General features: G+C 53.3%; 1 protein-coding gene across 2 annotated transcripts; it reads right to left on the bottom strand.

The window, feature by feature from the left end:
- Positions 1-49,959: 49,959 nt before the first annotated feature.
- LOC135577896 (cilia- and flagella-associated protein 52-like) lies at positions 49,960-51,789 on the bottom strand. Of its 2 annotated transcripts, XM_065048008.1 has the most exons (3): positions 51,513-51,789; positions 51,239-51,350; positions 49,960-50,577 (listed from the first exon to the last, which is right to left on the bottom strand). In XM_065048008.1, exons 1-3 carry the CDS (start codon positions 51,699-51,701, stop codon positions 50,417-50,419), a joined length of 462 nt encoding a protein of 153 aa, XP_064904080.1. In that variant the 5' UTR covers positions 51,702-51,789; the 3' UTR covers positions 49,960-50,416. The 2 variants fall into 2 exon arrangements, 1 of the variants encoding a protein (XP_064904080.1); XR_010469391.1 differs by lacking the exons at positions 51,239-51,350; positions 51,513-51,789 and adding an exon at positions 50,791-51,092 and having other exon boundaries at positions 50,448-50,577.
- Between the last annotated feature and the right edge of the window lie 19,097 nt (positions 51,790-70,886).

The raw sequence follows: 70,886 nt of genomic DNA, 5'->3' as shown, positions 1-70,886 counted from the left end.
TTCTGGCGCTGCTGGGGGAGCTCATTGCCTTTAATTTCCCTGTTGCAAAGTCCCCAGCTCTTGCAGCACTGCGCACAGGATTTCCATGCCCTCTGCTCCCAAACACGCAGGTTCCTTGCGCACAGAGAGGCAAACAAACCCGACCAAACAGAAAAAAACACCCCAAACTTGCAGCCTTTGCTTTGAATTTCCTCCCTTCAGGTGGTTTTCTGCATCTGCCATGAACTGCCACCTGATTTTAGTTTTATTTAATCTGTCTAAACAAGATGTTAAAAATCAGAAGCGAGTCCGTGGCTCATGTTGTTTGAAGCCATCGGGGGTGGCCTTGCTCCCTCTGCTGCCAGGAGAGCGGGGCTGGGACAGGCGAGGTGGTGGCCAGAGGGGTCTTGGCTCTGGGGGGTCCCGGGGGTGCTGGAGCTCTGAGCCCTGCCCTGACGTGCTGGTTTGTGCTTTCTCTGTTGGCTCTGAGCAGCTGCTGCCAGCCCAGGCTTGGAGACAGGTCCTTGGGGAGCCCAAGCTCTGCCTTTTGGGGAGCTCCATGGGGAGATGGGGGCAGAATGCTCTGGGGAACCCTGTCAGCAGCTGGGGACGCCCTGAGGGGCTGGGGGGAAGGAGGAGAGGGGACAAGGAGGGGGCAGCCTCGGGGAGGGGGAGCTGGCAGGGCTTTGGGTGGAGGGGCAGAGCTTGGCCGGGCAGGCAGCACCCCAGCACTGTGTGGCAGAATGCAAACCCCCCTCCCTCCTTCAGTACGGCACATCTCCCCCTTTTCTCTGCTACTTGAGGCTAACAGCTTCTTTTGTTTGGCCCGGAGCACCCTGGCTCCTGGGCCATTGGGAGAGGGGAGTGCCGAGCCGCTGGGCGCCAGCGGCCAGGGTAAGGCTTCAGGGGCACCCGCAGCCAGTGGGGGGGGTGCAGAGAAGCTTCTAGAGTGCCTACAGTCAGATCTGATCAGATAAAAACGGGACGCTCGTCGAGACCCGGCCCCATTTTGTGTGGGGGTCTCTCGGAGTACGAGCTCAGCCACTGCCGCCAGGAGAGCCCCCTCCCTGGGATGGAGACTCCGCTTGCCTCGCCGCTGTTCTAGTTGAATTGAGTTTTGTGGGCTGGGCTGTGTTTCTGATTCTGTAGACCATATCCAGGATTCCTACCTTATCGTAAAAGCTCTGCAAGTTGTATACGAGCTCATATTGTAGAGAACTGAAAATTAGTCCTGTTAGTTCTCAGTAAGTTCTTACCTTATCTTGAAAGTGCTGAGAAGGTACATTTGCTATCACCCAAGAATTTGTATAATTTTATACGAAGTGCGCATGTGCTGTGACGAAAGGTGAAAAGTACACTAGTGATGAAGACTACTTACTTCATCCTGAAGACCCCCTGAACGACCACCAGAGGACACTGCGCATGCTGAGAGTAGTTCCAAGGTGTTGCAACTGATACTGTGAAATAATTGTGTAACCTAATGAATATGCAATATACACGTTGTAACTTCAATGAATATGTATGTAACCAAATTGTATAGAATGGTGAAGTTTGAATCAGTGGTCGGAACCAGCTTTGGGTGCGAGCCCCTGGTTTCCCAGCGCTGAAATAAAGCACCGCATAGAACTACGCCCGTGGTTCTGTGTCCTGAATGCTGACACCGCCACGGGTGTAAGTAAAACTTCTCGCAGGATTGCGAGTATATTTATACTTTCCGTGCACATATGCACGTAGAACTTTCCGCGCTCCATTTGAGCGCGTATAAATTGACCCTCGCCGAATCGCGGGTGTATTTTCCTCCCGTGCACATATGCACGAGTAACTTTCCGTGCGCATTTGCACGGGTACTTTATCTCTTTAAAACAATCCCGCACCGTGTTAGGCAAGTGTGTACTTCTCCGGGACTCAGGGCCAGCTCCGGCATTTGTTTTGAGTGAAGCCCCGTGTGTGCACGCTGTGCACCGCCTGATTGGTTGTATCAGTTGCTGCCCCTCAAATAATTTTCCTCAGCTGATATCCGAACCTTTATTTCAGTCACTTTGGAGTGCTAAAACCCTGTTCCTCGCCGGTTTAATGAAAGTTGTTTTGGACTCTGTTGTCCCTTAAATGAAGCTGCGAGGACTCTCCGTGACACACCGCCCTTGGGGGGCTGGTGGGAACCCCCTGGCACGTGGCTCCATCAGGGACATGTCTGGTCCACTCCCCGGTCTCAGCTGCTCCGCTTCAGTTGGAGAGTGCAGAGTGCCAGCTCTGCTGGGCTGAGCATCCCCGGTTTTGGGATGCAGGAGGTTTGCTCAGGGGCTTTCCTCCTGCCTGTGCAGGCAGGGCAGGCAGGGCTGGCAGCTCCCCTGCCCACGGGCCACACTTTTGCTTGGCTGTATGAACAGCCCTTGTCTCTTGTCGGGCCTTGGGTGGCTGGGCTGGCACCGCCGGCATCGCCTGGCTGGGGAAACTGAGCGCCCATCAACTCGAGCTGCCCGGTGCTTTCCTGCGACTGCAAAGCGCTGCGACACGGCGGCTGTGGGCACCCCGGGGCGGGGCACGAAGCTGCTGCGTCCCCCCAGTTCTGGATCCCCCGACCCAGAGCAAAGCGCTCCCCTCCTCCGGCTGCCGACAGCCAGCCCGGCTTCTTGCACAGCCCCCTGGCTCCCCCCTCACCCCGTCCCCCCAGTTAGTGCCAGGGGGTGCTTCTGAAGCCCATGGACACCTCAGCCCCAGCCGGGGTGCAGGATGGGCCTCTGCTGGCTCTGCCCTGGTGCCCACTGGTTTGCTCCCCGTGCTCCCTCTGGGGACCCTGGATACCACTGGATCCACCTGGGCACCCCAAAGCGCCTTTTTAGCACTTATTTTTCTCCTGGAAAAGCAAACACAGGGGGCTTTCTGCCATCCTGCCCCAGGGACCCCCGCTCAGACCACACCGGCGCTTGGTTGCCCATCGCCATTTATTGCAGCCGCTGCCTGCTCAGCGCCCGGGGCGGTGGGACCGGGGCCGGGACCCCCGTCCTGCCCGGCTGTCAGGGGGTTGTTTCGCTGCGGGGGGGCTGGATGGGCGGCAGCAGCTTCGGTGCCTGGGTGAGGCGTCCGGGAGATGAGGCTGGTCGGCGCTTCAGCACGGCTAACAGCAGCGGGGAGGCGGTGCCTGGGGGCGAGGGGCAGGGTCAGCCACAGACACCCACCAACAGGGTCCTGCCCCCACCCTGAAGCACACAGGCTGTTGTCCCACACTGCCCAGCACCACCCCACATGTCCCCCCAGCTCCCTCCAGCTCCACCACAGGGACCGGCTGCCCCAGCAGCCAGTGCTGCCCCCACAGCCCAGCCCAGAGCCCAGACCCCCGTCCAACCCTGCCCAGCTGTGGGCACAGACCCGTCCCCCCAGACAGCGGGGTGTCCTCTGCCCCCCGGTGCCCTGACAGGGCCATACTTTTCTGGCTCCTCGAGGTCGAGGTCTCTGGGGTGGCCGTTGGTGTTGTGGGCAGCTGAGAGCCCCCCATCATGGAGAGCTGCTCGTCCTGCCGCTTCCCATCAGTGCCGTCCTGGCCCGACAGCTGCATCGCGTCCTTCTGGGAAGGGGAGAGCGTGTGACCCAAACACGGGGCCCCGTTCCGCATCCCCCAGCAACCCTCCCCCAGCCAGCTCTCCCTGGGGAAACTGAGGCACAGATCCCCCCGCAGGCTCAGCATCCCCCTCCCCACCTCTGTCATCCCTACCTTGTTGGGGCGGCGGGCGCTGGATGCGGACGGCCGTGGGGTGCTGGGCGGTTGGGGCTGGAAGCGCGGGGGCGTGACGGTGTGTGGGCCCCCGCAGCTCCGCGGAACAGTGGGGTATCTGCACTCGCCCGTCCGCTCCCTGTGGGACAGGACATGGGGGTGCTCAGGGCCCGGCAGGTGGCACCCCATGTGTCACTCGATGCCAGGGAGGGGTCGGGGGGTGCTCCCTGTTCTGGGGGCAGTTACTCACGGTCCAGGCGCCAGCATGTTGAGGGGCCGGTCACAGGACAGGCAATGGAAACCAGGCAGCAGCTGCCTGGAGGGGGGAGAAAAGGGCTGGGGAGCTCCTGGGGGGCTCAGCCCCACCTGCACACCAGCCACAAAAAGCCTCTGCACCCACCCCCCAAGACTGGTTGAGGAGGGCTCCTCCCACACGTGCCCCTCATTGTGCCGCCTCTATCGCTGCGAAGCTGCAGCTGGCAGGAGCACAAGGCACAGCCACTTGCTCAGCATCCCCAGGGGCGCTGCCCACATGGCTCCCACGCCAGGTACCACACCGGCACGAGCCGGGACAGCCAGCAGGAACAGGGCCAGCACTGCCAAAGCCACCACTGTCCCCATCGCACTCACTTCCTAATCCCAGCGGCATTGTCACGCTCTGCCTGCAGCGCCTGCTCCTGGAGCTGCCCGCTGAGGCTCTTCCACCGCTCCTCCTGCTGCTTCCGGAACGCCCCCAGCTCCCGGCGGTCCAGCTGTGGACGGGTGACACCCTCAGCCAGCTACCCCAGGATGGGACATGGCGGTCCCCGGGGGCACAGCCGGGAGGGGGGACCCTCGCAAGGATGCTGCCTTAGGCTGCCAGGCCCCAAGGTGCCAGTGCTGCGTGGAGGGGACGAGCCCTCACCTTGCAGTCCATCTGTCTCTGCAGCTCTTTCTGGAACTGGAGCCAGCCGTTCTCCTGGCCCGTCACCCGGCTCGTCACCTCCTCCATCATCTTGGTCAGCCGCTCCACGCACGCCTCAAGCTGGCTGCGACTGACTTTGTCAGCCAGCGCGGCTTTGTCTGCTTTCTAGCAACAGGGAAAGGCAGGAGAGCGGTGGGGACAGGATGCAGAGACAACAGGAGAGGGGAAGTGGCTACGTGGTCCTGTTCACCCCATCACCCCCGTGGCGTTGGTCCCACCAGCCGAAGGGACTCGGGGTCACAGAGGGACCTGGCAAGGGACCTGCAGCCGGGCTAGAAATCCTCCCTCCCCCTGGCTGGTTCTGCCAGCCGGCACCCAAGGGACAAGGGGTGTTTGTCACCCTGCGCGGGACACCCTTGACTGGCACCGGGGCCCCTTGAGCCCGTACCTCATCGATTCCCAGCACCAGCAGCTCCTCCTTGTCTGCTTGCTTCTTCTCCAGCCTCCCCAGGGCCTGGGACAGAGCCTTCCAAGGCAGACAGCAGCCCGTGATGCCACGGCAGGGTCGGAGCTGCCCCCGGCCAGCCGAGCACCCCCTGCCTCCCCACCCCATCAGAAACCTCCAGGAAAGGCATGGGGAAGCTGTGCAGGGCTGCGAGCAGGGTGGCAGGGGGACAGACCCCTTGGGGTCCCAGCCTGGGCTCTGCCTGCGCGTTACAGCCACCCACCTTGACGTCATTCTGCTCCTGCTGGCGATCCTGCTGCAGGTTTGCAAGGGCCGAGCTCAACTTCTCGTAGCCTTTTTGGAGCTGCACGATGCTGGTCTGGAGGCACTTGAGCTGCTCGTCCTGCTGCAGGGACTAAGAGGACAAGGCGGTGCTGAGCAAGGGGGTGGCTGCCCCACGGGGGCAGACCCAGGGTATTTTGGCTGATGGCCACGGGCCCTCAGTGCAAGCAGGACATTTGCTCCAAGGCTTTAATTCCCTTCCGCGCTGGTGACTCCGACAAGCCAATTAGGGGGGTAGCGAGGGGCTCCCCCACGTTAGAGCAAAGCAGAAATGCCTGGGGGGTCCTGGCAGCTCAAGCCCCCTACACCGCATCTCCTTACCTGTCTCCTCCACTTTGGATAACTGTCCACCTTGCCGCCCGCCTTCTGGGCCAGGGACTCCACCTGCTCCTCGAGCTTCTCGCAGCGCTGGAGGAGCTTCCCCAGCAGCACCCTGGTGTCCGGGCTGCAGAAGTGGCACCCTGCGTGCTCGTGTCCCCCGCTCTGCACCGTCGCCCTCGGCTCGTCCACCTGCTGGCAGGGGAGGAGGAATCAGCTCTGAGCCGGGCTGGGTGCCGCCCACAAGCCCAGGTGCCGTGGAGGCTCCATGGCCCCATCCAGCCAGGGGACGTGGCCGGGACCCCGCCAGGACTCCCCCCGAGCCAGCGGGGGCTGGGAGCGCTGCCCCCGGGCCTCACCTCTGCCTGCAGCTGCTGCGCTGTCTCCATCACCAACTTATTCACGTACTTGGCCGCAAACTGCTCCAGCTCGGCCTGGGTCGGCTCCGGCTGCTTCCCCAGCTCCTTCCGCTCTGCCTTGACCTTCTGTCCCTTGGGCCTGGCCAGCGAGATGGGGGCAGGGGCAGGCTTAGCCTTCGTGGGGGTGTCCCTCGGCCCCCAAACTGGGATGCTCCCAGACCCCAGGATCCCTCGCAGCCCTGCGGGGTAGGAAACCCTCTCCCATCCTTTTACCGTGGCTGTCGGGTCATCTGGCCGCTGCCGGCTGCTTTTCTGCCGGCTCCAGCCCCCCTCGTCTTTCTGGGAGCATCCTCCACCTTGCTGATCTGGGAACGGCAGTGGGGGCGGTGAGGGCACAGCCCCCTGTGTCATTCCGGCACGGGGACCCTTCGGCTGCCCCCTCCCTGCCCAAACTGGCATCCCCGCAGCCCCTCGGGGACTGCTGCCGGCTCACCTTCTCCTCCTCCCCGTGCAGGGCCCTGGCCATGTCTTGTAGGAAGGACACCTGGCACCTGAGGTCGGCCAGGATGCTGGTGATGCTCTCCCGGCCTAGAGGGACATGGTGCAAGGGGATGTGCTGTCGGTGAGGGGGTCTCTGAGCATGACGAGCCCCTGACCCAGGGTGACCCCACGCCAAACAACCCCCGCCAGTCCTCCCGTGCTCTCACCTCCCTTCGGGAAGAGCCGGCGCAAGTTCTCAAGATCCGCATGTTCTGCTTTGGTAGATTTAAGCTGCTCCACCTGCTCTTTCAGACCAGTGCAGAGGTGGCCGAGCTGCCCAACCTGGGAGAGAACCTCCCGCATCTCGGACTCGTAGCTGGAGGTGCTGGTGGAGCCCCAGGGCTTGGCCGGCTCTTGGGCATCCCCTGGGATGGTGGCTTGGGAGCTGGAGGACCCAGGCTGCACCCCAGGGGTGGTGGTGTGGGTCCCAGGGGATCCTGGCTGCATCCCCGAGGTGCTGGCCTGGGCATCAGGGGCCCCTGGCTGTGTCCCCAGGCAGGTCCTGGCCTGGGTGCCCCGTGATCCTGGTTCCAGCCCCGAGGTGCTGGCCTGGGTGCCCCGGGATCCTGCCTGCATCCCCGGGGTGGTGGCGCCGGCACCAATAGACCTCGTGTGATCAGAGGGAGCGCCTGACAACTTCACAGGGGTCGCTGGTTCCCCCTGTGTCCCTGCTCGCATCCCCAGGGAGCCAGACCCTGCAGTCCCCTTGCCGGTCTCCATCCCAGGCCGTGTCCCACGTCCCTTCGGCCCCAGTGCTGAGCTCTTCCTGGCCTGGCTGTCCATGGCCACCTGGGTGGGCTCAGCAGGGGCAGACTGGCCCCCACTGCCCTCCTGGGAAGAAGAGGCAAAGGGCAGCACGTTTACTGGCAGCTGGGCAGCCGTGAGGACAGACCCCAGAACCCCCCGCCATGTCCCCAGTCCCTGTCCCCAAACCACCATCTCACAGGGCCAAACTCGTGTTGAACATGAGAGCCCAAATGCAAAGGGATCACGGGGTCAGCCCAGCCATGGAGCTGGGGGGATGGGACACCCAGGGATGGGACCCGCAGCATCACTGCCCAGCACCCCAACCCACAGGCTGTGCCCCGAGGCAGGAGGGCTGGTGTCCCCGAGGGAGCGGGGGACGCAGCCGCCTCCTGTCCCTGCGCAGCCCGGCAGCGTCCTGGGGCTTCCCCTGGAGCTGGGTGAGGAGAGGGACACCCGTTCAGATGTGGGAGCGGGATTTAAAGAGTATCCCCAAATGAACTGGGGCAGGAGACAGAGGGACGCTGGGCAGGGCTGTGCCTGGGGGCCGTGGCTGAATTGCACGGGCAGAGCTTTATCTCCCCTCCTCCCCTCCCCTGGATCTGTTTTGAGGGCTCTCTAGTTCAAAAGTGCCTTAGCAACTCCTGGGACACCCTTCCCACTCTTCCCTCCTGCTGCCCTTCACGCTGCTGACACCGATGGCCGTGGGGCACGGGCACAGTGTGACAGGGCAGCAGGAGCGGGGAGGGACGAGGGCCCAGCTCCCTCCCGGGGCACCAGGGGATGCTCACCAGGCCAAGCGTCTCCTGGATCTCCTGGATGTCCTCGGCCAGGCCGGAATGCGCCTCCTGCAGGGCATGCATGTCCTCTGCCAGGCCGACATGCGCCTCCTTCATCTCCTGGATGTCCTGGGCCATTCCAGAATTCGCCTTCTCCATGGCCTCTTGCATCTCCCGCATGTCCTGTGCCATTCCAGAATGCGCCTTCTGCATGGCCTCCTGCATCTCCCGCATGTCCTCTGCCATGCCAGAGTGCGCCTTCTGCATGGCCCGCACGTCCTCTGCCAGGCCGCACTGCGCTTCCTTAAACTTGTTGATCTCCTCCCACAGGTGCTGGAGCGAAGCCCTTTTCTGGGAGAGCGGGTGGGGGGTGAGCCCAGGGGAGGGTCCCTGGGGACCTGGGCCCCGCTGTGCTCTGCTGCGGGAGCTCGGGCTTAACCCAGCCCTTGGGCTGAGGGCGGCACGACGGCAGCGCGGAGCCCGGAGGAGGGGGCGTCTCGTGGGGGAGCACCCAGGGACCAGCAAGAGCATCTACCTTGGAGACGGCTCTCTCCTCCTCTTCGGTTGTTGTTGGCATCAGCTCCTTGGCCATGGAGGAGACCTCGGAGTTGCTCCCGGTCCCCTCCAGCTGCTCCTCTGGTTTCCAGAGCTGCTGCCCTGTGCCCAGGGCTCCGTCCTCCTCCTTCTCCTGGCCAGGCTGGTCCTTGCTGTCCTGGTCCTTTGCCAGGCCGGGGGCCGGGCTCTGCCCTGGCTCCAGGACAGACAGCTGCTGCTGGCCCAGCTGCCCGATGATGGCCTCGAGCAACTTGTGAAGCGCCACGAAGTCAACAACCCCCAAACTGGGTGTCCCGATGGCGGCGTTCAGCATCTCCAGCAGACCGGGTGTGGCCATCGCTGCTGCTCTGCCGGAAAACACGGAGCCTGATGTGGGAAGACGGGAGCTTTTCTGTCTGGAGGTGATCTTGGAGGGATGGGCAGCCAGCAGCCTTTCTCCTGCTCCTTCTTGCCACAGAAAGCGATCAGTCACCAAAACAGATCCAAGTGCCGAAAGCAATCCGAGTGATGAAAGCGATCCAGTCACCAAAGCGATCCGAGTGCCGAAAGTGATCAAACCACCAAAAGCGGTTCAACCACCAAAAGCGATTCCACCACCAGAAGTGATCCCACCACCAGAAGTGATGCAACCACCACAAGCGATCAAACCACCAAAAGTGATGCAACCACCAGTAGTGATCCCACCACCAAAAGCGATCCAACTGCCAAAATGAGTCCACCACCACAGTGATCCCACCACGGCAAGTGATCCCACCACGGCCAGTGACCAAATGGGCGAGGGGCACAGGTGACAGGGGACAATATAGTGTCTCTGTTGCCCGGCAACAGCCGCCCCAGGAGCCAGCGGGCGCCGCCCTGGTCCTTTGTGATGAAGTCACCCACGGGATGGGAGATGCTGAGGCTCCCTCCTGCCTTTCCCACTTTACCACCCACAATGCAGCTGGTGACACCTCAAATGTTGTGGCAGGTCACTGCAGCCCGTGCCCAGATTCAAAAGACAATCGCACAGGTCACGGGGAATGAAATCTCATTTCACTGAATTAAACACCCTCAGTTTTAATTGCAGAGAGAATGGCTTTATCCGTGTTGTGCACTAAATCAAACTCTCCCGACGTTTCACCCTTTCCTTTCCCCACGGCACAGTTGGCCTCGGAGGCGATTCCCCTTGGTGGCAGATGTGCAGCGACTGGCTCACGAGTGCACCAGCACTGGGAACCTGGGCTGAAAACAAGGTCAAGTGCCTGGTTTAGGACGCCTTTCCCTGCGGTTCATCAAGCAGAAGGATGTCTTTTGAGAGGGAGCTGTTCTGAAGGGATTTCTTCTGCCTCTCTTGACCGTTGGCACGAGCCAGCGGCTGCTGACCAGGAAATGTGCTCATCGCTTGCTCCCTCATGAACACTGGCCTGGCCTTTGCAGCTAGAACGACATAAACCAGAGTATGTTTCCTGTCACCTCTGCAAGGAGGTGGTTCAAATGCAAAGGCTGATCTTGCCTGTAAGCAGCACGAACTGCTCTAGAGACAGCTCTTTGCTGGGGATGGAGCTGCGAGAGAGGTTCTCCAGCTGGCACGGCTGCCTCCCTTTTGAAACACGGGCCATCTTTTGCTGGCATTCCCGTCCCTCAGCCTGATGGCTCTGACATCTCCTCTGATGCTTCAGAAACGCTGCTGCTATCTACACAGCCATTGCAAGATCCTTTTGCACGGAGAACTGAAGCTGCTCCATAGCTGAAAGGGAGACCCCAGCACAGAAAGCAGGGCTGCCATGATTCCTCTGAGAGTGAACCCCACATCCCAAAGAAAGCCGGTCCTTGGAGATGGCCAAGTTTGGAGCAGCGCTGTCACACGTGAGCTGCGAGTCACACAAGGAAGAGTTCCAGAGGACGGAGCGTGTCCCCAGATGGCTTTTGCCAGCGCTGACTGAGGAAGAGGCGTCCTGTCCAGGGACCTCTGCACAGACATCTCCAGGCAGAGCAAGACACTGGGGGGCAACAGCCCCTCTCAAACCCCAGTTTTGCACCCCAAGTGGCCGCACGGCAATGGGCAAGCCTTCATCCCGGGCCAGAGATGCTGGATCCAGAAGTCATGGCTTGCTCCCGGGAGGGTCTTTTTGTGTCAGAACCTCCTGTGTTTCGCCACGCATTTTTCACGGTCAATGACTTTCATTTCTTTTCCCTCTACGCTCTCCTCCGGTTTTGCCGTGGAGAGCAGATGCCAACAGTCTATTCCAGCCTTACGGGATCTTGCAGACTTCTCCTTTGCTGTCTGTGGTGCTGGTGATTGCCTTCTGCTGCCCCTGGTTCATGTTGAAGACTAATTCCTGGCAGACGTGGTTGGTGCTGCTGAGCAACACTCTTGGCTTTGTGCTAGTGCTCAGTAGGACACCGACAAGAAAGCAGGTGTCAAAAACCTCTCGGTTCTTGTGTTGAATGGTGTAGTGTATCCAGGAGTCTATTCCAGCAACCTTAATTGCGGTTAATGTGGTTAAGAGTACTTGATAGGGTCCGTCCCAACGTTCTTTTAAAGTTCCTTTATTCCAAGTTCTTGTATACACCGTGTCTCCATGCTCTGTATCATGTACCGGATTCTCAAGTGCTAGTGGGCGATTCCACACTAGTGCGGATCTGAGTTGATTCAGTGTCCTGCCGAGAGGCAACACATAATTGTAGAAATCCTGATTACCTTTTACATGTACACTTGGATCTGGATCCGGTGCTTCATATGGCTTGCCATACAGAATTCCGTACGGACTTACTGACATTCCGCTCCTAGGTTTAATTCTAATACACAACACCACTATTGGCAAGGCCTGAGCCCATTGAATTTTTGCTTCCTGACAAATCTTGCTAAGTTGCCTTTTTAGGATCTATAGGGCATGCCTGAGATTTGCATGCCTTGGACTACTGGATGTATTAACCGAATAAAGCACAGGATCATACACGGCACAAACAGTAAACCCAGAAATGCACATGCTATCACGAACCCTGTTTTCTTCCACCAGGCTACCATTTCGAGACCAATATCCATTAGGTGGACCTGGGTACCAAGGGGGAGCAATAGAGGTATTTGATGAATTTACCCGCGACACTAGCTTACAAGAGGTTCATCCGATGTATCAGTCATTTGAGACCCCCCACATATCCAGCATGAGGTGACATTTGATTCCTGGGCTATTTTCCATAAGATCTATAAGCAGGTTTTCCCTCCTGTGGGTAATTGTAATCCCTTGTGGTTTTGCCTTATTTCTTCTCACCAATCTTTGCTTTTCTGTAGTGGCAGAGCCCCCCCGCCCTGGGGGGATGGGGCTGTCGCCAGCCTGGCTGAGAGGTGAAGCCAGAGACAGAAGAAACTAAAGGAGCGTTGTTGTAAGGCGCGTGGACAGGGCAGCTTTGCTATAGAGCCAGCCCGCTCCGGCAATAAAGCGAACTCTGTGAACATCACATTGCTGTGTCAGGTTCCGTGTCTCGCGTGGAAAGAGCAACATTTTGGTGACCCCGACGTGATACTTCGTATCGAAGCAAGATCGTTGGGACGTGAAGACGCCAGGAAAGGCACCTGGAGGGCGAAGTTAGCCCTGCGCTTGAAGAATAGCGGAAAGCAGGCCTGCGGAGAAGCAGGTGGCGTGGGAAACACGGCATCCGCGGAGGAAAAAATCATAATGCAAAGTATTCTGCAGCTGGCTGCACGAACAGGAAGGTATTTTGAAACAGACGCGTTAAAGCGCCTGCTGCGATTCGCCCAGCGGAAGGCGTGTGTCCCCTTCGACGACGGATTTTTTTCTCCCGGTACACGGGAGGACACAGGGACCGAACTGTGGGACGCGGTCACAAGGGGCAGCCGCGAGGCTTGCGACCTCGCCGGGCCGTGGCGGGAGGTCAGGCGGCTGATGCAGGAGGTCTCAGCGGAGCCGGAGCTGTGTGCCGTCCCCCCGGAGCCGCCCGCCGCGAGCTGCCCCCCCTCCGAGGACTCTGAACAATCGATACCGCTGGTATGTCCCGTGTCAGATTTGGATTTCTGGGGCGGAGAGCAAATTATACCCTCTGCGCCCTTTGAGCCATCGCCTGCCTGCGACGAGCAACGGCAGCAACCAGCAAGGTTCAACGAGCCCGGACAGGTTAATCCAGCTGAAGTGCCGTTGCCGGAGGACCCGGTGGAGCACGAGAATGCAGCACCGCAGAATCGCCCTGGCTTCCAGGAGGAGAGTGTGGGAAACTACAGCGGGTCTGTGGAATCCTTGTCAGAAAATATGGGAGCAGAGATCAGCCTTGAAGATATTAAGATTTACCCTTGAGAAGGATGGGAGTAAAGGAGTATCCGGAGATATGGAGTTGTACCCGTGAGAAAGGAGAGATGTACCCGTGAGAGAGAAGGGGATAGAAGAATAACATGGATGATAGCAAAATTAACCAGTGAGATGTTAGTGCTGTAACTTGTAACCAATAGTGAAAAGACACATGAACTGGTAGAATTGTATAAAAATGCACTTATAGCAATCAATAGCATCCATTCCTTTCATCTTGAAAGAACTTGGCCCGTGTCGCTTGTCCGTCTCAACCGCGACAGGAGAGCCACGTGCAGAGCCCGAAGGACTTACTGAGACGGCAGGAGAGCCAGATGCAAGAAGTTCTAGACGCCGTGAGGCGACTAGATGGCGGTAACAGTAAAACTTGGTGGTTAAGAGCATATCAAAAGGCGTCAGATGCGATGAAGGACGGGCTGGAGGCAACTGGCAGGGGATGTGAAAAACGGGGAAAACAGGAAAGGGAGGGGGCGGAATTAGACCTCACTCCTGAGGAGCTCCGTATTAAAAGGGAGCGAACACAAAAATGGGCTAGACAATGTGTTGAAGGTGGGATGTGGTCCGTAAGAGGAGCAGATGAATATTTGAGATCGTGGTATGGAAAAGGGCTGGAGACTGGGTTAGATGGGTTTGCAAATATGCGTCGACTTACTGATCCACAGGGAAGCACAAGGGAATTGTATAGCAGTGATAGTAATGATAATCCAAGGGTTTTGCAGCAAACGCAAGGGCTTGCTCTGGCAGCAGTGAGTTACCCAATATAGGTAACCCTGTGCCACCCTATTCTACAATAAAGCAGGATCCTGGGGAACCATATATGAAGTTTGTGGACCGTTTAAAAGAAGCTATAGATGCTTCTCCTAACCTGATTCCAGAGGCAAAAGCTGCTGTGGGGAAAGATTTGGCCATGATGAATGCAAACACCCAATGCCAACAGATATGAGCCGCTTTGGGAAAAACTGCTTCTCTAGCAGAGATGGTGGAAGCTTGCACACGGGTACCGATCATGCAACAGGAGGTAGAAAAGGCAAAAATACATGCTCAAGCCCACGCTGCGGCCTTGGCTGCAGCACTTAAGCCTGCGATGAAAGGCCGAAGCCCTTCTGTCCTGGTTTTGTTAAAAACCAGTTTCTCTTTTAGTGATTTTGCCTGTCAGCTAAAGCTTCATATTAACTGCGTTTTCCTGGAGAACCAGACACATGTTTTGGTAAAACTAGCAATGGAATGCTAACTTGTTGATAAGCACGGATGGACATCTCGCAATGCATTGCTAATGCATTTTTCTCTGTTCCTGTAGCAGCAGAGTGCAGGCCGCAGTTCGCTTTCACCTGGGGGGGCATCCAGTACACGTGGAATCGCTTGCCCCAGGGGTGGAAACGCAGTCCTACCATCTGCCATGGGCTGATCCAGACCACGCTGGAGCAAGGTAAAGCTCCAGAACACCTGCAATATATTGACGACGTCATCGTATGGGGCGACACGGCGAAAGAAGTCTTTGAGAAAGGTGAGAGAATAATTCACAGCGAAAGAAGTCTTTGAGAAAGGTGAGAGAATAATTCACAGCGAAAGAAGTCTTTGAGAAAGGTGAGAGAATAATTCAGATTCTTTTGGATGCTGGTTTGGCCATAAAATGAAGCAAGGTCAAGGGACCCGCCCGAGAGATCCAGTTTTAGGAATAAAGTGGCAAGACGGCCGTCGTCAGATCCCAATGGATGTGATCAACAAAACCGCATCAATGTCTCCACCTACTAATAAAAAGGAGACACAGACTTTCTTGGGCGTTGTAGGTTTTTGGAGAATGCATATTCCTGACTACAGCCAGATTGTGAGCCCTCTCTATCGAGTGACTCGTAAAAAGAACCAGTTTGAGTGGGGCCATGAACAGCGACAAGCCTTTGAACAAATGAAGCGTGAGATAACTCATGCGGTGGCCCTTGGACCAGTTCGGACTGGACTAGATGTTAAAAATGTGCTCTACACCGCAGCCGGAGATAATGGACTTACCTGGAGCCTCAGAAAGCACCAGGAGAAACCTGAGGTCGACCCTTAGGTTTTTGGAGTCGAGGATACAAAGGATCTGAGGCCAACTATACTCCAACTGAAAAAGAGATACTAGCAGCATAGGAAGGAGTTCGAGCTGCTTCAGAAGTGATCGGTACTGAAGCACAGCTCCTCCTGGCACCTCGACTGCCGGTGCTGAGCTGCATGTTCAAAGGGACGGTTCCCTCTCCACATCATGCAACCGAAGTTACGTGGAGTAAATGGATTGCACTGATCACGCAACGAGCTCGAATTGGAAATCCCAATCGCCCAGGGAGCTTAGAAGTGATTACAGACTGGCCAGAAAGCAAAGACTTTGGGATGTCTCCAGATGAGGAGGAGGTAACACGTGCTGAAGAAGCACCACCGTATAATACTCTGATAAGAGTATAATAGACTGATAAGCAGTGTGCACTGTTCACAGATGGATCCTGTCGTCTTGTAGGAAAACATCGAAGGTGGAAAGCTGCTGTGTGGAGTCCCACACGACAAGTTACAGAAGCCACTGAAGGACAAGGTGAATCTAGTCAATTTGCAGAAGTGAAAGCCATCCAGCTGGCTTTGGACATTGCTGAACGAGAGAAGCGGCCAATACTTTATCTCTACACTGACTCATGGATGGTGGCAAATGCCTTGTGGGGGTGGCTACAGCAATGGAAGAAAAGCAACTGGCAGCGCAGAGGTAAACCCATTTGGGCTGCCACACTGTGGCAAGACATTGCTGCTCGGCTAGAGAGCCTGCCTGTGAAAGTTCGGCACGTAGATGCTCATGTGCCTAAAGGTCGAGCCACTGAGGAACATCTAAACCACCAACAAGCAGATCAAGCTGCTAAGATTAAAGTAGCTGAGGTGGACTTGTCTGGCAACATAAAGGTGAACTTTTCCTAGCCCAATGGGCTCATGATGCTTCAGGGCATCAAGGTAGAGATGCAACGTATAAATGGGCTCGCGATTGAGGGGTGGATTTAACCATGGACACTATTTCACAGGTTATTCATGAATGTGAGACTTGCGCCGAAATCAAACAAGTGAAACGGTTAAAGCCTGTACGGTATGGGGGGCGATGGTTAAAGTATAAGTATGGAGAAGCTTGGCAGATTGATTATATTACACTTCCACAAACACGTCAAGGTAAGCGTTATGTACTTACAATGGTGGAAGCAACCACTGGATGGTTGGAAACATATGCCGTACCTCATGCTACAGCCCGAAATACCATCTTGGGCCTTGAAAAGCAAGTCCTTGGGGACACGGTACGCCAGAAAGAATTGAATCAGACAACAGTATTCATTTCAATAACAGTATTATAGACAATTGGGCTAAAGAACATGGTATTGAGTGGGTATATCATATTCCATATCATGCACCAGCCTCTGGGAAAATTGAAAGGTACAATGGTTTGCTAAAAACTACACTAAAGGCACTTGGTGGTGGAACCTTTAAAAACTGGGATTCACATTTAGCAAAAGCCACTTGGTTGGTCAACACCAGAGGATCAACTAATGGAGCTGGACCTGCCCAATCAGGGATTCTATGGACTGTAGGAGATAAAGTCCCTGTAGTACACATGATATCATGTTAGGAAAGGCAGTCTGGGTTAATCCTGGCTCAGCAAAGTCAAGCCCATTCGTGGGATTGTTTTTGCCCAGGGACCTGGCAGCACCTGGTGGGTGATGCTTAAGGATGGAGAAGTTCGGTGTGCACCCCAAGGGGATTTGAGTTTAGGTGAAAATATGCAATACTGAACTGCATGATGTGAATTGCTATGCTAACAGTGTTTAATAAGTGTTTTTCAGACCAAAACAGTGATGATGAAACCAGAGCTAGCTTCTTCGAGTGGCGCCTGACAACTTCTTCGAAGTTGGTGTCTTTAACCCACAAACAGTGGTCATGAGATGCACTTGTACCATTTTTCCTGCCCTGGGAGACTGTCGTGACAAAATGAACTTAATGAACTTTTCAAAGGATGGTCCACTGATTAATTACTCCTGTGTATATATGTACATATGTATATATATATATATAGTAGTGAGTAATTAGATTGTATTGATAGATTGTATTGATAAGGTTTAAGCATTCAGTGAATGGCATATTATAAGGGGTGGAATGTCCTGGTTTTGTTAAAAAACAAGTTTCTCTTTCAGTGAATTTTGCCTGTCAGCTAAAGCTTCATATTAACTGCATTTTCCTGGAGAACCAGACACATGTTTTGGTAAACCTAGCAATGGAATGCAAACTTATTGATAAGCACGGATGGACATCTCGCGAGAGGGGCAAAGAGAAACAAGTGACCAAGAAACTGACCAACTGTGTATAACATTCCATTCACGTGAATACTTCATATAAAAGTGGGAGATCACGAGGATCTCGTCCCTTTTCCCTTTTGCCTTTGCTTTTCCCTTCTGCTTATGGCCGACATTAGGAGAGGACCTTGCTAGTCGTCCCTGCGAACTGAGGCCAGTGACAGACTGAATCCAGCTCCGGCTGGCTGCAGAGTCCAGTCCAGGACTTTGGTTGCCGGCTCTGCAGTTGCTGAGACTTTCAAGATTGGTTTTGTATATTTTGTATTATTTTCTCTATTCTTATTAGTAGCATTAGTAAAACATCTTTAATTTTTCCAACTCTCTTCTCTCTGTCCTTCTTGCCCTCCCGATCGCCTGTCCTGAGTGGGAAAAGGGGAGAGGGAGGGGCACAAGGGGGAAGTGGGGGGGAGAGGGGGTTAACAATACATCTGCCAGGGTTTTATTGTCACCCCGCAATCTTAACCCTCGACAACATGAGACCTTAATAAAGCAAACCCTGGAGGCATTAAGAGGGGCCAAACAAATTGCAGTAGTTTACGTAAAGGGCCATCGGAAGGGAACTTCCACGCAAGTAAGAGGAAATAATTTAGCCGACGAAGAAGCTAAGAAAGCTGCGCTACTGGCAATAAAAGCAGTCGAACAGGATCCTGTACAAACTAAGTATGCTATGAGATTTACAAATCAGGAAAAGGAGAAATTGGGGCAAATGGGAATAGTCGAACGAGAGGGGAAGTGGTGGCTACCGGATGAGAGAGAAATGCTCCCGAAAGGAGTGGCTTGGCAAGTCCTGAGAGAGTTTCATAGACAAACCCATTGGGGAGTGCAGGCTCTGGTAGATCAATTCGCTAATAAATATATGGTTATGGGGGTGTGTGATCTAGCAAAAGGAATTGTTGGAGAATGTTTAACATGTCAAAGGATAAATAAACAGCACCTTAGGGAGAGAATCCCTGGGGGAAGACAACTAGCCAAAAAGCCATTCGAAAGGATTCAGGCAGACTTTACGGAGTTACCAAAGGTAGGCAGATATAAATACCCTCTAGTTATGGTAGACCACCTAACTCACTTTGTCGAAGCCTTTCCGGTAGCTCGGGCCACTGCAAGGACAGTAGTAAAAATATTATTAGAGCATATCATACCTAGATATGGGATCATGTCAGTTATCGATTCGGACAGAGGACCCCATTTTACTTCCAAAATAATTAAAGAAACGTTAGAAGCTCTGGGAACCAAGTGGGAGTATCACACTCCTTGGCACCCCCAGAGTTCAGGAAAAGTTGAAAGGATGAACGGAGAAATTAAAAAGCACCTGACCAAATTAATGATAGAAACCAGAATGAACTGGGTGAAGTGCCTCCCCTTAGCCCTCTTGAACATAAGGACACAACCGAGGGCCGATACAGGACTTTCCTCCTTTGAAATGTTATATGGAATGCCCTATGATTTGGAGAAGCCAATCGAACACCCTAAAGTGGAAGAAAAGATGTTACAAGAATATCTTATAGAACTCATGAGAAGGAGGCAAGAACTGTTAAAGCGAGGCCTGGTGGTTCAAAGACCACCTTTAGATGTAGCAATACATAGTATTAAGCCGGGAGATCAAGTACTCGTAAAAACATGGAAAGAATCATCGTTAACCCCTCGCTGGGAGGGACCTTTCCTTGTTTTACTCACCACAGATACCGCAGTCCGCGCCGCAGAAAGAGGATGGACACACGCTAGCCGAGTAAAAGGTCCTATCCTACATACAGACTGGGAAGTCACCGGGGAACCGGATGAGTTGAAGCTGACCTTCAGGAGGAAACAGACACGTGACGTATAGCCCTGGATACCAGGCTTTTTATGGACAATTGTAAGGAATTACATAAGTCGCCCATCGCATGTCCTGTATGTAAGCAATGCAATCCGTGGGTACGTCGCGTGTGTCACGGGTGCGGGATACAGCAGTGAAAAAGTTTCCTTATGTCGAACGATGGTGTAATGAGTGTTGGGGAAAAACCTTAGATACCAGTAGGATATTAATAATCACTGATGAGTCCAGACATTTGGGAAATAACCAAGAGGAAGTGTAAGAAGCGTTTTGGTAAGAAAAGATAGAGGAAGTGTTCCAAACCCTGTGAGGATTCGGGACAGTGGCCAAACCCTTGTATTTGAAAATAGCCCTATTGGGTTGAGTATTGGAAAGTGGGTTGTGACAGAACAAGGAGAGGATTCAGGAGGCAGTCCCCTGAAGACTACAACTGCTGCCGAGAAGAAAACTTACCCGGCTGCTCTGAAGCAACAGAGTAGGCCCAGGGCAAGGCAGAGGGGTATCCTTGTGGGGATTGGCAAGTGCCTCCGAAGACTCCTAAAATAAAGCAGCTCCGTTAAGCAGAACAACCCTCAACAAAATGAACCTCCACTGGCTGATTTTCAGCCAACCAGGGGCCGGGTCGCTCTCCCTAATCCTCCTTACCTTACCGGTAATAATAGCAATAAAGCAGGGGAGTTCTCACCAACCTTTTAAATGGACCCTCTATCGATGGGAGGACCAAACGATAATACAACAACAGAGCACATCAGGGTCACCTTCTTTTACTGCAACCTTCTGCCAATTAGTTCAGATTGAGCCATGCCTTAACAAAATGGGGTTTTATATGTGCCCCAGCACAGGGCCCTCGTATTGTAATACCCCAGGACACTATTACTGCGCTTACTGGGGGTGTGAAACGATTGCCTCAAGCTGGCCAATTCCTCCGGCAAATACTGATAAGTTCTTAAGGGTTGGATGGGGACCTGTAGGATGCATTCCTCCTTCGGGAGTCGTGAACCAAGGCCGCCGACTAAAACTCGGTTATCCTCGCAACCGAAACGAGCGGGACAGTGATGGCGAGTATGAATATATATTCCTTAACATAACAAACCCTGAACATAGTGGATGGCTTGTTGGGAAAACCTGGGGAATGCGGTATTATGAACCGGGTGATGATAGGGGAGGCATGTTCTTCATAAAGAAGGAAGAAGTTAAACCGACCCCTCGAGCGATAGGTCCCAATCCAGTAGTAAAATCCCCTCCCCCTCTGGGTAAGGAGACAAGGACAGTAGAGAAGGAGAATATAAGAGTAAAAGAGGAAACTGTCACTGAAGCCTTGAAATCTCTGAATACTGAAGCCTCGCAATCTTTGAATCCTCTATGGGAAATTATCCGGGCTACTTATCAAACCCTAAACTATACTCAACCCAACTTAACCACTGGTTGCTGCTTGTGTTATAATGTTAATCCACCCTTTTATGAAGCTGTAGGGGATAATCGTCGGTATACCATAAACAAGGAGTCTGTGCCTATTCAATGTCCTTGGGAAAAGCAGAAAAGAGGGATAACTATGCAACATGGAACTGGGATAGGGACTTGTATAGGTAAAGTACCAAATTCCAAGAGACCACTTTGTGGGAATATCGTACCGAGCCTTAACGAAACCACAGGATATATTATTCCCCCGAATGGAACAAAATGGATATGTTCTAGGACGGGACTTACTCCATGTGTGTCTTTAAAGGTGTTCAACAGTTCCCGAGAGTATTGCATGTTAGTTACCATCATCCCAAGGATATTGTATCATCAAGAAAATGTAATGTATGATATTTGGGATACAGGACTCCATCGTACCAAACGGGAACCCATTACAGCCATTACTATAGCCACGTTGCTAGGGTTAGGGGCAGCCGGAGCAGGAACAGGGAGAGCTTCACTTGTTCAACAAAATCAAGGATTCAATTCCTTGAAGACTGCGATAGATGAGGACCTAGAGAGAACTGAAAACTCCATAACCGCCTTAGAGAGATCTCTAACCTCGCTATCTGAAGTGGTGTGGCAAAACAGGAGAGGGATGGACCTCCTTTTCTTACAGCAAGGTGGACTATGCGCAGCCTTGAAGGAAGAGTGTTGTTTTTATGCAGATCACACAGGGGTAGTCCGAGACTCGATGGCAAAATTAAGGGAGAGACTGGAACAGAGAAAAAGGGAAAGAGAAGCTGCAAAAGGGTGGTACGAGTCTTGGTTTATTCAGTCCCCGTGGCTAACTACATTGCTATCCACAGTAGCTGGACCCTTGATGATATTATTACTCACCCTAAGCTTTGGACCTGTATCCTAAATCGACTTATTGGACTAGTTAAAAACCGTGTAGAGCGGGTACACCTTATGCTGCTACAGAAACATGGAACTGATGAAGAAGCTGAAATGACCTTACTAGCCCGAAAAGCGGTAATTCGATTTGATCAACAAATAAATGGGTAAAAAAAAAAAAAGGGGGGAATTGTAATAAGTGATGGTCAAAATAGTTAATGTTGAACAAATCGAGTAGGATTCAATTATATTATGCATATTGTTGTAAGCAGTAACTGCGCTTGTGCAAGTTTGATTATGTTTTGTAGAACCTTGTAGTAGTAGTTAAGCCAATGCCTGGATTGCCTGGATGGTGCCACAGGTAACAGGACTCCCGGATGGTGCCACAGATAACAGGACTCCCGGATGGTGCCACAGGTAACAGGACTCCCGGATGGTGCCACAGGTAACAGGACTCCCGGATGGTGCCACAGATAACAGGACTCCCGGATGGTGCCACAGGTAACAGGACTCCCGGATGGTGCCACAGGTAACAGGACTCCCGGATGGTGCCACAGGTAACAGGACTCCCGGATGGTGCCACAGGTAACAGGACTCCCGGATGGTGCCACAGATAACAAAGTTCCAGAGACGGAAATTCCCAGCGTGTGAACGAGCGTATAACATATTTAAGCACACACAAAAGTTGAGTGGTGTGCCTGTTGGCGGAACTGAGCTTCCCCCGGTCACCCAGCGCTGTTTTGCCTAATTACCGCTTGCTAAATAAAATCGATTGATTGACTCAGAATCAATTTATTGGCTCTTATTTATAACAGATGTGATCTGTGTGTGGCGCAGGAGCTTCCCGTCCACTTGCTCCTCCATTCAGTCAGGTGCTGCAAGAGAGGGACAGAGAAAGAAACAGTCAGGACCGGATTAACAACCTCGTCATCCCTGTCCCCAAACCTGCAGGCGGCCTAGGAGGCCTGATCTAAGTTTGGCTCTTCTCCCTCTCTTTGCTGGAATCCTTCACTGCACAAATTTCTGTCATGAACACTCTCTGAACCAACCTGATGTGTTCATAGTTCCCAGCCCAGCGTCCATTCCTCAAGGTACCTCAGCATTTCCCTTTGAAACCACACCTGAGTGCCATCCCGTCCTGAGCTACCTCAGCATTGCCCACTGCAGCCTCCCCGACGCCATCTCGTCCCTGAGCTCCCTCAGCCTTTCCCGCCAAAGCCTCCCCGATGTCACCCCTCCCTGAGGTCCCTCAGCCTTTCCCGCCAAAGCCTCCCCGATGTCACCCCTCCCTGAGGTCCCTCAGCCTTTCCCGCCAAAGCCTCCCCGATGTCACACCTCCATGAGGTCCCTCAGCCTTTCCCGCCAAAGCCTCCCCGATGTCACCCCCTCCCTGAGCTCCCTCAGCCTTTCCCGCCCAAGCTCCTTCCGCGCCGTCCCGCCCTCAGGCTCCTCCGCCGCTCCCGCCGCTCCCCCCGTTCCCGGCCCCTCCCCGCGGCAGCGCCGCCCCCGCCCCTCGCGCCCCCTGGCGCCCCCACGGCGGCCCCGGCCCCGCCTGCGCCGCTCCCGACCCCGCGCTGCCCCCTCCCGCTCGCTTTCCTCCCTCTGCCCTGCGGCACCGCGGGCTCCCCCCTCCGCCCCACGGCCCCGCCCGAGCCCCGCGCAGCGCTCAGCCCGGGGCTCCCTTCCCTCACAGCCGCCCGCGTGTTTCCCCCTCGCCCCTTGCCCGGCCCGGCCCGGGGCCGCGCTCTTGCGGCTGGCTGCCCCTCGCCTTCCTCCTGCCGAACCCAGCCCGTCCCTCCCCCTCCAGCCTCCCCCCTCAGCCGGGACCGGGGCGGCCCCGTCCAGTCTCCCCGCTGTCCGCCCGCCCCTCGCTCACCGCCGGCCCCGCCGCTCCTCGCGCGCTGCTCCCGCCGCCGCACCGCCGGCACGCGCTCCTCGGCCCGCGCGCTTCTGCAGCGTGGCCCCGCCCATCCCGCGCAGGAGCCAATCCCGTCCGCGCCAGCCACCGTGCCCCGCCCCCCCTCCAGGCCCGGAGCCGCCGGTGGCCGCAGAGCCGGCTGTGTAAATACAGCTGTATTTATACAGATTACCTAGATAAAGCATCTTAGATACAGCATCCCAGATACAGCATCGCAGATAGAGCATCCCGTATATAGCTTACTAGATACAGCAACCCAGATACAACATCCTAGATACAGCATCCGAGATACCGCATCCCAGATACAGATTCTGAGATACAGCGTCCCGGATACAGCATCCCATATACAGCATCGAAGATACAGCATCCTAGATCGAGCATTCCAGATACAGCATCCCAGATACAGCATCATAAATACAGCAACCTAGATACAGCATCCTAGATACAGCATCCCAGATACAGGATACCCAATACAGAGTCCCAGATACAGCATCCTAGATACAGCATCCTAGATACAGCATCCCAGATACAGAACCCCAGATACAGCATCCTAGACACAGCATCATAGATACAGCATCCTAGATACAGAATATCAGATACAGAATCCCAGATACAGCATCCTAGATACAGCATCCCAGATACAGGATCCCCAATACAGAATCCCAGATACAGCATCCTAGAAACAGCATCATAGATACACCATCCTAGATACAGCAGCCCAGATACAGAATCCCAGATACAGCATTCCAGATACATTCTCCCAGATAGAGCATCCCAGATACTGCATCCTAGATACAGCATCCCAGATACAGCATCATAGATACAGCATCCTAGATACAGTATCCTAGATACAGCACCCCAGATATAGCATCGCAGATACAGCATCCCAGATTCAACATCCTAGATACAGCATCCCAGATACAGAATCCAAGATACAGCATCCTAGACACAGCATCATAGATACAGCATACTAGAGACAGCATCCTAGATACAGCATCCCAGATAGAGCATCCTAGATACAGCATCCCAGATACAGCATCCAAGATACAGCATCCTAGATACAGCATCCCAGATACAGCATCCCAGATAGAGGATCCCCAATACACCATCCCAGATACAGCATCCCAGATACAGCATCCCAGATAGAGCATCCTACATACAGCATCCCAGATACAGTATCCCCAACACAGAATCCCAGATACAGGATCCTAGATACAGCATCCTAGATACAGTATTCTAGATACAGCATGCCAGATACAGCACCCGAGATACAGCATCCTAGTTACAGCATCCTAGATAGAGAATCTCAGATACAGCACCCCAGACACAGCATCCTAGTTACAGCATCCCAGATACAGCATCCCAGATACAGCATCCTACTTACAGCAGCCTAGATACCGCAGCCCAGATACAGCATCATAGATAAAGCATCCTAGATACAGCATCCTAGATACAGCATCATAGATACAGCATCCTAGATACAGCATGCTAGAAAGAGCATCCTAGATACAGCATCCTAGATACAGCATCCCAGATACAGAATCCCAGATGTAGCATCCCAGATACAGCATCCCTGATACAGCATCCTAGATACAGCATCCTAGATACAGCATCCTAGACTCAGCATCCCAGATACAGCATCCAAGATACAGCATCCTAGATACAGCATCCCAGATACAGCATCCCAGATACAGGATCCCCAATACAGAATCCCAAATACAGCATCCCAGATACAGAATCCCAGATACAGTATCCTAGATACAGCATCCCAGATACAGCATCCCAGATAGAGGATCCCCAATACACCATCTCAGATACAGCATCCCTGATACAGCATCCCAGATACAGCATCATAGATATAGCATCCTAGATACAGCATCCTAGATACAGCATCGTAGATATAGGATCTCAAATACAGAATCCCAGATACAGCATCCTAGATACAGCATCCTAGATACAGCATCCCAGATACAGGATCCCCAATACAGAATCCCAGATACAGCATCCTAGGTACAGCATCCTAGATACAGCATCCCAGATACAGCACCCCAGATACAGCATCATAGATACAGCATCCTAGACACAGTATCCTACATACAGCATCCCAGATACAGCATCCCAGATACAGAATCCTAGATACAGCATCCTTGATACAGCATCCCAGATACAGCATCCTAGATACAGCAGCCTAGATACAGCATCCTAGCTACACCACTATATACAGTAAGTTTTATTTGGAGTTTTTCAATCACCTCTGTTGACACGTCGTATAACAACTGATTGCTGCAGTGCTAATGAATGAACAGGATACAGCATCCCAGATACAGCATCCCAGATACAGCATCCTAGATACAGCATCACATATACAGCATCCTGGATAAAGCATCCCAAATACAGCATCCCAGATACAGCATCCTAGATACAGCATCCTAGATACAGCATCCCAGATACAGGATCCCCAATACAGAATCCCAGATACAGCATCCTAGGTACAGCATCCCAGATACAGCATCCCAGATACAGCATCATAGATACAGCATCCTAGACACAGTATCCTACATACAGCATCCCAGATACAGCATCCCAGATACAGCATCCTAGATACAGCACCCTAGATACAGCATCCTAGCTACACCACTATATACAGTAAGTTTTATTTGGAGTTTTTCAATCCCCTCTGTTGACACGTCATATAACAACTGATTGCTGCAGTGCTCATGAATGAACAGGAGGATGAGCAACAGACTGCAGAAACTGTTTGGCTTTTGGTTTATTGAAAAATTATGATTTAACTCAAAAGCAACAAGGTCTTGCAGTGGTCTTCTAATACCTAGTGACAGCTTTTTAATGTACTGGTTTGGGACTTTGAGATGCTATTGGATATGAAGGGGCTGTTCCGTTGTGGAATAGTGCAGGAGTAAACTCTTGCATTTCAGCATTCCTGGCAGATCTGCAGCTTGATAAAGACCTCAGGCTGCTTGGTTTAATCAGACTTTTGTAGATCCCACCTTCACTGGTCAAAGCACCGGCTGCCAATGTGTTTTCTGGTGTTGTCACTTCATTCTGAGCAAAGACGGCACAGGCAGCAGCTCTGCTGGTGGTGTCTGTTTGATTGAAACATGGATATCTGCAGGAACTTTAACCTGAAAGCTCAGAAAGCTGTGGTCGGTGGTATATCTGTGTAATGTTTGTAGATTCTTCTGCAGATGTTCTTATGCCAGCGAGCACGGAACGTTTGTGAGTGTGACCTGCTGTGCGGTTAGAAGGAAGAAAGATGTGTGAGCTGCAGCAGCAGGAAGGCTGCAGCCGTGTAAGCCGGGGTGCAAACGGCACGAAACGGGCTGCAGCGGCGGAGCCCTCGGTCCCGGGCCGTCCCGGGTGGGCGCAGCCCGAGCGCTCCCGGCCCCGCTGCCGCTGACCCGCCGGGGCCGGGGCCGCGCTGCGGGCGGACAGCGCCGCTCTGCGGCCGCCGGCGGCTCCGGGCCGGGAGGGGGGGCGGGGCCCGGTGGCGGGCGCGGACGGGATTGGCTCCTGCGCGGGATGGGCGGGGCCACGCTGCAGAAGCGCGCGGGCCGAGGAGCGCGTGCCGGCGGTGCGGCGGCGGGAGCAGCGCGCGAGGAGCGGCGGGGCCGGCGGTGAGCGAGGGGCGGGCGGACAGCGGGGAGACTGGACGGGGCCGCCCCGGTCCCGGCTGAGGGGGGAGGCTGGAGGGGGACGGACGGGCTGGGTTCGGCAGGAGGAAGGCGAGGGGCAGCCAGCCGCAAGAGCGCGGCCCCGGGCCGGGCAAGGGGCGAGGGGGAACCACGCGGGCGGCTGTGAGGGAAGGGAGCCCCGGGCTGAGCGCTGCGCGGGGCTCGGGCGGGGCCGTGGGGCGGAGGGGGGAGCCCGCGGTGCCGCAGGGCAGAGGGAGGAAAGCGAGCGGGAGGGGGCAGCGCCGGGTCGGGAGCGGCGCAGGCGGGGCCGGGGCCGCCGTGGGGGCGCCAGGGGGCGCGAGGGGCGGGGGCGGCGCTGCCGCGGGGAGGGGCCGGGAACGGGGGGAGCGGCGGGAGCGGCGGAGGAGCCTGAGGGCGGGACGGCGCGGAAGGAGCTTGGGCGGGAAAGGCTGAGGGAGCTCAGGGAGGGGTGACATCGGGGAGGCTTTGGCGGGAAAGGCTGAGGGAGCTCAGGGAGGGGTGACATCGGGGAGGCTTTGGCGGGAAAGGCTGAGGGAGCTCAGGGACGAGATGGCGTCGGGGAGGCTGCAGTGGGCAATGCTGAGGTAGCGCAGGACGGGATGGCACTCAGGTGTGGTTTCAAAGGGAAATGCTGAGGTACCTTGAGGAATGGACGCTGGGCTGAGAACTATGGACACATCAGGTTGGTTCAGAGAGTGTTCATGACAGAAATTTGTGCAGTGAAGGATTCCAGCAAAGAGAGGGAGAAGAGCCAAACTTAGATCAGGCCTCCTAGGCCGCCTGCAGGTTTGGGGACAGGGATGACGAGGTTGTTAATCCGGTCCTGACTGTTTCTTTCTCTGTCCCTCTCTTGCAGCACCTGACTGAATGGAGGAGCAAGTGGACGGGAAGCTCCTGCGCCACACACAGATCACATTTGTTATAAATAAGAGCCAATAAATCGATTCTGAGCCAATCAATCGATTTTATTTAGCGAGCGGTAATTAGGCAAAACAGCGCTGGGTGACCGGGGGAAGCTCAGTTCCGCCAACAGGCACACCACTCAACTTTTCGTGTGTGCTTATATATGTTATACGCTCGTTCACACGCTGGGAATTTCCGTCTCTGTAACTTTGTTACCTGTGGCACCATCCGGGAGTCCTGTTACCTGTGGCACCATCCGGGAGTCCTGTTACCTGTGGCACCATCCGGGAGTCCTGTTATCTGTGGCACCATCCAGGCAATCCAGGCATTGGCTTAACTACTACTACAAGGTTCTACAAAACATAATCAAACTTGCACAAGCGCAGTTACTGCTTACAACAATATGCATAATATAATTGAATCCTACTCGATTTGTTCAACATTAACAATTTTGACCATCACTTATTACAATTCCCCCCCTTTTTTTTTTTTTTACTCATTTATTTGTTGATCAAATCGAATTACCGCTTTTCGGGCTAGTAAGGTCATTTCAGCTTCTTCATCAGTTCCATGTTTCTGTAGCAGCATAAGGTGTACCCGCTCTACACGGTTTTTAACTAGTCCAATAAGTCGATTTAGGATACAGGTCCAAAGGTTAGGGTGAGTAATAATATCATCAAGGGTCCAGCTACTGTGGATAGCAATGTAGTTAGCCATGGGGACTGAATAAACCGAGACTCGTACCACCCTTTTGCAGCTTCTCTTTCCCTTTTTCTCTGTTCCAGTCTCTCCCTTAATTTTGCCATCGAGTCTCGGACTACCCCTGTGTGATCTGCATAAAAACAACACTCTTCCTTCAAGGCTGCGCATAGTCCACCTTGCTGTAAGAAAAGGAGATCCATCCCTCTCCTGTTTTGCCACACCACTTCAGATAGCGAGGTTAGAGATCTCTCTAAGGCGGTTATGGAGTTTTCAATTCTCTCTAGGTCCTCATCTATCGCAGTCTTCAAGGAATTGAATCCTTGATTTTGTTGAACAAGTGAAGCTCTCCCTGTTCCTGCTCCGGCTGCCCCAACCCTAGCAACGTGGCTATAGTAATGGCTGTAATGGGTTCCCGTTTGGTACGATGGAGCCCTGTATCCCAAATATCATACATTACATTTTCTTGATGATACAATATCCTTGGGATGATGGTAACTAACATGCAATACTCTCGGGAACTGTTGAACACCTTTAAAGACACACATGGAGTAAGTCCCGTCCTAGAACATATCCATTTTGTTCCATTCGGGGGAATAATATATCCTGTGGTTTCGTTAAGGCTCGGTACGATATTCCCACAAAGTGGTCTCTTGGAGTTTGGTACTTTCCCTATACAAGTCCCTATCCCAGTTCCATGTTGCATAGTTATCCCTCTTTTCTGCTTTTCCCAAGGACATTGAATAGGCACAGACTCCTTGTTTATGGTATACCGACGATTATCCCCTATAGCTTCATAAAAGGGTGGATTAACATTATAACACAACCAGCAACCAGTGGTTAAGTTGGGTTGAGTATAGTTTAGGGTTTGATAAGTAGCCCGGATAATTTCCCATAGAGGATTCAAAGATTGCGAGGCTTCAGTATTCAGAGATTTCAAGGCTTCAGTGACAGTTTCCTCTTTTACTCTTATATTCTCCTTCTCTACTGTCCTTGTCTCCTTACCCAGAGGGGGAGGGGATTTTACTACTGGATTGGGACCTATCGCTCGAGGGGTCGGTTTAACTTCTTCCTTCTTTATGAAGAACATGCCTCCCCTATCATCACCCGGTTCATAATACCGCATTCCCCAGGTTTTCCCAACAAGCCATCCACTATGTTCAGGGTTTGTTATGTTAAGGAATATATATTCATACTCGCCATCACTGTCCCGCTCGTTTCGGTTGCGAGGATAACCGAGTTTTAGTCGGCGGCCTTGGTTCACGACTCCCGAAGGAGGAATGCATCCTACAGGTCCCCATCCAACCTTTAAGAACTTCTCAGTATTTGCCGGAGGAATTGGCCAGCTTGAGGCAATCGTTTCACACCCCCAGTAAGCGCAGTAATAGTGTCCTGGGGTATTACAATACGAGGGCCCTGTGCTGGGGCACATATAAAACCCCATTTTGTTAAGGCATGGCTCAATCTGAACTAATTGGCAGAAGGTTGCAGTAAAAGAAGGTGACCCTGATGTGCTCTATTGTTGTATGATCGTTTGGTCCTCCCATCGATAGAGGGTCCATTTAAAAGGTTGGTGAGAACTCCCCTGCTTTATTGCTATTATTACCGGTAAGGTAAGGAGGATTAGGGAGAGCGACCCGGCCCCTGGTTGGCTGAAAATCAGCCAGTGGAGGTTCATTTTGTTGAGGGTTGTTCTGCTTAACGGAGCTGCTTTATTTTAGGAGTCTTCGGAGGCACTTGCCAATCCCCACAAGGATACCCCTCTGCCTTGCCCTGGGCCTACTCTGTTGCTTCAGAGTAGCCGGGTAAGTTTTCTTCTCGGCAGCAGTTGTAGTCTTCAGGGGACTGCCTCCTGAATCCTCTCCTTGTTCTGTCACAACCCGCTTTCCAATACTCAACCCAATAGGGCTATTTTCAAATACCAGGTTTTGGCCACTGTCCCGAATCCTCACAGGGTCTGGAACACTTCCTCTATCTTTTCTTACCAAAACGCTTCTTACACTTCCTCTTGGTTATTTCCCAAATGTCTGGACTTACGGGTCATACAGAAAGTACTGAATATTTTTACTACACTCTATGTTCTTAACTATAAGTTTCTCTCCTACCTGTGCAACAGTTCTGTACCAATCTCTTCTATAATGTCCGTATCTAGGCCAATTTTCCCGTCCAGTAATTTCCACAGTATTTCCACATTATTTATGGTTTTTCCCAAACACTCATCACACCATCGCTCAACATAAGGAAACTTTTCCCACTGCTGTATCCCGCACCAGCTACACACACGACATACCCAAGGATTACATTGTTTGCATACAGGACATGCGATATGTAACTTCCTCAATTCCTTACAGTTGTCCATAAGAAGCTTAGTATCTACGGCTATACGTCACGTGTCTGTTTCCTCCTGAAGGTCAGCTTCAACTCATCCGGTTCCCCGGTGACTTCCCAGTCTGTATGTAGGATAGGACCTTTTACTCGACTAGCGTGTGTCCATCCTCTTTCTGCGGCGCGGACTGCGGTATCTGTGGTGAGTAAAACAAGGAAAGGTCCCTCCCAGCGAGGGGTTAACGATGATTCCTTCCATGTTTTTACGAGTACTTGATCTCCCGGCTTAATACTATGTATTGCTACATCTAAAGGTGGTCTTTGAACCACCAGGCCTCGCTTTAACAGTTCTTGCCTCCTTCTCATGAGTTCTATAAGATATTCTTGTAACATCTTTTCTTCCACTTTAGGGTGTTCGATTGGCTTCTCCAAATCATAGGGCATTCCATATAACATTTCAAAGGAGGAAAGTCCTGTATGGGCCCTCGGTTGTGTCCTTATGTTCAAGAGGGCTAAGGGGAGGCACTTCACCCAGTTCATTCTGGTTTCTATCATTAATTTGGTCAGGTGCTTTTTAATTTCTCCGTTCATCCTTTCAACTTTTCCTGAACTCTGGGGGTGCCAAGGAGTGTGATACTCCCACTTGGTTCCCAGAGCTTCTAACGTTTCTCTAATTATTTTGGAAGTAAATGGGGTCCTCTGTCCGAATCAATAACTGACATGATCCCATATCTAGGTATGATATGCTCTAATAATATTTTTACTACTGTCCTCGCAGTGGCCCGAGCTACCGGAAAGGCTTCGACAAAGTGAGTTAGGTGATCTACCATAACTAGAAGGTATTTATATCTGCCTACCTTCGGTAATTCCGTAAAGTCTGCCTGAATCCTTTCGAATGGCTTTTTGGCTAGTTGTCTTCCCCCAGGGATTCTCTCCCTAAGGTGCTGTTTATTTATCCTTTGACATGTTAAACATTCTCCAACAATTCCTTTTGCTAGATCATACACCCCCAAAACCATATATTTGTTAGCGAATTGATCTACCAGAGCCTGCACTCCCCAATGGGTTTGTCTATGAAACTCTCTCAGGACTCGCCAAGCCGCTCCTTTCGGGAGCATTTCTCTCTCATCCGGTAGCCACCACTTCCCCTCTCGTTCGACTATTCCCATTTGCCCCAATTTCTCCTTTTCCTGATTTGTAAATCTCATAGCATACTTAGTTTGTACAGGATCCTGTTCGACTGATTTTATTGCCAGTAGCGCAGCTTTCTTAGCTTCTTCGTCGGCTAAATTATTTCCTCTTACTTGCGTGGAAGTTCCCTTCTGATGGCCCTTTACGTAAACTACTGCAATTTGTTTGGCCCCTCTTAATGCCTCCAGGGTTTGCTTTATTAAGGTCTCATGTTGTCGAGGGTTAAGATTGCGGGGTGACAATAAAACCCTGGCAGATGTATTGTTAACCCCCTCTCCCCCCCACTTCTCCCTTGTGCCCCTCCCTCTCCCCTTTTCCCACTCAGGACAGGCGATCGGGAGGGCAAGAAGGACAGAGAGAAGAGAGTTGGAAAAATTAAAGATGTTTTACTAATGCTACTAATAAGAATAGAGAAAATAATATAAAATATACAAAACCAATCTTGAAAGGCTCAGCAACTGCAGAGCCGGCACCCAAAGTCCTGGACTGGACTCTGCAGCCAACCGGAGCTGGATTCAGTCTGTCACTGGCCTCAGTTCGCAGGGACGACTAGCAAGGACCTCTCCTAATGTCGGCCATAAGCAGAAGGGAAAAGCAAAGGCAAAAGGGAAAAGGGACGAGATCCTCATGATCTCCCACTTTTATATGAAGTATTCACGTGAATCGAATGTTATACACAGTTGGTCAGTTTCTTGGTCACTTGTTTCTCGTCGCCCCTCTCGCGAGATGTCCATCCGTGCTTATCAATAAGTTTGCATTCCATTGCTAGGTTTACCAAAACATGTGTCTGGTTCTCCAGGAAAATGCAGTTAATATGAAGCTTTAGCTGACAGGCAAATTCACTGAAAGAGAAACTTGTTTTTTAACAAAACCAGGACATTCCACCCCTTATAATATGCCATTCACTGAATGCTTAAACCTTATCAATACAATCTATTAATACAATCTAATTACTCACCACTACTATATATATATATACATATGTACATATATACACAGGAGTAATTAATCAGTGGACCATCCTTTGAAAAGTTCATTAAGTTCATTTTGTCACGACAGTCTCCCAGGGCAGGAAAAATGGTACAAGTGCATCTCATGACCACTGTTTGTGGGTTGAAGACATCAACTCGAAGAAGTTGTCAGGCGCCACTCGAAGAAGCTAGCTCTGCTTTCATCATCACTGTTTTGGTCTGAAAAACACTTATTAAACACTGTTAGCATGGCAATTCACATCATGCAGTTCAGTATTGCATGTTTTCACCTAAACTCAAATCCCCTTGGGGTACACACCGAACTTCTCCATCCTTAAGCATCACCCACCAGGTGCTGCCAGGTCCCTGGGCAAAAACAATCCCGCGAATGGGCTTGACTTTGCTGAGCCAGGATTAACCCAGACTGCCTTTCCTAACATGATATCATGTGTACTACAGGGACTTTATCTCCTTCTACAGTCCGTAGAATTTCTGATTGGGCAGGCCCGGCTCGATTGGTTGATCCCCTGGTGTTGACCAACCAAGTGGCTTTTGCTAAATGTGAATCCCAGTTTTTAAAGGTTCCACCACCAAGTGCCTTTAGTGTAGTTTTTAGCAAACCATTGTACGTTTCAATTTTCCCAGAGGCTGGTGCGTGATATGGAATATGATATACCCACTCAATACCATGTTCTTTGGCCCAATTGTCTATAATGCTGTTTTTGAAATGAATACCGTTGTCTGATTCAATTCTTTCTGGCGTACCGTGTCGCCAAGGACTTGCTTTTCAAGGCCCAAGATGGTATTTCGGGCTGTAACATGAGGTACGGCATATGTTTCCAACCATCCAGTGGTTGCTTCCACCATTGTAAGTACATAACGCTTACCTTGACGTGTTTGTGGAAGTGTAATATAATCAATCTGCCAAGCTTCTCCATACTTATACTTTAACCATCGCCCCCCATACCGTACAGGCTTTAACCGTTTCGCTTGTTTGATTTCGGCGCAAGTCTCACATTCATGAATAACCTGTGAAATAGTGTCCATAGTTAAATTCACCCCTCGATCGCGAGCCCATTTATATGTTGCATCTCTACCTTGATGCCCTGAAGCATCATGGGCCCATTGGGCTAGGAAAAGTTCACCTTTATGTTGCCAGTCCAAGTCCACCTCAGCTACTTTAATCTTAGCAGCTTGATCTGCTTGTTGGTGGTTTAGATGTTCCTCGGTGGCTCGACCTTTAGGCACATGAGCATCTACATGCCGAACTTTCACCGGCAGGCTCTCTAGCCGAGCAGCAATGTCTTGCCACAGTGTGGCAGCCCAAATGGGTTTAACCTCTGCGCTGCCAGTTGCTTTTCTTCCATTGCTGTAGCCACCCCCACAAGGCATTTGCCACCATCCATGAGTCAGTATAGAGATAAAGTATTGGCCGCTTCTCTCGTTCAGCAATGTCCAAAGCCAGCTGGATGGCTTTCACTTCTGCAAATTGACTAGATTCACCTTGTCCTTCAGTGGCTTCTGTAACTTGTCGTGTGGGACTCCACACAGCAGCTTTCCACCTTCGATGTTTTCCTACAAGACGACAGGATCCATCTGTGAACAGTGCACACTGCTTATCAGTCTATTATACTCTTATCAGAGTATTATACGGTGGTGCTTCTTCAGCACGTGTTACCTCCTCCTCATCTGGAGACATCCCAAAGTCTTTGCTTTCTGGCCAGTCTGTAATCACTTCTAAAATCCCTGGGTGACTGGGATTTCCAATTCGAGCTCGTTGCGTGATCAATGCAATCCATTTACTCCACGTAACTTCGGTTGCGTGATGTGGAGAGGGCACCGTCCCTTTGAACATGCAGCTCAGCACCGGCAGTCGAGGTGCCAGGAGGAGCTGTGCTTCAGTACCGATCACTGCTGAAGCAGCTCGAACTCCTTCCTATGCTGCTAGTATCTCTTTTTCAGTTGGAGTATAGTTGGCCTCAGATCCTTTGTATCCCTGACTCCAAAAACCTAATGGTCAACCTCGGGTTTCTCCTGGTGCTTTCTGAGGCTCCAGGTAAGTCCATTATCTCCGGCTGCGGTGTAGAGCACATTTTTAACATCTAGTCCAGTCCGAACTGGTCCAAGGGCCACCGCATGAGTTATCTCACGCTTCATTTGTTCAAAGGCTTGTCGCTGTTCATGGCCCCACTCAAACTGGTTCTTTTTACGAGTCACTCGATAGAGAGGGCTCACAATCTGGCTGTAGTCAGGAATATGCATTCTCCAAAAACCTACAACGCCCAAGAAAGTCTGTGTCTCCTTTTTATTAGTAGGTGGAGACATTGCTGCGGTTTTGTTGATCACATCCATTGGGATCTGACGACGGCCGTCTTGCCATTTTATTCCTAAAACTGGATCTCTCGGGCAGGTCCCTTGACCTTGCTTCATTTTATGGCCAAACCAGCATCCAAAAGAATCTGAATTATTCTCTCACCTTTCTCAAAGACTTCTTTCACTGTGAATTATTCTCTCACCTTTCTCGAAGACTTCTTTCGCCGTGTCGCCCCATACGATGATGTCGTCAATATATTGCAGGTGTTCTGGAGCTTTACCTTGCTCCAGCGTGGTCTGGATCAGCCCATGGCAGATGGTAGGACTGCGTTTCCACCCCTGGGGCAAGCGATTCCACGTGTACTGGATGCCCCTCCAGGTGAAAGCGAACTGCGGCCTGCACTCTGCTGCTACAGGAACAGAGAAAAATGCATTAGCAATGCATTGCGAGATGTCCATCCGTGCTTATCAATAAGCATTCCATTGCTAGTTTTACCAAAACACGTGTCTGGTTCTCCAGGAAAATGCAGTTAATATGAAGCTTTAGCTGACAGGCAAAATCACTAAAAGAGAAACTGGTTTTTAACCAAACCAGGACAGAAGGGCTTCGGCCTTTCATCGCAGGCTTAAGTGCTGCAGCCAAGGCCGCAGCGTGGGCTTGAGCATGTAGTTTTGCCTTTTCTACCTCCTGTTGCGTGATCGGTACCCGTGTGCAAGCTTCCACCATCTCTGCTAGAGAAGCAGTTTTTCCCAAAGCGGCTCATATCTGTTGGCATTGGGTGTTTGCATTCATCATGGCCAAATCTTTCCCCACAGCAGCTTTTGCCTCTGGAATCAGGTTAGGAGAAGCATCTAGAGCTTCTTTTAAACGGCCCACAAACTTCATATATGGTTCCCCAGGATCCTGCTTTATTGTAGAATAGGGTGGCACAGGGTTACCTATATTGGGTAACTCACTGCTGCCAGAGCAAGCCCTTGCGTTTGCTGCAAAACCCTTGGATTATCATTACTATCACTGCTATACAATTCCCTTGTGCTTCCCTGTGGATCAGTAAGTCGACGCATATTTGCAAACCCATCTAACCCAGTCTCCAGCCCTTTTCCATACCACGATCTCAAATATTCATCTGCTCCTCTTACGGACCACATCCCACCTTCAACACATTGTCTAGCCCATTTTTGTGTTCGCTCCCTTTTAATACGGAGCTCCTCAGGAGTGAGGTCTAATTCCGCCCCCTCCCTTTCCTGTTTTCCCCGTTTTTCACATCCCCTGCCAGTTGCCTCCAGCCCGTCCTTCATCGCATCTGACGCCTTTTGATATGCTCTTAACCACGAAGTTTTACTGTTACCGCCATCTAGTCGCCTCACGGCGTCTAGAACTTCTTGCATCTGGCTCTCCTGCCGTCTCAGTAAGTCCTTCGGGCTCTGCACGTGGCTCTCCTGTCGCGGTTGAGACAGACAAGCGACACGGACCAAGTTCTTTCAAGATGAAAGGAATGGATGCTATTGATTGCTATAAGTGCATTTTTATACAATTCTACCAGTTCATGTGTCTTTTCACTCTTGGTTACAAGTTACATCACTAACATCTCACTGGTTAATTTTGCTGTCATCCATGTTATTCTTCTATCCCCTTCTCTCTCACGGGTACATCTCTCCTTTCTCACGGGTACAACTCCATATCTCCTGATACTCCTTTACTCCCATCCTTCTCAAGGGTAAATCTTAATATCTTCAAGGCTGATCTCTACTCCCATATTTTCTGACAAGGATTCCACAGACCCGCTGTAGTTTCCCACACTCTCCTCCTGGAAGCCAGGGCGATTCTGCGGTGCTGCATTCTCGTGCTCCACCGGGTCCTCCGGCAACGGCACTTCAGCTGGATTAACCTGTCCGGGCTCGTTGAACCTTGCTGGTTGCTGCCGTTGCTCGTCGGAGGCAGGCGATGGCTCAAAGGCGCAGAGGGTATAATTTGCTCTCCGCCCCAGAAATCCAAATCTGACACGGGACATACCAGCGGTATCGATTGTTCAGAGTCCTCGGAGGGGGGGCAGCTCGCGGCGGGCGGCTCCGGGGGGACGGCACACAGCTCCGGCTCCGCTGAGACCTCCTGCATCAGCCGCCTGACCTCCCGCCACGGCCCGGCGAGGTCGCAAGCCTCGCGGCTGCCCCTTGTGACCGCGTCCCACAGTTCGGTCCCTGTGTCCTCCCGTGTACCGGGAGAAAAAAATCCGTCGTCGAAGGGGACACACGCCTTCCGCTGGGCGAATCGCAGCAGGCGCTTTAACGCGTCTGTTTCAAAATACCTTCCTGTTCGTGCAGCCAGCTGCAGAATACTTTGCACTATGATTTTTTCTTCCGCAGATGCCGTGTTTCCCACGCCACCTGCTTCTCCGCAGGCCTGCTTTCCGCTATTCTTCAAGCGCAGGGCTAACTTCGCCCTCCAGGTGCCTTTCCTGGCGTCTTCACGTCCCAACGATCTTGCTTCGATACGAAGTATCACGTCGGGGTCACCAAAATGTTGCTCTTTCCACGCGAGACACGGAACCTGACACAGCAATGTGATGTTCACAGAGTTCGCTTTATTGCCGGAGCGGGCTGGCTCTATAGCAAAGCTGCCCTGTCCACGCGCCTTACAACAACGCTGCTTTAGTTTCTTCTGTCTCTGGCTTCACCTCTCAGCCAGGCTGGCGACAGCCCCATCCCCCCGGGGCGGGGGGGCTCTGCCACTACAGAAAAGCAAAGATTGGTGAGAAGAAATAAGGCAAAAAGACAAGGGATTACAATTACCCACAGGAGGGAAAACCCTGCTTATAGATCTTATGGAAAATAGCCCAGGAATTCAATGTCACCTCATGCTGGATATGTGGGGGGTCTCAAATGGCTGATACATCGGATGAACCTCTTGTAAGCTAGTGTCGCGGGTAAATTCATCAAATACCTCTATTGCTCCCACTTGGTACCCAGGTCCACCTAATGGATATTGGTCTGGAAATGGTAGCCTGGTGGAAGAAAACAGGGTTCGTGATAGCATGTGCATTTCTGGGTTTACTGTTTGTGCCGTGCATGATCCTGTGCTTTATTCGGTTAATACATCCAGTAGTCCAAGGCATGCAAATCTCAAGCATGCCCTATAGATCCTAAAAAGGCAACTTAGCAAGATTTGTCAGGAAGCAAAAATTCAATGGGCTCAGGCCTTGCCAATAGTGGTGTTGTGTATTAGAATTAAACCTAGGAGCGGAATGTCAGTAAGTCCATACGAAATTCTGTATGGCAAGCCATATGAAGCACCGGATCCAGATCCAAGTGTACATGTCAAAGGTAATCAGGATTTCTACAATTATGTGTTGCCTCTCGGCAGGACACTGAATCAACTCAGATCCGCACTAGTGTGGAATCGCCCACTAGCACTTGAGAATCCGGTACATGATACAGAGCATGGAGACACGGTGTATACAAGAACTTGGAATAAAGGAACTTTAAAAGAACGTTGGGACGGACCCTATCAAGTACTCTTAACCACATTAACCGCAATTAAGGTTGCTGGAATAGACTCCTGGATACACTACACCATTCAACACAAGAACCGAGAGGTTTTTGACACCTGCTTTCTTGTCGGTGTCCTACTGAGCACTAGCACAAAGCCAAGAGTGTTGCTCAGCAGCACCAACCACGTCTGCCAGGAATTAGTCTTCAACATGACCCAGGGGCAGCAGAAGGCAATCACCAGCACCACAGACAGCAAAGGAGAAGTCTGCAAGATCCTGTAAGGCTGGAATAGACTGTTGGCATCTGCTCTCCACGGCAAAACCGGAGGAGAGCGTAGAGGGAAAAGAAATGAAAGTCATTGACCGTGAAAAATGCGTGGCGAAACACAGGAGGTTCTGACACAAAAAGACCCTCCCGGGAGCAAGCCATGACTTCTGGATCCAGCATCTCTGGCCCGGGATGAAGGCTTGCCCATTGCCGTGCGGCCACTTGGGGTGCAAAACTGGGGTTTGAGAGGGGCTGTTGCCCCCCAGTGTCTTGCTCTGCCTGGAGATGTCTCTGCAGAGGTCCCTGGACAGGACGCCTCTTCCTCAGTCAGCGCTGGCAAAAGCCATCTGGGGACACGCTCCGTCCTCTGGAACTCTTCCTTTTGTGACTCGCAGCTCACGTGTGACAGCGCTGCTCCAAACTTGGCCATCTCCAAGGACCGGCTTTCTTTGGGATGTGGGGTTCACTCTCAGAGGAATCATGGCAGCCCTGCTTTCTGTGTTGGGGTCTCCCTTTCAGCTATGGAGCAGCTTCAGTTCTCCGTGCAAAAGGATCTTGCAATGGCTGTGTAGATAGCAGCAGCGTTTCTGAAGCATCAGAGGAGATGTCAGAGCCATCAGGCTGAGGGATGGGAATGCCAGCAAAAGATGGCCCGTGTTTCAAAAGGGAGGCAGCCGTGCCAGCTGGAGAACCTCTCTCGCAGCTCCATCCCCAGCAAAGAGCTGTCTCTAGAGCAGTTCGTGCTGCTTACAGGCAAGATCAGCCTTTGCATTTGAACCACCTCCTTGCAGAGGTGACAGGAAACATACTCTGGTTTATGTCGTTCTAGCTGCAAAGGCCAGGACAGTGTTCATGAGGGAGCAAGCGATGAGCACATTTCCTGGTCGGCAGCCGCTGGCTCATGCCAACGGTCAAGAGAGGCAGAAGAAATCCCTTCAGAACAGCTCCCTCTCAAAAGACATCCTTCTGCTTGATGAACCGCAGGGAAAGGCGTCCTAAACCAGGCACTTTGACCTTGTTTTCAGCCCAGGTTCCCAGTGCTGGTGCACTCGTGAGCCAGTCGCTGCACATCTGCCACCAAGGGGAATCGCCTCCGAGGCCAACTGTGCCGTGGGGAAAGGAAAGGGTGAACCGTGGGGAGAGTTTGATTTAGTGCACAACACGGATAAAGCCATTCTCCCTGCAATTAAAACTGAGGGTGTTTAATTCAGTGAAATGAGATTTCATTCCCCATGACCTGTGCGATTGTCTTTTGAATCTGGGCACGGGCTGCAGTGACCTGCCACAACATTTGAGGTGTCACCAGCTGCATTGTGGGTGGTAAAGTGGGAAAGGCAGGAGGGAGCCTCAGCATCTCCCATCCCGTGGGTGACTTCATCACAAAGGACCAGGGCGGCGCCCGCTGGCTCCTGGGGCGGCTGTTGCCGGGCAACAGAGACACTATATTGTCCCCTGTCACCTGTGCCCCTCGCCCATTTGGTCACTGGCCGTGGTGGGATCACTTGCCGTGGTGGGATCACTGTGGTGGTGGACTCATTTTGGCAGTTGGATCGCTTTTGGTGGTGGGATCACTACTGGTGGTTGCATCACTTTTGGTGGTTTGATCGCTTTTGGTGGTTGCATCACTTCTGGTGGTGGGATCACTTTTGGTGGTGGAATCGCTTTTGGCGGTTGAACCGCTTTTGGTGGTTTGATCACTTTGGGCAATCGGATCGCTTTGGCGACTGGATCGCTTTCATCACTCGGATTGCTTTCGGCACTTGGATCTGTTTTGGTGACTGATCGCTTTCTGTGGCAAGAAGGAGCAGGAGAAAGGCTGCTGGCTGCCCGTCCCTCCAAGATCACCTCCGGACAGAAAAGCTCCCGTCTTCCCACATCAGGCTCCGTGTTTTCCGGCAGAGCAGCAGCGATGGCCACACTCGGTCTGCTGGAGATGCTGAACGCCGCCATCGGGACACCCAATTTGGGGGTTGTTGACTTCGTGGCGCTTCACAAGTTGCTCGAGGCCATCATCGGGCAGCTGGGCCAGCAGCAGCTGTCTGTCCTGGAGCCAGGGCAGAGCCCGGCCCCCGGCCTGGCAAAGGACCAGGACAGCAAGGAGCAGCCTGGCCAGGAGAAGGAGGAGGACGGAGCCCTGGGCACAGGGCAGCAGCTCTGGAAACCAGAGGAGCAGCTGGAGGGGACCGGGAGCAACTCCGAGGTCTCCTCCATGGCCAAGGAGCTGAGGCCAACAACAACCGAAGAGGAGGAGAGAGCCGTCTCCAAGGTAGATGCTCTTGCTGGTCCCTGGGTGCTCCCCCACGAGACGCCCCCTCCTCCGGGCTCCGCGCTGCCGTCGTGCCGCCCTCAGCCCAAGGGCTGGGTTAAGCCCGAGCTCCCGCAGCAGAGCACAGCGGGGCCCAGGTCCCCAGGGACCCTCCCCTGGGCTCACCCCCCACCCGCTCTCCCAGAAAAGGGCTTCGCTCCATCACCTGTGGGAGGAGATCAACAAGTTTAAGGAGGCGCAGTGCGGCCTGGCAGAGGACGTGCGGGCCATGCAGAAGGCGCACTCTGGCATGGCAGAGGACATGCGGGAGATGCAGGAGGCCATGCAGAAGGCGCATTCTGGAATGGCCCAGGACATCCAGGAGATGAAGGAGGCGCATGTCGGCCTGGCAGAGGACATGCATGCCCTGCAGGAGGCGCATTCCGGCCTGGCCGAGGACATCCAGGAGATCCAGGAGGCGCTTGGCCTGGTGAGCATCCCCTGGTGCCCCGGGAGGGAGCTGGGCCCTCGTCCCTCCCCGCTCCTGCTGCCCTGTCACACTGTGCCCGTGCCCCACGGCCATCGGTGTCAGCAGCGTGAAGGGCAGCAGGAGGGAAGAGTGGGAAGGGTGTCCCAGGAGTTGCTAAGGCACTTTTGAACTAGAGAGCCCTCAAAACAGATCCAGGGGAGGGGAGGAGGGGAGATAAAGCTCTGCCCGTGCAATTCAGCCACGGCCCCCAGGCACAGCCCTGCCCAGCGTCCCTCTGTCTCCTGCCCCAGTTCATTTGGGGATACTCTTTAAATCCCACTCCCACATCTGAACGGGTGTCCCTCTCCTCGCCCAGCTCCAGGGGAAGCCCCAGGACGCTGCCGGGCTGCGCAGGGACAGGAGGCGGCTGCGTCCCCCGCTCCCTCGGGGACACCAGCCCTCCTGCCTCGGGGCACAGCCTGTGGGGTGGGGTGCTGGGCAGTGATGCTGCGGGTCCCATCCCTGGGTGTCCCATCCCCCCAGCTCCATGGCTGGGCTGACCCCGTGATCCCTTTGCATTTGGGCTCTCATGTTCAACACGAGTTTGGCCCTGTGAGATGGTGGTTTGGGGACAGGGACTGGGGACATGGCGGGGGGTTCTGGGGTCTGTCCTCACGGCTGCCCAGCTGCCAGTAAACGTGCTGCCCTTTGCCTCTTCTTCCCAGGAGGGCGGTGGGGGCCAGTCTGCCCCTGCTGAGCCCACCCAGGTGGCCATGGACAGCCAGGCCAGGAAGAGCTCAGCACTGGGGCCGAAGGGACGTGGGACACGGCCTGGGATGGAGACCGGCAAGGGGACTGCAGGGTCTGGCTCCCCGGGGATGCGAGCAGGGACACAGGGGGAACCAGCGACCCCTGTGAAGTTGTCAGGCGCTCCCTCTGATCACACGAGGTCTATTGGTGCCGGCGCCACCACCCCGGGGATGCAGGCAGGATCCCGGGGCACCCAGGCCAGCACCTCGGGGCTGGAACCAGGATCCCGGGGCACCCAGGCCAGGACCTGCCTGGGGACACAGCCAGGGGCCCCTGATGCCCAGGCCAGCACCTCGGGGATGCAGCCAGGATCCCCTGGGACCCACACCACCACCCCTGGGGTGCAGCCTGGGTCCTCCAGCTCCCAAGCCACCATCCCAGGGGATGCCCAAGAGCCGGCCAAGCCCTGGGGCTCCACCAGCACCTCCAGCTACGAGTCGGAGATGCGGGAGGTTCTCTCCCAGGTTGGGCAGCTCGGCCACCTCTGCACTGGTCTGAAGGAGCAGGTGGAGCAGCTTAAATCTACCAAAGCAGAACATGCGGATCTTGAGAACTTGCGCCGGCTCTTCCCGAAGGGAGGTGAGAGCACGGGAGGACTGGCGGGGGTTGTTTGGCGTGGGGTCACCCGGGGTCAGGGGCTCGTCATGCTCAGAGACCCCCTCACCGACAGCACATCCCCTTGCACCATGTCCCTCTAGGCCGGGAGAGCATCACCAGCATCCTGGCCGACCTCAGGTGCCAGGTGTCCTTCCTACAAGACATGGCCAGGGCCCTGCACGGGGAGGAGGAGAAGGTGAGCCGGCAGCAGTCCCCGAGGGGCTGCGGGGATGCCAGTTTGGGCAGGGAGGGGGCAGCCGAAGGGTCCCCGTGCCGGAATGACACAGGGGGCTGTGCCCTCACCGCCCCCACTGCCGTTCCCAGATCAGCAAGGTGGAGGATGCTCCCAGAAAGACGAGGGGGGCTGGAGCCGGCAGAAAAGCAGCCGGCAGCGGCCAGATGACCCGACAGCCGCGGTAAAAGGATGGGAGAGGGTTTCCTACCCCGCAGGGCTGCGAGGGATCCTGGGGTCTGGGAGCATCCCAGTTTGGGGGCCGAGGGACACCCCCACGAAGGCTAAGCCTGCCCCTGCCCCCATCTCGCTGGCCAGGCCCAAGGGACAGAAGGTCAAGGCAGAGCGGAAGGAGCTGGGGAAGCAGCCGGAGCCGACCCAGGCCGAGCTGGAGCAGTTTGCGGCCAAGTACGTGAATAAGTTGGTGATGGAGACAGCGCAGCAGCTGCAGGCAGAGGTGAGGCCCGGGGGCAGCGCTCCCAGCCCCCGCTGGCTCGGGGGGAGTCCTGGCGGGGTCCCGGCCACGTCCCCTGGCTGGATGGGGCCATGGAGCCTCCACGGCACCTGGGCTTGTGGGCGGCATCCAGCCCGGCTCAGAGCTGATTCCTCCTCCCCTGCCAGCAGGTGGACGAGCCGAGGGCGACGGTGCAGAGCGGGGGACACGAGCACGCAGGGTGCCACTTCTGCAGCCCGGACACCAGGGTGCTGCTGGGGAAGCTCCTCCAGCGCTGCGAGAAGCTCGAGGAGCAGGTGGAGTCCCTGGCCCAGAAGGCGGGCGGCAAGGTGGACAATTATCCAAAGTGGAGGAGACAGGTAAGGAGATGCGGTGTAGGGGGCTTGAGCTGCCAGGACCCCCCAGGCATTTCTGCTTTGCTCTAACGTGGGGGAGCCCCTCGCTGCCCCCCTAATTGGCTTGTCGGAGTCAGCAGCACGGAAGGGAATTAAAGCCTTGGAGCAAATGTCCTGCTTGCACTGAGGGCCCGTGGCCATCAGCCAAAATACCCTGGGTCTGCCCCCGTGGGGCAGCCACCCCCTTGCTCAGCACCACCTTGTCCTCTTAGTCCCTGCAGCAGGACGAGCAGCTCAAGTGCCTCCAGACCAGCATCGTGCAGCTCCAAAAAGGCTACGAGAAGTTGAGCTCGGACCTTGCAAACCTGCAGCAGGATCGCCAGCAGGAGCAGAATGACGTCAAGGTGGGTGGCTGTAACGCGCAGGCAGAGCCCAGGCTGGGACCCCAAGGGGTCTGTCCCCCTGCCACCCTGCTCGCAGCCCTGCACAGCTTCCCCATGCCTTTCCTGGAGGTTTCTGATGGGGTGGGGAGGCAGGGGGTGCTCGGCTGGCCGGGGGCAGCTCCGACCCTGCCGTGGCATCACGGGCTGCTGTCTGCCTTGGAAGGCTCTGTCCCAGGCCCTGGGGAGGCTGGAGAAGAAGCAAGCAGACAAGGAGGAGCTGCTGGTGCTGGGAATCGATGAGGTACGGGCTCAAGGGGCCCCGGTGCCAGTCAAGGGTGTCCCGGGCAGGGTGACAAACACCCCTTGTCCCTTGGGTGCCGGCTGGCAGAACCAGCCAGGGGGAGGGAGGATTTCTAGCCCGGCTGCAGGTCCCTTGCCAGGTCCCTCTGTGACCCTGAGTCCCTTCGGCTGGTGGGACCAACGCCACGGGGGTGATGGGGTGAACAGGACCACGTAGCCACTTCCCCTCTCCTGTTGTCTCTGCATCCTGTCCCCACCGCTCTCCTGCCTTTCCCTGTTGCTAGAAAGCAGACAAAGCCGCGCTGGCTGACAAAGTCAGTCGCAGCCAGCTTGAGGCGTGCGTGGAGCGGCTGACCAAGATGATGGAGGAGGTGACGAGCCGGGTGACGGGCCAGGAGAACGGCTGGCTCCAGTTCCAGAAAGAGCTGCAGAGACAGATGGACTGCAAGGTGAGGGCTCGTCCCCTCCACGCAGCACTGGCACCTTGGGGCCTGGCAGCCTAAGGCAGCATCCTTGCGAGGGTCCCCCCTCCCGGCTGTGCCCCCGGGGACCGCCATGTCCCATCCTGGGGTAGCTGGCTGAGGGTGTCACCCGTCCACAGCTGGACCGCCGGGAGCTGGGGGCGTTCCGGAAGCAGCAGGAGGAGCGGTGGAAGAGCCTCAGCGGGCAGCTCCAGGAGCAGGCGCTGCAGGCAGAGCGTGACAATGCCGCTGGGATTAGGAAGTGAGTGCGATGGGGACAGTGGCGGCTTTGGCAGTGCTGGCCCTGTTCCTGCTGGCTGTCCCGGCTCGTGCCGGTGTGGTACCTGGCGTGGGAGCCATGTGGGCAGCGCCCCTGGGGATGCTGAGCAAGTGGCTGTGCCTTGTGCTCCTGCCAGCTGCAGCTTCGCAGCGATAGAGGCGGCACAATGAGGGGCACGTGTGGGAGGAGCCCTCCTGAACCAGTCTTGGGGGGTGGGTGCAGAGGCTTTTTGTGGCTGGTGTGCAGGTGGGGCTGTGCCCCCCAGGAGCTCCCCAGCCCTTTTCTCCCCCCTCCAGGCAGCTGCTGCCTGGTTTCCATTGCCTGTCCTGTGACCGGCCCCTCAACATGCTGGCGCCTGGACCGTGAGTAACTGCCCCCCGAACAGGGAGCACCCCCCGACCCCTCCCTGGCGTCGAGTGACACATGGGGTGCCACCTGCCGGGCCCTGAGCACCCCCATGTCCTGTCCCACAGGGAGCGGACGGGCGAGTGCAGATACCCCACTGTTCCGCGGAGCTGCGGGGGCCCACACACCGTCACGCCCCCGCGCTTCCAGCCCCAACCGCCCAGCACCCCACGGCCGTCCCCATCCAGCGCCCGCCGCCCCAACAAGGTAGGGATGACAGAGGTGGGGAGGGGGATGCTGAGCCTGCGGGGGGATCTGTGCCTCAGTTTCCCCAGGGAGAGCTGGCTGGGGGAGGGTTGCTGGGGGATGCGGAACGGGGCCCCGTGTTTGGGTCACACGCTCTCCCCTTCCCAGAAGGACGCGATGCAGCTGTCGGGCCAGGACGGCACTGATGGGAAGCGGCAGGACGAGCAGCTCTCCATGATGGGGGGCTCTCAGCTGCCCACAACACCAACGGCCACCCCAGAGACCTCGACCTCGAGGAGCCAGAAAAGTATGGCCCTGTCAGGGCACCGGGGGGCAGAGGACACCCCGCTGTCTGGGGGGACGGGTCTGTGCCCACAGCTGGGCAGGGTTGGACGGGGGTCTGGGCTCTGGGCTGGGCTGTGGGGGCAGCACTGGCTGCTGGGGCAGCCGGTCCCTGTGGTGGAGCTGGAGGGAGCTGGGGGGACATGTGGGGTGGTGCTGGGCAGTGGGGGACAACAGCCTGTGTGCTTCAGGGTGGGGGCAGGACCCTGTTGGTGGGTGTCTGTGGCTGACCCTGCCCCTCGCCCCCAGGCACCGCCTCCCCGCTGCTGTTAGCCGTGCTGAAGCGCCGACCAGCCTCATCTCCCGGACGCCTCACCCAGGCACCGAAGCTGCTGCCGCCCATCCAGCCCCCCCGCAGCGAAACAACCCCCTGACAGCTGGGCAGGACGGGGGTCCCGGCCCCGGTCCCACCGCCCCGGGCGCTGAGCAGGCAGCGGCTGCAATAAATGGCGATGGGCAACCAAGCGCCGGTGTGGTCTGAGTGGGGGTCCCTGGGGCAGGATGGCAGAAAGCCCCCTGTGTTTGCTTTTCCAGGAGAAAAATAAGTGCTAAAAAGGCACTTTGGGGTGCCCAGGTGGATCCAGTGGTATCCAGGGTCCCCAGAGGGAGCACGGGGAGCAAACCAGTGGGCACCAGGGCAGAGCCAGCAGAGGCCCATCCTGCACCCCGGCTGGGGCTGAGGTGTCCATGGGCTTCAGAAGCACCCCCTGGCACTAACTGGGGGGACGGGGCGAGGGGGGAACCAGGGGGCTGTGCAAGAAGCCGGGCTGGCTGTCGGCAGCCGGAGGAGGGGAGCGCTTTGCTCTGGGTCGGGGGATCCAGAACTGGGGGGACGCAGCAGCTTCGTGCCCCGCCCCGGGGTGCCCACAGCCGCCGTGTCGCAGCGCTTTGCAGTCGCAGGAAAGCACCGGGCAGCTCGAGTTGATGGGCGCTCAGTTTCCCCAGCCAGGCGATGCCGGCGGTGCCAGCCCAGCCACCCAAGGCCCTACAAGAGACAAGGGCTGTTCATACAGCCAAGCAAAAGTGTGGCCCGTGGGCAGGGGAGCTGCCAGCCCTGCCTGCCCTGCCTGCACAGACAGGAGGAAAGCCCCTGAGCAAACCTCCTGCATCCCAAAACCGGGGATGCTCAGCCCAGCAGAGCTGGCACTCTGCACTCTCCAACTGAAGCGGAGCAGCTGAGACCGGGGAGTGGACCAGACATGTCCCTGATGGAGCCACGTGCCAGGGGGTTCCCACCAGCCCCCCAAGGGCGGTGTGTCACGGAGAGTCCTCGCAGCTTCATTTAAGGGACAACAGAGTCCAAAACAACTTTCATTAAACCGGCGAGGAACAGGGTTTTAGCACTCCAAAGTGACTTAAATAAAGGTTCGGATATCAGCCCAGGGTGTCACAGCATCGCTGTGGGGTGCCCTGATCCTGCCACCTCGGGGTGCTCTTAGCTGGGACAGTGGCACAGTGGCCACCTCTGCACCCTCCACACTGAGGTTTTGAGACCTATCGAAGCTCCCTCCACAAAGAGCCACAGAACAAGGGTGGCCACCCCAGCGCTGGCACAGCCCGGAGGCTTTAGCTGCCTCCTGCCCACCCCACACCAGCTGGCCCCATGTGTGGGTGCTCGTTTGGGGTCCGGCAGAGCTTGGCTGGGGAGGGACAGTGTCACCTTCCCCCTGCCGCAGGGATCAGCCCCTGAGCCTTCCCTATGTGCCCGGGGGGACACAGGATGGCTGAGGCCACTGGGTCAGCTCCTCCTCCCCACCTGCAGCGCCGCCAGCAGGGGAAACCCACTCTGGTTCTGACAAGCAGTTTTCAACCGGATCAGTCCCATGGTCCAGCTGGATCCGTCCCACAGCACCACGCATGTGGCACCGGCTGTTTCTGCAGCAACTCCCCTGGACGGCAACCCGGTGGCAACGTGTGGTTCTTCACACAGCTCTGAGAGACTCGCAGCCCCAACCAAGTCCAGCCGTGTGAGGCTGGGACCCGCCTGTCTGTGCCAACAACCTGGAGGTGAACCCTGGCCCGGGTTGCTTTGACAGCTGCCAGCACTGCTGAGATAACAGCCCCAGCGCTGCCCTGTGCCCGGGAGCCTGGGCACATCTCGGGCAGAGCTGTCCTTAACCAGGGCCAAGGGGCTGGCAAAGGAATGAAGTGGGAAGGAGGTCCCTGTGCCAGGCACGGGTGCCACTGAGTGTCACCTCGCTGCAGGGCAGGGGGTGTTGCAGAGGCCCCATTGCGGCGTGTGGCTCTTCTCTCCCCGGGGAGCTGCAGAGGCTGATGATGATGTTGGGGGGGCTCCCAGGGGATCTGAGCTTGGCTGTGGGTGCTGCGGACTCTCTTCCATCCCTGCATCTGCCTTTCCCCCCGGAAGGGACAGCTGTGCCAGGCAGGCTCTGCAGCGCCTTCCCTGCCCCACAGACACCCTGGCCATGGGGATGTGCTGCAAGCCTGGCCCTGGATGCAGCTGGAGGTGATGTGGGTTCCAAAGAGATGGGGCAAAGTGGTGGAGGAAGGGCCAGGTGGTGCTGCTGGATGTCACAATCCCTCCTCCCATGGGGCAGGGTGTTGGTGGCAGGGACACAGTGACCTCCCCGGGGATGCCAGGCTGGTGGCCGCCAGCGGAACCTGAGCGGGGCTTAATGCTGGATTGAGTGGAACCAGAAATCCAAAGCAGTTTGTCAATGAAAGCAGGAAAAGCCTGAAGAAAAAGCGAGGGGAGCCGGACAGTGAAAGATGCAGGAGCCAGACTGAGAGATGAGAAACCAGCATTTGTTGGAAGGAGGTTGGTAGAAAGCAAGACCCGATGAACACAGGAAAGGGAAATAGTCTAAAATGCGACAGTGAAACAGGCACGTCCCAAAACTCCAAACCTGCCTGAGTTAGGAAGTGTTAGATAACGGCAGTGGCTCTGCCGGGTCCCCAGCAATGTGCCACAAAGTGCAGCAGGTAACAGCAGCGAGAGCCTCTGAACGCCCTGCCACGCTGATGCGGGGAAGAAAACCAGCTCCCATCAGCCAAGGACCTAAAACCCTGCTGGGGTTCTTCTTGAGCAGCATCTTCCCAAGCGCCGGGGCGCAGGCAGCGATTCCTTTCTGACAGGTACCGCCAGTCCATTCCAATCCAAAGCGTTTGCAGGTTGGAGCGGGCGCCAGGAATGCTCACCTGTGCGCTGCCTGTGCGCTGCCTGCTCCGCTGTCTGCTCCACTGCCTGCATCGCTGCCTGTACCACTGTCTGCATTGCTGCCTGCACCGCTGCCTGTGCGCTGCCTGCACCACTGTCTACACGCCTGTCTGCACCACTGCCTGCACTGCTGTCTGCACTAAACACAGCAGACTGAATTTAAACAACAAGTTATTCATTAAATCAGAGACAGGAGAGTGCAGAGAAGAGAGAGACCATGTGAAAGCAAGAGAGAGCCCACAAATGAGTAGACGTACAGGGCAGATGATGCTGAGACGGGCAGGAAAGGCGGCAGGAACAACGCAAACTGTTACAACAACTGCCAAGGTGATTTTCAGAAGTGATGAATCCAAAACAAACAGCAAATTCTTAGCTCCCCTGAAAAAAATTGAGCTAGAAAGGGTATCTAAGGACCTGGTAAATGCATACCAGGGAGTAGAAATATACTGTTTACTCTAAGAGAACAAACGATTGACAACAAACTGAGTGGTAAGAAAAGAGCATTTCCAGGGCCGGCCGGGGAAGCAGCAGCCCAGCAGCTCCGGCACCGGCTGTCAGCCCGAGCTGGGCTATTTCCAGATGAGGACGGCACCGTCCGCGCTCACGCTCACCATGTACTTGTTCGCGGGGCAGATCTTGAGGCGGGTGATGTTGCCGCTGTGGCCCACTCCCACGTGAGTCACCGTGCCCTCCTTATAGTCCCACAGCTTCACCAGATGGTCGTCACCACCTGCGTCAGGCACAGAGGAAGAACAAACGATTACAATGACAGGACAAGGGGTAATGGGACCAAGCTGGAACACAAGAGGTTCCACTTAAATTTGAGAAGAAACTTCTTCTCAGTGAGGGTGCCAGAGCACTGAACAGGCTGCCCAGGGGGTGTGGAGTCTCCTTCTCTGCAGACATTCAATACCCGCCTGGACATGTTCCTGTGCGACCTCACCTGGGCGTTCCTGCTCCATGGGGGGATTGGACTGGATGATCTTCTGAGGTCCCTTCCCATCCCAAACATACTGTGATACTGTGATACACCGAGTTCTGCTGCTTTTTGTTCCCCGCTCCCAGGCAGGGGAACGCTTCGGTGTTCCTAGGAAGAGCAGGATATGTTTTCTTGGGCATTATGGCAAAAACTGCTTCTGTTCTGCTGGGGTCAGTGTCCAGTGAAGGGCTCAGGACCTTCACCAGCAGATCCCAGTGAGCTACAGCAGCATCTTCCCAGTCTGAACTACAGCCTGAACCACAGTATTTTTCTTCGGTGATTCGTGTTCTTTTCCCCTTTAGGTGACCCCTTTTTTCAGCTGTTTCGCACTGTACTGAGATCCTTGGTTCACTGCCTTGCTTTTCCTGGTCTTAATACGACCTCCTTTCTCCAGCTCCAACCACGCACTCGCCTGTGACAAAGGACGCCCCGTCCGATGTGATGTCCATCCCGTTGATGGAGCTCGACAGAGAGCCTTGCACTGCTCTGATTGCGGAGCCATCGAGCACTTCCCAGTACACAATCTAGAGAGCAGAGCAGAGCGGGGCGCTCAGCTGGCCATGAGCAGCACACGGGTTTCAGCACCGCCCTGGGACACAACCTGCTGTGCAGGGACAGGAGTTTCACCCCAGAACCAGCGCCAGACCGTGTGTTGTGCACTGCAGAGTTCCTGCAGCTTTGCTCACCTTTCTGTCTGTTCCACTGGTGATGATCTGGTACTCTCCGCGATGGTAACACACGCATTTGAACAATGTGTTGTCTGGGATCATTTGTTTTCTCACGTAACGCCTGCAAAACACCCCAAAATGAGACAGAGCAACAGCGTCAAAACCCAGACTTTGCCTGCCTGGAATGTCTCTGCCTGTGCTGTACATCAGATCTCTCTCCTTGGATATTCTCAGGCACTGCTCTGAGTTCAGGGTTCCATGAAGCCCGTTAGGCTATCAGTTCTGTTTCCATCACAGCTGCCCTGTAGGACTCTTGATCTGCTGTCGTACGAAAGGAAATGTTTAAACCCAGAATGCTTTCCAGGTGCTGTTCCCTATGCCAAGGTGTCCTCGGCCTTACCCCAGTGCAGAAAGTCTGCAGATCTGCAAGAGCTCGACACGAGTCACAAAGTTCTGGAAAACAGAGCTAGTGGCAAACTTGGGAACTCACCCGCTCCACCTTGGCCAAGCAGAATCCCGCACAGGAAAACAACCGCAGACAAAGGTTTGTCTGAGCTTTTCTGAAAAGCTTCTCGAATTGGAGGTTCTACATTCCCTGACCCGATTGTTCTTTCTAGAAGTTTTCATCTCTTAATGCTCTTTTTCCCCTCCTCCTCGTTCTGTGGTGTCCCAAACCGGGCACAGTGACCCTACAGATATTACCAGCACTCCAAGTGCCTTCGCAATACTAATCTGTCGCCTTACTCAAGATCCCAGATGACGCACGTTCCGTCCAGGCTGGCTGTGACACCCTCTTTGTCGTTCTTATTAGTCTTGATGCAGGACACGGCACCTCTGTGCTCCTTCAGAACTCCCCTCAGCTTCTGGGTTTTCTCACCAATATTCCAGATCCTCACCTGAAAATCAGCAGCACACATCTGCTCTGGTACCAGCTGGTCCTGCCGGAGCTCAGGAGGAGCTTTCCTGAACTCTGCCTTTCTCTGCCAACACGTACAGCAGCTCAGTCCCAACCGTCTCCGTTGGCCTGTGGGTTATTGGTGCAGCTGACCTGTGAAGCTCAACTGAGTTCTCCACAGTGTAATCCACTTGCTTCAGGAATTCGTGGCCATCAACCCCAGGCCTTGGTTTTGCCAAGTGCCCGCTCTCCCGTGCTTCATTTTACACAGCTCTTGATCAGGAAAAACCACCCAGTCCACGATCTATTGCCAGTGGTGCTTTCAAGATCAAAGCACAAACTGCTGCAATGGAATAGAAAGGAGCTACCCGCTATTTGTCCTACAGAGAATGCCAGGAAGGAAATACAAAACAGCTCTTTAAAGCTTCGATGTGAAACACGTGCCTGAAAGCACCTCTTTTCCCTGTGCTGGTAACAGCAAAAATCTTTCTGCTTTGAGGCCTTGATCCTTCACACCTTGCACGTCCTGTCCCACTAGTGCCAAACATTGCAACGTCTGTTCACCTCGACACTCCACTAAGGCCAAACCCCAGGGAAAATTTAGACATTTCGACACGGGCATCAAAGGCAGAGAAGAGCTGACCTTCCACGCTTTCGAGGCTGATGCCGAGTTCCCGAAGGGATCTGGATGTCCGGTTGCCACTTGCTCAAAGCTCAGAGCATCCCGATCCCTTCAGCACCCCTGAAGTCACAGCTTCCTGAGGACTGATTCTGACAGAACCATTGGCATCGCAGAGCAGCTTTTTTGTGTTCCCAACGAGTACTGCAAGTGCGCCCCTGCGGTTCTCCTTTCTGCTTCACCAACCTTTAGTTGTAATTCTGTCTCAGCTGCACAAATACAGCCAAATAGAGGGGAGAGACAAATGAACAAAAGGATTAAGAGCATATTCTGCATTAGAAGGATTTCCAAAACTGCCATGCCAGAAGAAATCGGGGCACTGTTTTACATGATGCCCTCTGAGAACAACAGCACATCTCAAAAGCTGATATCTTTGAACTCAGCCCTTGGCTCAAGCGGCAGCTCAGAACAGCTCCCGTTCTGACTGAGCACTTCCAGGCAATTCGCAGGCCCTGTGATGAGCGCACGAAGCTGCTCCAGGTTTTGAAGCACAAATTACCTGCCCGTCACCTCCTCCGCTAATGATCTGTTTGCAGTCGCTGGTCGCAGCAATTGCCGTCACTCCCAGGTTACGGGCGTTGTTGATCTCGTACATTGGCTCTCCCGTAGCGGGCACGAAGGCGCGGATTTTCCCGTCATTCCAAGCTGATGAACAGAAAGAAAGAGACTGCCCGGGCGCACAGACTTTCCTCACACTGTTGTCGCTCTTTCCTTTCCAAACCAACCCCTTTTTATAAAGAAGTTCCCACATAAGGCCCACGCTGTTAGATCACCAGCATACCCGTGAAAACCACTGTGCTGCAGATGAGCCCGCAGAGCTACGGTCCCAAACACACTGTTGAAATGGAATTGCTTTTGGATTCTGGCTGTGGACAAAGTGGTTTGGTAACCATGGGGAGGCTGCACGGCTGCTCTAGGACTGCAGGAGTCCCTGTGTCAGCAACTTGCACATGGCGATGGACGGCGGCTTTATGCAAATGTGCTCTACATACATCACAGGTGAAGCTGCTGCACACAACAAGGTTGATATTTTAGAATTAGGTAATTTGAATAAGACTGAACCACATTCTGGATTGCCAGAATTCACTGATCCAAAGCAAGGTCTCCAGCTCTTGCCTTCTACCCTCACCGCAACTGCAGCACCAGGACAGCGGGGCTGCCAGCAAAGTCCATCGGACCAGCTGCAAGCAAAGAGGCCTTTGGGTGTCGCCATGAACTCCATTTAAACGCTTTCCCAATTTAATCTTCTCTTCGTTTTAACATACTGATGTTTATTAAGTTGAGCAACCACGGCTCTGGACTGACCATCACCTGAAACGATGACCATGCCGTCCCTCGTCACCTCGACCGCGTGGCGGGTGACGTTGGGGACGGTGATTCGCAGCCGCTCCAGACGTTCCGGCGTGTACCGCACTCGAATGTCGTTTGTGGAGCAGGTAACGAACAAGTCCCAATGTCCCCTGGAGAGTTCAGAGAGGAGAGGGAACGAGGAGGGGCACACAGAAACGCTCCTTGCTTTGTCACAGCTCAAATCGGCCTCCAAAGCTCGGCTTTGCTAACCTGCAGCTGGGATCTGCCCCACAGGGATCCCCATGGCTAAGACAAAGGCCTTTTTTGGAGGATCACCTTTCTCACATGGAATTCCCCTGGTTTGGGTTCTCTTCAAAGATTCATTTTAAGGAACAGTTAAAGTTAAACTAAAAGAACTCTTTCTGCTGAAGCTGTGACGTTTATTCCCCATATTCAATCTCTAAACAACTTCATGTGTTATATAGAATAGACACAAAAGTGGGTGTAAAAGTGCTGACTGCCCAGGTTTAACATCAGCCACTAACAGCAGCCTCACATTGTAAAGATGTCATTTGTTATCTTGCTTACTGGATGATTCCCATTCAACAGCGCTGAAGGCAATAGAAATGATGGCAAAGTCTGTTCATAATACACTTGTTATAAATGTTGGAATAAAACAAGACCTGCAGCATTTCAAAAGCCATGGGACACAGTGCTTTGAAATGAGCTCTAAGCCACTCGTCCTAGGGATGCAACAGAAAGTGACATCTAGAAAGGTACCGCGAGCTTTTGTTCAACAGCACCATCAATGCCCAGAAAGAGGAACCAGGACAGAGAAAACCGGCACAACACAAGTGTGGCCTCTTTCAAGCCCAGCTTGCACGGGTGCTTTATCAACCAGGATAACATCAGCAAGTGAAGGATTCTGAAATAAGCCAGAGCAGGGAAATTAAGCCCGTATTTCCCCATCAGCAATAGGCTTTGTTCAAGAGCAGGCAACAGATAAGAAGTTCAAACATCTACGCAAGGATGTAGTCCTGTAGTCCTTACAGTCAGCACTAATGGCTGTGACACAGGCGTGTCAATCAGCGGTATCAGCAGCACATCACCCTAAAGCTCCACCTGATTTTCTCATTAGATGAGAAGATGTGGGTTTGAGGCTGGCGGCAGGCAGGGAGGAGCGCTTCCTGCACCCTGCACTCCCTGCACCTCGGTGACATCTGATCCTTTGTGCTGGGCCGAGAAGCGAAGCAATAAAAATACGCCAAAAATGTTCATTTGGATCAAAATCCCATTTTCCATCTGGAGAGATGATCCACTGTGGGTTTAAAAAAACAAAAGAAAGAGTCACGATGCTACTACCCAGGAAGGGAACATTTGCTGTGCGTTCACAAGACAAATGCAGAGCGACCCTGGGACAAAAGGGGGAGGCTGCCATCCCTGCCGGTGCCCAAACATCAATAATTCAGGTCTTTTTACTTATCATCCTTTCTGCAGATCAGTGATTTTTCCAGTGCTCCAACTGAACTGCTGCCTTCTGCTTTGAAGCAGCTGCTCACCGTCACCCCGGCGTTTTTTGGGCAGGTGACAGCATCGCCCGTATCAATCATCCCAACAGATGGTACCAGGCTCTGGGTTCCTGTGGTAAAAGCTGCGCACACAGGCACCCTGACCTCAGCGGCAGCTCCTCAAGCTTCTGCACCAGCCAAATACAGCCCAGCCCGTTATACTCACTCAGGAAAAACAATGTCCTTGACGGCTTCGGTGTGACAGACGGCGACCAGCTCCTCTTTAAATGTAGCGTAGGCACTGCGGTGCATCTGGCCTTTATTTGTCCCTAGAAAGAACTGGTCGTCCCGACCTCTACACGTCAGGGAAGTGACAGCACCTTCAACTCGCATTCTCCTGTGCAAAGAAAGCAAAGGTTTGGCCATACATTGACCTCGAGGAACTTTCATTTTCCAGCTTCTCGAGAATTCAACTTTCGCTGTTTCCCCAAAAAGCTCCGCACTAGGCTGTGATATCAAGACGCAAGAGCGTGGGCAGGACTAACATTCCATTCCCAGTCACGTTTCCTACTTGCCATGATCTTGCCCGTCCCACCTGCTGCTCTGCCAGGGCTGGCACAGGCAGCGCTTTGGAGACTTGATTTCCTGCACCAGGGCCTAAGGTAACAACAGCTTTGTTGATATTCTTGCTCAAGTGCACTTCAATATCCCACTTTCAAGGATATTTCCAGACAGTTTAGACCTTCTGGGAATAGTTTCAGTCGTACAAAGCTAAGCTTGCAGAACTGTACACTTGAAGGGGATATTCAAGCAATGCCAAATGAGTAGGTGTGAGCCCAATTTTCAAATCACGTATGGGGAAATGACGCCTGCAGCTTTCTATCTGGTATGCAGAAAAAAGCCTTGCAAATACTCCAGCACTTCCAGACACGTGCCTATCAAATTAGCAGAGCCCTGCTTTACAATCCCATGACCCCCAACAAACCCTTTTGGAGATGGCAACTACTACTCTTTCTCACCCGGCGTAAATAAGCATCATTCTATTGACTTCAACAAATCTGTCTGGCTTGGCATCAATTTAGGATCTGACTCTACTGCTCCAAAGGAAACAACAGTCATTTACAAGGAAGGATCAGAGGGCACTTCCCTGCAAACGCACGCAGTCATTTCCAGTTTGCTCCAACCTCATGACGCTGGAACCAGACCGTGTATTGTGTCTGCAGGACTGAAAAACTAAGACTGACTTGGATGATGCCTTTCCATAGAAATGATTGGTTCTCATACTGTGACCCTTTTGGAGGAACTGTCACCTCTCCCCTCCTGATTCTTCCATCTACAAACTCACTTCTTTACTTGGCAGTCTGAGCCTGTACAGAGAGCTACAGTCCCTTCTCCGGTGCCGACTATTAAACCTCCTGTCTTCGGCAAAAGCAAAGCTGTGACTCCCTAGGAGAAAACAGGATGAAAACGCAATCGGATGGGAGCAGAGGCTCCTTGCTGCTGCAGCCACGCTGAACAGCACAACGGAGTCTCTACCGGGCTCCCGACGGCGGTGCTTATCTCACTCCAATATGGCTTTGTCAGTGTTTTGTCACTGACCTGGGCTAAAGAGTGGCTCTCTAGAGGGAGAAGGGAGAAAAGAGTTATGAATTGCAGGTCTATATGAACTAATACAGTACGAGGAGCGAGCAAACAGCATTATCTTGGATTCTTCAGAGCAGCTGGGACCACGTACAGAGCCTGACCTCATCGCAGCAAGCGATACCCACATCGTGGAGCGGCACTCGCGCTTTTCCTTCCGCGTGTCCTTCATCCAACAGCCACGAAAACAACAGAGGATACAACTCAGCTTCAATGGTCTTTCCTACAGCTCTTTTTAGGATGATCCTCTGCGTCTCAGGCCTCTCTCTCTGCCTGAAAGATGCAATCCCATCTCCCACCTATTAGGAATCAAATACGTTTGTCACAGGAAAGCTTTGGAAATGAGTCAGCCCATGGTCAACACGGGTTTCTGCTGTTACTGAGCAGAGCAGATCAACGGGAGGCCAGCCACTGGAAAAGGAGAAATGCTGTTCGGTGGATAAAGTACCAGGCTACAGGAAAAAAATGCATGACAACAAAATCAACAAAAAACACCCAAACAAATGAAAACAGTCCTCAGCCTTCCGCAAAATACAAGTGTAAGAAGAGTCAGATCTGCTTCAGTTCTGCCACCTGTGAAGTAATATTACTGTTCCATGTACAACAGATTAATTCTTGAAAATCACCAAGAGACTCCAAGATAGGCTGCCAGAGGAGTGAAATGACTTCTGTGGGGTTAAATCACAGTATCACAGTATCACAGTATGTTTGGGATGGGAAGGGACCTCAGAAGATCATCCAGTCCAATCCCCCCATGGAGCAGGAACGCCCAGGTGAGGTCGCACAGGAACATGTCCAGGCGGGTTTTGAATGTCTGCAGAGAAGGAGACTCCACACCCCCTGGGCAGCCTGTTCAGTGCTCTGGCACCCTCACTGAGAAGAAGTTTCTTCTCAAATTTAAGTGGAACCTCTTGTGTTCCAGCTTGGTCCCATTACCCCTTGTCCTGTCATTGTTTGCCACTGAGAAGAGCCTGGCTCTATCCTCACGGCACTCACCTTTTATATATTTATAGACATTAATAAGGTCCCCCCTTAGCCTCCTCTTCTCCAAACTAGAGAGACCCAGCTCCCTCAGCCTTTCTTCATAAGGGAGGTGCTCCACTCCCTTCATCATCTTTGTTGCCCTACGCTGGACTCTCCTGATATTCTAACTTGGGAAAATATCCCTACGAGCTTGGGCGAACTTCTGCATGAGTGAAATGGAAAGGACAAAACCATGAAATAAAGGAGCTTTGTGCCACCAAACTGGAACTGAAAACGAAGTTCCCGTCCCAGAGGCGCCTGCAGAACCTGTGGCCGGCGGCTGTTCCGCCCAGACAGACCCGCAGGGACGGGCAGGAGCTGTTGGACTGACACCGTAAGTCACAGTCCAGACTCCAGCAGCATTTGCCGCTCCCAGGTTCATAAGCACCATTGCCAGCCCTTGGGATCCCACCAGCAGGTTCGCAACGTTCACATTGTTTCTCCTTTAAGCCCGAGCCATTATGGGAAAACAACAATTTCTGTTTGATGGTGGCTCTTCGGGGAAAAACAATGCCCAGCTCCAGCATTTAGTGTTGTGAAAGCACCAAGAAGTCAATTCTCAAAGAGCGACCAAGAGGCGACTCAGAGTAATTCTGTATTTATTCCCCAGGAAGAAACCCCTGTCGTGGGCTTGACTTGTGACTGGGGAACACACACAGATGTCGCTGCTTTAGGATTCAAAGTCTGACATCTAAGCAGCACCCCCAGCCTTCCTGTGCTTCTCAAGCATTAATCTGGCCTAAGCCCGGGAAATGTTCAGCATTTAACACCTTCAGAGGGTTTAGAAAAACCAAAGCCACAAAGTGTTGGTTTTGTTCGTGGAAAGGACTGAAGGTCTAAGGAAGGAGAGAGAAGAAGTGAAGAAAGAAGAGAAAACAAAATGGACATCTGAGCTGTTTAGACCCAGAAAGGACACGGAAAAAGCCACAGGCGAGGCCTGATGAATCTGGGAAAATTACTTTGCTTCGATTATCCACGCAAATAGAAGCAATTGGTTGTTTTTAAAGGCTTGCTTATGCGTTTTAAAGGAAAAAACCCCAAATCACCATAAGCGTTACTGTGCATTCCAGCGCTGGCAATGCAGGCAGCCTCACACCTACCTACGCATCGGCTTAAAGACGATTTAACTTGAGGATCAAATAACCATGGGCTGCAGAAAAGAACCTGACACACGCTCTCCCGCTCTGTGATTCACCAGCACTGAGTTCCCCGTTCACCGGCTCCAGCAGCAGCACATCCGCAGTCTCCTGATGGGTGACAAACACGACCTGCGGAGAGGATCTTCTGCCACATTCTCACAGCGGCAGCGGCGCCGGGTTTTGACTTGAAAAAACATCTGCAAAATACCTCTTTCGGCACTGGAGGTGAGGCTACAACTGGAAATTTCTGCCATAAAACATGAGATCCTACGTGTGTCCAGCGAGCACTTGTTGACAGTCCAGTGACAAGGCGTGATTTGTGTGCAGAGATGTGCAGGGGGTGGGCGGAAAGGGAATCACAGCACGGAGCTGGGAAAGAGAGCTGGAAAGTATGAGAGGGGATCTGTGGCCGAGGCACTGACAGTAACTGCAGAGAAAAACGTCCCAGCGCCTTCCCAGTGACGGCAGCAACACGGGTTTGCCCTGGTGAATTCCCCTCCTCGGGCACAAGGGAAGCGCATTGGGAAGAGCGAGGGAGAGAGCAAGAGAAGGGCTGACGGGGCTGAGCGCGTCTGACCGAAAAGCCTGTGAACAGGAACGCCTGTTTGAAGCGGGAGGGGAAAGGAGGAGACTGGGAGGACTCCTCGCTATTTCCATCCAACGGGAATGTCTCCTTTTCTCTCCCGGCTCCCCCAACGACCAGTGCCACATCCTAAGAAGCTGCCACCACATGACAGTCACAAACCCAAGCTGAAGCCAGATTAGCGCCTACCAGCTCAGGGCTCGTCCACAAGGCTGGCAGGCGGCTGTGATGAGACCCACTTCTGGATCTTCCCTTCTCCTCAACACCTTGTCAGCCTCTTGCACAGTCAAGGGGCCTGTTTTCCCTCAGCTTTTCACTCTCAGAAGCCATGTCAGCTGAAGCTCATGATGCTCCAAAGGTCTCTGCCACAAACTGCCGTTCCTATGGATCTGCCTTACGATAAAACCCCTCACAGTACGCACTGGACTGTGCTCTGGCTTTGAGCCTTGGCTTTTTCTTTTGGACCCCCAAACGGCACAGCATCCTGCTCGTGACCCTGCCTGACGGCTTCTTTAGCAGTGCTCTCAGAAGTGTATTTTTGGTGAAGTTTTGTTTCAAGTGCATTTGGCACCTTTCCCTCAGCCCTGAGGACACGGGAGTTCAGGCCCTCGGGTGGCTTCAAGCAGGGGCTCTGGGCGAGGTGCACGTGCTGCGAGATGGAGAAGGACTCAAAGCACGCAGGCATTGGAAGGGGAGGTGACAGTCACCAAGACCTTGGCCTAAGAGACAGCACAGAGCAGCCACGGGTCCTGCGTGGACGCAAAGCCCTGCAGGGGGGCAGCCGGACAAGGGGCTCAACCGCGGCCAGTGCGGGTGTCCCCACACGGGGACACACCTGCAGCGAACTTACCATTGCCAGCAGGAAAACAAAACACACCCATTCCTGTCCTTTAAGAGGGACACAGAGAAAAACTACTTGCATTCCTACAATATAAGTGGGAAAAACAAGTAATAACTTCTCCACCCTTCTGGAACAGATCAACATTGAACTGTGTTTCAAAGGATTCAGTGGGTCCAAGTTATCCCGGAGACATGGGCCTGCATTTGTAACGCAATAAATATTTCATCTGGAACGGGCACGTACATGGTTTGGATGCACCTGTCCAAGCAAAGTTCAGGAGGCTGAGAGAAACAAGCCCAGAGGAGCGTTTTCTTTGGGGCTGACTGCTGAACTGCTCTTACAGCCCCTGTGGGCTTGTGCTGCTCTCAGAGCAGATCTGCTGCCCCGCAGGACAGCGGCCCCGCGGCATCCCCACCAGCACAGCCGGCCCTCCCGCGGCAGCGCTGCCCCTGCTGCTCGCTGCTGGGCGTGCTGCTGACGCAGTCGCAAAACACATCCCAGCTTAGGCAAGGGATAGACCGAGACGCTACAAGAAGCCTTTTCTAGCACCAAATAACGAGAAATCAACAACAAGTGTTCTAGCTGGTGCCGACTGTTTTATCATTACAGCTGCCTGCATGCAGAATTCTTGTACGACCACAGGTCAGAAGCTCCTTATTCAGGAGATAACTCCTGTTTGAGGATGCTCAGACCCACGAGTCCCAATTAGAGACAAAAAAAAGCTCAGTTAAAAAAACCCTTGGGGTTATGAAGTCAAGAACTCAGAAGTTAAAAAGCAATAGAATCAATGTACCCTGTGCAACCTTGTTTTGTCCAAATTGTGCATACGCATTACAATAAATTCTTGAATTACGTGATTTATACTGCCTTTTTCAGTAAGATCTCTGCCTCATCAGTGGCAGAATCAGAACAGCAAAAAGACGAAGGGAAGTGGGGGAATGGGATGGGGAACAAACACAAAAAGAAAAGTTCAGTCCAGACAGTTTAACACATTTGTGAGATCTGACTATAGGACCTTACAGCAGTAAGTGCGGGAAAGCCTCTCAAACAAGCGCTTCCACCAGCCTTCCCAGGAACGTCCTCTGTCTCACTCCAGCTCGTATCTTCTTAAAAGAAGCAAAAAAGTCAGGAACTACTCCATTTTTATTACTGCTTTTCACTTTCTATGACGTTTACCAGATCAATTGTACAAGAGTTTGTGGGATGACACACGAGATTCAAGTAAAACCCAAATTCTGAGCCAAATGAAGCTCAACGAAGGCGGGACAATGGGCTCAGCCTTCAGCATCAAGACCGAGACACAAGGAACTGACAGCGCAGGAAAAGCGTTAGTCTGAGAATCCGCTTTGTGATGGTTCTCCCGCAGGTTGCTCTACCTTCAGTCACTAACAAAGAGCAGGACAAGGACAGAATTGGAGTCACAGAGCTGCTACTCACCATGCTCAACTTCTTCTTCTGGGGCCCACAGGCAGTCAGCACCTTGCTGCTTGTGTTCACTTTCAGGACATCTCCACTCGTCGTGCCAAGATGAAAATCACCATCATCGTCTGTCATCTATAAGAAAGCATAAAGAAAAAGAGATCACGGTCTGGATACTGAGACCCGTGTCCCACGCCTGACACTGGGCTGCATCAACAGCTTTAGTGCAGTGGATTGCCAAGAGTTCACCTGGGGGAACCCAGCCAATGTTTCTGTTCCATCACACGCACAGATCCAGAACACTGCTGAACGCCAGACACTTTCTAACCAAATCTAGATCATATTTGGAAGCATAAAAATACGGGTGCCGGAGCCCGTGACCGTAATACGTGCTGCTTCTCTTGAGGAGCATCCAGAACACTCTTTCCCAGAGGCCGTGGGAGATCAACTGCCATGGCCAATGCTGAGGAACTTCACTGCCGTCACGTGCTTGGGACCAACATTTCCAGCATTATTAGAGAAACTCGTGGTTTTTCTCTAGTCTGTACAGAGTTTCTTAGTTTAGCAAAGTCATCTTGGCTGAAACGTACCTGAACACACACGCTGATTCCTCCCAGTTGCCCCGCGTAGCATTCAGATGGATGGATTGTTTTAGTTGCTGTATCGAGTTCCCACACTCGAATGGTGAAACTATAAGAACAAATAGAGTGGGATCAAATCCACAGATGCAGAAACCTCCAAGTTTTTTCGGTACTACAAGAAGTAAAAAGCCTTCACAAGGCTCCATTATCCTGATCTTTCAATACGGAGAAAAAGAACAATATCAGAGAAGTCTCTTATGGAAACTTTTTCCGGGGAAATCAAAAATCTTAAGGCTTCAGCAAAAACATATGTGAGGACACTTTCAACTCTTTTCTAGTGCAATTTAATTGACGATGTCAGAGACGATGTCATATCTTTAAGCAGAGTCACCCTTACATTTACCAAAGTGCTAAAATTGCAAAGGCGAGCACTCATAAGTGCGAGTGCAGCCAAGAGCATCCAAAGCCGTCCCTGATGCACAGGGAGGTGCAGGCCCTCAACGCGTTTAAACGTCAGCCTGGATATATGGGCGCTGCCGCAAATCCTTGCAAAACGCGACGTTTTGTACAACTTTTGTTACAAGCCAGTGACCAACTGTACATCACATCTGGTGAGGACAGGAGATCATCCAACGACCGGCAAGACATCATTGTTTCGACATTAATTAGCCATTGTTCAGGGGCACTCATTGACTGCTTTTCTTGTGTAAACACTGGCAACTAAATATGTTAAACACTGCACGGGGAATGCTGAGTACAAAATCCTGCTATCAGGAGCAGAAGTGACGCACGTGGGCCCCTGTGTGCTGCTCTGAAAACATATTGTTACATGGAGAACAAGCAGAAATGCCTTAAAGCTACAACCTGACGGGTATTCATGAGTCCATTCAGAGTAAAAAGAAACAACACAAGCACACAGTTGCTTAAGTTTCCTTGTAGTTCAATAAAGACTCTTTGTCAAAGGAAATAGGGCCAGGGGTTCTCTCGCTCTGCTTGTTCCTCTCCACAAACCCTTACTTTCCAGCAGTGACAAACACCTCGTCCCTGCAGCTGGAGCACATGACGACGTTGGCATTGCCGGCGCTGCGCGGCGAGGCCGGGCTCCCGCACACAGCCTCTCTCTTACTGACGTCCCACACCATCACCCTGCAGGAGAAGAAAGCCTTGAAACAGCTTCGCTTTTTGACATTGCTTGGAAGTCAGTTACTAAAAAACAAAAGCAAGACAAAGCCTATTGTCCTGCAGTCTGTTCCTACCAGGACACACAACAGAAGTAACTTTGTAGAGATTCTACCCAAGAAAAAACTTGTCACCAAAGTGTGGAATTGCAGTTTACATCCCCTGCTCCTGAAGCAAGGCTACGTGGATTTATCAGATTCCTTCTGCGGAGCACGACTCACATCAGACAGAATCACAGAACAGCTGGGGTTGGAGGGACCTTCCCAGCTCCCCAGTGCCCCCCTGCCATGAGCAGGGACATCTTCAGCAGCTCAGGGTGCTCAGAGCCCCGTCCAGCCTGGCCTGGGATGTCTCCAGGGATGGTTCAGCCACCACCTCTCTGGCCAACCCGGGACAGGCTCTCACCACCCTCCCTGGAAAAACGTCTCAGGCCGCCCATAGAATCTGATTCTTGTCAAAAATCTTGTGCCAAGAAGCGGAAATCCTTACCTGCCGTCGTCCTGGCCTCCCAGGGACACAAGATAAATGCCTCTGGGCGAGAACGAGAGTCCCTCGACTTTGCCCTCGTGCAGCGAGAGCCGAGCAAGTAACTCCTGCTTTGGGAAATCCCAGAGGATGACGTCTGCCTGCGGGGCAAAGCAGAAGGGGGGGATGGCAGAGCATGAGCTGTAACTCGCAGGATCAGGGAGAACAACGTTCTCTGGCAGGAAAGTTGTTCGAAGGAGCCCAGCCCAAGCTTCTCTGCAGCCCTGGGCACCCCTGACACAAAGAGGCTTCAGACTGGGTGCTATAAGAAGCATTATTCCAGCTGAGCACTTGAGTAGCTCTGCTTCATTTCAGCACCTACATTTACCTGAGACACTGAGCATTTGACTTAGGTTTTAAAATACTGAAAGCACTAAAACCTGACCCCTTCCAAGTGTCTTGAGGTCTTTCAAATAGGCAAAAATAAAACGAAAAGAACTTGAGAGGTCTGAAAATGCAGGTAGGTACCTGTCAAGGGCTTTGGAAAGTCCTAAGCAGCTCTGGAACTCAGGTCTCACTTGAAATAAACCAGCATTTATTAATTAATGTCTAATGAGATTTTGGCTGCCACACGCCCACAACACTTTGGATAAAAAGGACTGGAACTAAAAATCCCTCAATCCTAGGGAGACTGCTTCATGTTTTACAAAAACATAAAGGCACATCCAGCAATGGAGTAACTACAATTTCCCATTCCCTTCAACATCTTCCCATTGCAGATATTTATTTTCCAACCAAAGAAAAAATAAACGCAAGGTGTTCCCACCACTGGCAAGCCAACTCCAATTTCTCTGGTCAATACTAAGCGGTTAAAATCAGAGCATTACCCACCTTGAATCCAATGCAGGTGACTTGCCCTGAAGCGACGTACATCCCATCCCTGGACACGACAACGCAGGACACGTTATCGGCGTGGCCATGCAAGAAACTCTGTTTCTTAGTGTCCAGGTGCTGAATCAGCACCGTACAGCCCAGGGGGTACAGGATGTGCTCCCTGTCGGGGTGGCAGATGAGGCCACAGGGAACATGTCCTGCAAGAGAAACGGGTGAAAGATCCGCTGGCTGCCAACAGTTCAGGGGCTGCAGAAACCACTGGCTCCCCACGGTTTACCTCACAAGGCGAGTGGGGGGAAGGAAAAGAACCTTCCAGTTCTCCCCAGAGCTGCTCAGCAGAACAACCCCGTGTCGAACAGCACGGTCACCCTTGTCATAAGTGATGGCCAAAATTGTTAATGTTGAACAAATCAAGTAGGATTCAGTTATATTATGCATATTGTTGTAAGCAGTAACTGCGCTTGTGCAAGTTTGATTATGTTTTGTAGAACCTTGTAGTAGTAGTTAAGCCAATGCCTGGATTGCCTGGATGGTGCCACAGATAACAGGACTCCCGGATGGTGCCACAGATAACAGGACTCCCGGATGGTGCCACAGATAACAGGACTCCCGGATGGTGCCACAGGTAACAAAGTTCCAGAGACGGAAATTCCCAGCGTGTGAACGAGCGTATAACATATATAAGCACACACGAAAAGTTGAGTGGTGTGCCTGTTGGCGGAACTGAGCTTCCCCCGGTCACCCAGCGCTGTTTTGCCTAATTACCGCTTGCTAAATAAAATCGATTGATTGACTCAGAATCGATTTATTGGCTCTTATTTATAACAAATGTGATCTGTGTGTGGCGCAGGAGCTTCCCGTCCACTTGCTCCTCCATTCAGTCAGGTGCTGCAAGAGAGGGACAGAGAAAGAAACAGTTAGGACCGGATTAACAACCTCGTCATCCCTGTCCCCAAACCTGTAGGCGGCCTAGGAGGCCTGATCTAAGTTTGGCTCTTCTCCCTCTCTTTGCTGGAATCCTTCACTGCACAAATTTCTGTCATGAACACTCTCTGAACCAACCTGATGTGTTCATAGTTCCCAGCCCAGCGTCCATTCCTCAAGGTACCTCAGCATTTCCCTTTGAAACCACACCTGAGTGCCATCCCGTCCTGAGCTACCTCAGCATTGCCCACTGCAGCCTCCCCGACGCCATCTCCTCCCTGAGCTCCCTCAGCCTTTCCCGCCAAAGCCTCCCCGATGTCCCCCCCTCCCTGAGGTCCCTCAGCCTTTCCCGCCAAAGCCTCCCCGATGTCCCCCCCTCCCTGAGCTCCCTCAGCCTTTCCCGCCCAAGCTCCTTCCGCGCCGTCCCGCCCTCAGGCTCCTCCGCCGCTCCCGCCGCTCCCCCCGTTCCCGGCCCCTCCCCGCGGCAGCGCCGCCCCCGCCCCTCGCGCCCCCTGGCGCCCCCACGGCGGCCCCGGCCCCGCCTGCGCCGCTCCCGACCCGGCGCTGCCCCCTCCCGCTCGCTTTCCTCCCTCTGCCCTGCGGCACCGCGGGCTCCCCCCTCCGCCCCACGGCCCCGCCCGAGCCCCGCGCAGCGCTCAGCCCGGGGCTCCCTTCCCTCACAGCCGCCCGCGTGTTTCCCCCTCGTCCCTTGCCCGGCCCGGCCCGGGGCCGCGCTCTTGCGGCTGGCTGCCCCTCGCCTTCCTCCTGCCGAACCCAGCCCGTCCCTCCCCCTCCAGCCTCCCCCCTCAGCCGGGACCGGGGCGGCCCCGTCCAGTCTCCCCGCTGTCCGCCCGCCCCTCGCTCACCGCCGGCCCCGCCGCTCCTCGCGCGCTGCTCCCGCCGCCGCACCGCCGGCACGCGCTCCTCGGCCCGCGCGCTTCTGCAGCGTGGCCCCGCCCATCCCGCGCAGGAGCCAATCCCGTCCGCGCCCGCCACCGGGCCCCGCCCCCCCTCCCGGCCCGGAGCCGCCGGCGGCCGCAGAGCGGCGCTGTCCGCCCGCAGCGCGGCCCCGGCCCCGGCGGGTCAGCGGCAGCGGGGCCGGGAGCGCTCGGGCTGCGCCTGCCCGGGACGGCCCGGGACCGAGGGCTCCGCCGCTGCAGCCCGTTTCGTGCCGTTTGCATCCCGGCTTACACGGCTGCAGCCTTCCTGCTGCTGCAGCTCACACATCTTTCTTCCTTCGAACCGCACAGCAGGTCACACTCACAAACGTTCCGTGCTCTTTGGCATAAGAACGTCTGCAGAAGAATCTACAAACATTACACAGATATACCACCGACCACAGCTTTCTGAGCTTTCAGGTTAAAGTTCTGTAGATACCCATGTTTCAATCAAACAGACACCACCAGCAGAGCTGCTGCCTCTGCCGTCTTTGCTCAGAAAGCAGTGACAACACCAGAAAACACATTGGCAGCCGGTCCTTTGAGCAGTGAAGGTGGGATCTACAAAAGTCTGATTAAACCAAACAGCCTGAGGTCTTTATCAAGCTGCAGATCTGCCAGGAATGCTGAAATGCAAGAGTTCACTCCTGCACTATTCCACAATGGAACAGCCGCTTCATATCAAAAATCATCTCAAAGTTCCAAACCAGTACATTAAAAAGCTGTCACTAGGTATTAGAAGACCACTGCAAGATCTTATTGCTTTTTGAATTAAATCATAATTTTTCAATAAACAAAAAGCCAAACAATTTATGCAGTCTGTTGCTCATCCTCCTGTTCATTCATGAGCACTGCAGCAATCAGTTGTTATACGACGTGTCAACAGAGGCGATTGAAAAACGCCAAAAAAAACTTACTGTATCTAGTGGTGTATCTAGGATGGGTATCTAGGATGCTGTATCTGGGATGCTGTATCTAGGATGCTGTATCTAGGATTCTGTATCTGCTATGCTACATCTGGGATGCTGTATCTTGGATGCTGTATCTAGGATCCTGTATCTGGGATGCTGTATCTGGGATGCTGTATCTAGGATGCTGTATCTGGGATGCTGTATCTCGGATGCTGTATCTAGGATGCTGTATCTAGGATGCTGTATCTAGGATGCTCTATCTAGGACCCTGTATCTGGGATTCTGTATCTGGGATGCTGTATCTGGGATGCTGTATCTAGGATGCTGTATCTAGGATGCTGTATCTGGGATACTGTATCTAGGATGCTGTATCTAGGATGCTGTCTCTAGGATGCTGTATCTAGGATGCTGTATCTAGGATGCTGTATCTAGGATGCTGTATCTGGGACTCTATATCTAGGATGCTGTATCTAGGACGCTGTATCTGGGATTCTGTATCTGGGATGCTGTATCTGGGATGCTGTATCTGAGATGCTGTATCTAGGATGCTGTATCTGAGATGCTGTATCTAGGATGCTGTATCTAGGATGCTGTATCTAGGATGCTCTATCTATGATGATGTATCTGGGATACTGTATCTGGGATGCTGTATGCAGTATACTGTATCTAGGATGCTGTATCTATGATGCTGTATCTGGGGTGCTGTATCTGGGATGCTGTATATGGCATGCTGTATCTAGGATGCTGTATCTGGGATGCTGTATCTGGGATGCTGTATCTGTTGTGCTATATCTAGGATGCTGTATCTAGGATGCTGTATCTAGGATGCTGTATCTGGGGTGCTGTATGTGGGATGCTGTATGTAGGATACTGTTTCTACGATGCTGTATCTATGATGCTGTATCTGTGGTGCTGTATCTGGGATGCTGTAAATGGGATGCTGTATCTAGGATGCTGTATCTGGGATTCTGTATCAGGGATGCTGTATCTGGGATGCTGTATCTGGGATGCTGTATCTGGGATGATGTATCTGGGATGCTGTATTTAGGACAATGTATCTGGGATTATGTATTGGGGATCCTGTATCTGGGATGCTATATCTAGGATGCTGTATCTAGGATGCTGTATCAGGGATATTGTATCTAGGATGCTGTGTCTAGGGTGCTGTATCTGGCATGCTCTATCTGGGGTGCTATATCTAGGATGCTGTATCTAGGATGCTGTATCTGAGATTCTGTATCTGGGATGCTTTATCTAGGATGCTGTATATATGATGCTGTATTTAGGATGCTGTATCTGGGATGCTGTTTCTAGGATGCTGTATCTGGGATGCTGTATCTGGGATGCTGTATTTCGGATGCTGTATATATGATGCTTTATCTGGGATGCTGTATCTAGGATGCTGTCTCTAGGATTCTGTATCTGGGATTCTGTATCTGGGATTCTGTATCTGGGATGCTGTATCTATGATTCTGTATCTGGGATGCTGTATCTAGGATGCTGTTTCTGGGATGCTATATCTAGGATGCTGTATCTAGGATGCAGTGCCTATGATGCCGTATCTAGGATTCTGTATCTGGGATTCTCTATCTGGGATGCTGTATCTAGGATGCTGTATCTGGGATGCTGTATCTAGGATGCTGTATCTAGGATGCTGTATCTGGGATATTGTATCCAGGATGCTGTATCTAGGATGCTGTATCTAGGATGCTGTACCTGGGATATTGTATCTAGTATGCTGTATCTAGGATGCTGTATCTAGGATGATGTATCTGGGATGCTGTATCTATGATGCTGTATTTAGAATGCTGTATCTAGGATGCTGTATCTAGGATGCTGTATCTGAGATTCTGTATCTGGGATTCTGTATCTGGGATACTGTATCTAGGATGCTGTATCTAGGACGCTGTATCTAGGATTCTGTATCTGGGATGCTGTATCTAGGATGCTGTATCTAGGATTCTGTATCTGCTATGCTACATCTGGGATGCTGTATCTAGGATGCTGTATCTAGGATTCTGTATCTGCTATGCTACATCTGGGATGCTGTATCTTGGATGCTGTATCTAGGATCCTGTATCTGGGATGCTGTATCTGGGATGCTGTATCTAGGATGCTGTATCTGGGATGCTGTATCTGGGATGCTGTATCTAGGATGCTGTATCTATGATGCTGTATCTAGGATGCAATATCTATGATGCTGTATCTGGGATTCTGTATCTGGGATGCTATATCTAGGATGCTCTATCTAGGACCCTGTATCTGGGATTCTGTATCTGGGATGCTGTATCTGGGATGCTGTATCTAGGATGCTGTATCTAGGATGCTGTATCTGGGATACTGTATCTAGGATGCTGTATCTAGGATGCTGTCTCTAGGATGCTGTATCTAGGATGCTGTATCTAGGATGCTGTATCTGGGACTCTATATCTAGGATGCTGTATCTAGGACGCTGTATCTGGGATTCTGTATCTGGGATGCT

Source organism: Columba livia, unplaced genomic scaffold (assembly GCF_036013475.1).
Source record: "Columba livia isolate bColLiv1 breed racing homer unplaced genomic scaffold, bColLiv1.pat.W.v2 Scaffold_166, whole genome shotgun sequence".
Taxonomy (NCBI): domain Eukaryota; kingdom Metazoa; phylum Chordata; class Aves; order Columbiformes; family Columbidae; genus Columba; species Columba livia.
The sequence above is the reverse complement of the archived record's forward strand: the minus strand, read 5'-3'. Positions and strand labels throughout refer to the sequence as shown.

What these genes read in the sequence shown, in the direction of transcription:
- LOC135577896 (XM_065048008.1), bottom strand. Translation starts at nt 51,701, where the DNA reads ATGTACAGCACAGGCAGAGACATTCCAGGCAGGCAAAGTCTGGGTTTT. An exon ending in CCAGTGGAACAGACAGAAAG is followed by an intron (nt 51,351 to 51,512) that starts GTGAGCAAAGCT and finishes TCTGCTCTCTAG; the next exon opens with ATTGTGTACTGGGAAGTGCT. An exon ending in CGGGGCGTCCTTTGTCACAG is followed by an intron (nt 50,578 to 51,238) that starts GCGAGTGCGTGG and finishes TGCCTGACGCAG; the next exon opens with GTGGTGACGACCATCTGGTG.